This window comes from Coenobita brevimanus, chromosome 29 (assembly GCF_032717465.1).
Source record: "Coenobita brevimanus isolate Jiangsu-jjx chromosome 29, ASM3271746v2, whole genome shotgun sequence".
Taxonomy (NCBI): domain Eukaryota; kingdom Metazoa; phylum Arthropoda; class Malacostraca; order Decapoda; family Coenobitidae; genus Coenobita; species Coenobita brevimanus.
The window spans coordinates 41,933,825-42,005,913 of NC_136982.1; the positions used below are offsets into that span (position 1 = coordinate 41,933,825).

The 72,089-nt window shown below is 42.1% G+C and overlaps 1 protein-coding gene across 1 annotated transcript; it reads left to right on the plus strand.

Annotated features, from left to right (window-relative positions):
* The first annotated feature begins 25,024 nt into the window (after positions 1–25,024).
* Positions 25,025–45,273, plus strand: kuz (zinc-dependent metalloprotease kuz). The gene is made up of 14 exons (XM_080268768.1): positions 25,025–25,070; positions 26,275–26,286; positions 26,461–26,573; positions 26,942–27,089; positions 28,263–28,819; positions 29,139–29,285; positions 31,818–32,016; positions 35,244–35,781; positions 39,316–39,487; positions 40,620–40,838; positions 42,459–42,575; positions 43,017–43,184; positions 44,051–44,402; positions 45,245–45,273. The coding sequence occupies exons 1-14, from the start codon at positions 25,025–25,027 to the stop codon at positions 45,271–45,273; spliced, it is 2,817 nt and encodes a 938-aa protein (XP_080124894.1).
* The last annotated feature ends 26,816 nt before the right edge of the window (positions 45,274–72,089 follow it).

A 72,089-nucleotide genomic window follows, 5' to 3' on the forward strand; every position in this document is an offset into this window, starting at 1 on the left:
TGTGTGTACTGGGTCAAGGGGTGGTAGGTTTTGCTAACATTATGCGACTCAGGGAAGAGGGAGGCTGGTCACTTTTGCCTTAAATGTCAGGAGTGGGTAGCCTAGCACCCGGGTCCCTGTGCTCTTGATCGGGTAAAAGAGGATTGGATGATTTATGGTGTTTATTGTGGGAATGAAACCTTTTTGGCCCGACTTGGATCCTCTTCAGGTATAAGCAGAGACTGAGGACTATGTGGAGGGACGGGGTAGAGAAGCACTGGATATTAATGAAGGTGGCTTGCGTTGAAGGAAGGGCAGCCTGTTGTCGGAAGACCGGATGACGTGATGGCGATTTGTTTGTGGCGACCCCCTTTCGGGATTAAGACGTCTGGCTATAGATAGATAAATAACTGGATAGATAGATAGATTGATTGATTGACTGGTTGATAGATAGATAGATAAAATTGCGTCTGATACTCCCTACAAATAGACCTTTTATAGATCAGTTTCCATCCAGACATATCTTTTCCATCTTCCTTTATTTACTTCCTTGTCTTTGTAAATTCACTTTCCTTCTTGAATTCTGCTTTGTTATTCCTTTCATTAATCTCACTTTCCCTTGCTGCAGGTACGTGTGGGTGAGGGTTGTGGCGGATGACCTCTCGTGACCTCAACTCCAAGGTCAAGTACGGTAATGTAAGGGGAGGGAAAGGGTGGAATGGAATGACAGGGAAGGGAATGGAAGGGGCGGAAACGAAAGGAAAGAAAAGGAGGGGAAAGGAAGGGAGGTGGAAGAGAGAAAGAAAATGGAATGGAATGAAACAGAAGGGAAGAGGAGTTAAGGAAAAGGAAGAGAAAGGAATGAATGGGAAGAGAAGAGACGCGAAAGGATTGAAAGTGGAAGGGAAGGGAGGACAACAGGATGAATGGAATGGAATGAAAGGGAATGGAGGAAAGAGAAGGGGAGGGGAGGGAAAAAGAATGGAAGAGAATGGAAGGCAAGGCAAGGCAGAGCAGTAAATATTGCGTAGTGACTTATGACCCCTCAAGGTAAGATACAGTGCAGTGACCCCGGAAGTGAGTGATTGCTGTTACCGCTCATTGTCCTTGTTTGGTTTGGCTCTCCCCCACCCTCCTCTCCCCCCCACCCACATCACACCCACACACTGTTCTCTCCCTCCCCCCTTTTCCCCCCCTCCTTCCCCTTCTCCAACCCTTCCCATTCTGTGTTTTGTTGCCTCTCCTCCCACCTTCATTACCTCACACCGACAATCTGTTCTTCCCCTCCTCCCCCTCCCCTTTTACCTCCCCCTTCCTCTCCCTTTTCCCTCCGTCATCTCCCCTCCTTTCTCTTCTCAAACGCCTTCCCTTCTCTTTCCTTTCCCCTTCCCCTTTCCCTCCGTCTTTCCCTGTCTCTTCTTCCCTTTCCCCCTCCTTTTCTTTCTTCTTTCTTTCATTCTTCTTCCCTTTCTTTTACCTTCCCCCCCCCTCTCTTTTTCTGTGTCATTTTTCTTTCCCCCTAATTTCCCTTTCCCCTTTCATTTCCTTTATCTCTTATCTTCCCCTCCGCTATCCGTCTTCCCTTTTTCATTCTAACCTTCCCTGTTCCTCTCTTCCACTCTTCTCTCTTCTCTTCAGTACGTTAACTCCTCTCTTTCTACTTTCCCCTCTTCCCCATTTTTCCTTCTCTCTCTTTTCCAACCTTCCTCCCTGCCTTACGCCATACATTCCTTTCCACATCCTTATTCTCACGTCGTCCTCTTCCTCTCATTCCCGTGCCCCCCTGTTCCTCTTCCTCCTCCCCCTCCTCGTTCTTCATTTCTGTCTTCCTTTCTCTTCTTCCTTCGTCCCTTCCTCTCCTTCTCTTCTTCCTTTATTTTTTCCTACTCTTTCTTCACTTCCTTCCCCTCTTCCTCTTCGTTCTCCTGTTTCCGTTCTTATTTCTTCCCTCCTTCCTTCCTTTCTTTCCCTTTTGTTTCCATTCTCCCATCTTCTTCCTCCTTTGTTGCTATCTTCCTTTTCTCCTAGATCCCCTCCCAAATGCCAATCTCTGTTCCCTTTCCTTTTGTTATGTTCCCCCTCCTCCTCCTCCTCCTCCTCCTCCTTTCATTTTTACTCTTGCCTCCCACCTCCCCAACCCTCCCCCCCACCTTTCCTTCGTGTAGTCATCGCTTTTCTATTTAATCCGTCACGCCCCCGTACCATACCTCCGTCCCACTTCACCCCCACTCCTCTCCACCCCCCACCCCCCTTCTACACACACCCACCCTTCTACACCCCCATCCCTTCTACACCCCCATCCCTTCTACACCCCCACCCCCCTTTCTGCATCTCCACCCCTCTCCACACCCCCACCCCTCTCCACACCCTCATCCCCCCAACACCCCACTCCTCTCACGCCCCTCTTCACCCTACCCAAAGAAATATTTTACTTCATGAGTTAAGCTCCTCTCAAAGTAGCTGAATACGCCGTCTAAGAAATTTCAAAGTAACGTCTTCTAAGCTGAATATTATCACCTGTTTTTACCTTGAATTAATTACAAAGTTCGTCCTCGGGCTGAAAGGGTTAACGAGGATTTTCTAGCCCTTGTATTCTTGGGTGTCTCTCCTCAGCTGAATAAAATCGTCTGGAGAATAAGGGGTCGGATTTCTAAGTAGCTCTGGGGAATCCGTGACACCCTTTGCTGAGCGATTTATTTTGCACATTTTCATAAGGGTCGGATTTCTGAGTAGCTCTGGAGATTTCGTCACACACACACACACACACACACACACACACACACACACACACACACACACACACACACACACACACACACACACACCAGTATCCTCCTTGTATGTTACTGATTGAAACTTTGTCGATATGAAAACGCTGTACATAACTTGCAAGATAAAGTTCAGGTGTAATATGCAAACTAAATCGCTAAGGAAGAGTTGCCACGAAGCTTCCTGTGCCACCTGGAATACGGCCGGAAGTTGCACGCTCCCGGACTGAAGAGGCTAAAGGCTGGAGCGCCGTGCCTTTTTGTTTCGTGCATTATCGTTTATTGTCTTCGTAGTGACGGGGCAGAAGCTGTATGGAAATGAAAGTGTGTGTGTGTGTGTGTGTGTGTGTGTGTGTGTGTGTGTGTGTGAGAGAGAGAGAGAGAGAGAGAGAGGGAGGCTGTCATCCCAATCCTCGTCCCACCTCCTCTTCCTACCGTCACCTCCCCCCAATCTCTCCTCCCCTCTCTTCCGTGACGTCTGTCCTCATCACTCACTCCTCTCCCCCTCCCTCCCCCACCCCTCATCCTTTGCCCCCCCCCCATCCCCACACTCACCTCCCTTCCTTCACCTACCACTGTCCCACAATCACACCCCCAAACCCCAATAATACCCCCACTGCTGTTCTCTCTTCTATACACAGGTCACTTCCCCTCCTCCCTCCCTCCCCAGCCTCCCCTCTATCTCTCCCCCTCCTCCCCACTCCCCAGCCTCTGTTCCATCCCTCTCCCTCTACTCCCCACTACCACACCTCTATTCTCCAGGTCCTTACGTTTTTCCCCACCTTTCCTCCCCCCCACAGTCTCTTCCCTCAGTCCCCCTTCATCTGCAGCACCCCCCTCACTACACCCTATTATTACACCCCCTCCCAGTACTACTTCACCCCCACCACCTTTTGTCTTTCTCACTTCCCTCTGTCTCTCCCCAACCCCTCACCTCTTCCATTTCTCCCCTGTCCACCCCCCATCCCACCTCTCCTTCTCAACCCACAACCCCCACCCTTTCCATGTCTTCCATCTCCACTCACCACCCCCACCCTTTCCGTCTCTTCTTTCCCACCCACCACCCCCATCCTTTCCATCTTCCTCTTCCACCAACTACCCTGTCCCTTTCATCACCCTCTCCACCTACAACCCTCCACCCACAACCCTCCACCCACAACCCCCATCATTTCTATCCCCAGCTTCACCAACCCCCAATTCCTTCCACCTCCCTCTCCACCCACCATCCCCTCCCCTTCTCTCTTCCCTCCTGCATCCCTTCTCTCATCCTTCCTCCACCCACTGCCCCCGCCCTCCTCCTCCCACTGCTCCCACCCCTCTCCACCCACTACCTCCACCCCCTCCACCCACTACTTCCACCCACCCCTCTCTCTTCCTCTCGTCACGGTATTGCTCTCTTTGTGAAACGTTGTTTGAAGTTACGAAGCAAATTTGATGGGAAGGATGAGTCTACACCTATGGCTGTGTGTGTGTGTGTGTGTGTGTGTGTGTGTGTGTGTGTGTGTGTGAGAGAGAGAGAGAGAGAGAGAGAGAGAGAGATTTTAAAGAACCAGATTTGATGTGGAGTGAGTCATAGATACCGGTATAGGACATAAGTACCAAGGACAAGATAGGACACAGTAGGACAATGAAGGACACGGTAGGACACAGTAGGACAATGAAGGACACGGTGGGACACAGTAGGACAATGAAGGACACGGTAGGACACAGTAGGACAATGAAGGACACGGTAGGACACAGTAGGACAATGAAGGACACAGTAGGACAATGAAGGACACGGTAGGACACAGTAGGACAATGAAGGACACGGTAGGACACAGTAGGACAATGAAGGACACGGTAGGACACAGTAGGACAATGAAGGACACGGTAGGACACAGTAGGACACGATAGGACACAGTAGGACAATGAAGGACACGGTAGGACATAGTAGGACACAGTAGGACAATGAAGGACACGGTAGGACAATGAAGGACACAGTAGGACAATGAAGGACACAGTAGGACAAGGTAGGACACAGTAGGACAATGAAGGACACGGTGGGACACAGTAGGACAATGAAGGACTCGGTAGGACAATGAAGGACACGGTAGGACAATGAAGGACACGGTAGGACGCAATAGGACAATGAAGGACTCAGTAGGACAATGAAGGACAGTGAAGGACACGGTAGGACGTAGCAGGACAAGAGGACAATGGAGGATTCGGCAGGATATGGGAGGACATTGTAGGACAAGAGAGGACATAGTAGGGCACGGCAGGACACGGTAGGACGAAGAAGGACACGGTAGGACAAAGAAGGACGCTATAGGACGAAGGATGCTGTAGGACACGGTAGGACACGGAAGGACGCTGTAGGACGAAGGACACGGTAGGACAAGGTAGGACAAAGAAGGACACGGTGGGAAGCGACAGGACCTGAGCCAATTACAGTCCTTGTGTTGGCCACCTGAGCAACCCAATTCCTTCCTTCTTTCCTTCCTTTCTTTTCCTTTCCTTTCCTTCCTTCCATCTTTCCTTCCTTTCTTTTTCTTTCCTTTTCTTTCCATTCCCCCTCCTTCCTTTTTCTTCCCGTTCCTTGTGCTTTCTTTTCTTTTTTTTTTTCCTTTCCTTCCTTCCAACATTTCTTCCATCCTTTTTTCCGTCCATCCATCCAGCCTTCCTTCCTGCTTTCTCTTTTCCTTCTTTCTTTTCTTTCCATTTCTTCCTTTGCCCCTCCCTCCTTCCTTCGTCCTTCCTTCCTTTCTTTTTTTCTTTCTTTCTTTTTCTTCCTTTCTTCCTTCCCTCCCTCCCTCCCTCCCTCCCTCCCTCCCTTCCTTCCTTCCTTCCTTCCTTCCATCCATCCATCCATCCATCCATCCATCCATCCTCCTTCCCTTCCTTCCTTCTTCCCTTCCTTGGCCGTTCCTTCCTTCCTTCCTTCCTTACTCAAGACAGTCCCTCTTCGTCTAACCCTCCTCAGTTCCACACTCAAACACAGCTCCCAAATATCAAACAGTATCTGAAAACCCAGAAACTATTAATTCTTAGTGACTCAGATTCCCTAACTATCCTATAAAAATATCCTTCCACTCATATATATGCAAACACACGTGGCCAAGTATTTGAAGCTTCCCTGGGAGTGAGAAATTGGTGGGTGTATTTTTGCTTTTCAGAGATGGGTGTGGTAAATAAGGGATACAGAAAGGGACAGTAGGATAGGGTAGGGTGGAGTTGGATAGGGTTGGACAGGGCAGGGTGGAGAAGGGTAGGGTGGGACAGGGTTGGATTGGGTAGGACTGTTGGTAGGACAGGGTAGGACAGAGGAGGATAGGGCAGGGCATGGTAGGACATGGCAGGACAGGGCAGGACACAGATGAGAGCCAATTATACTGTGTTAACCAACTGAGCAGCCCTCTTCATTCATCATTCATTCATTCAGTCATTCATTTCTTCGTTCATTCATTTTCATTTCATTTCCCTATCATTCTCATTCATTCAGTCATTCAGTAGTCATTCATTTTTTTCATTGATGGCTGGGTTCATTCATTTGTTCATTCCATCCTTCCGTCATCTTTCATTCTTTCCATCCTTCCGTCATCTTTCATTCTTTCCATCCTTCCTTCATTCCTTCATTATTCATTTTTCTTATTACCTCCATTTTTTCTCTTTCTCTTTACCTTTCTTTCACCGTAACATTTTCACATTTCTCCCTTTGTTCCTTCCCTATTTCATTCATTAGTTCATTCATTCTTGAGCACTACTTCTTTCCTCTCACACACACACACACACACACACACACACACACACACACACACACACACACACACACACACACACACACACATTGCTCGTTATTTCTTGGTTTTGCGTGAATATAAGCGTGTGTGTGTGTGTGTGTGAGAGAGAGAGAGAGAGAGAGAGAGAGAGAGAGAGAGAGAGAGAGAGCGTGTTCTTTCTTGTCCATGTTATGTTGGTGGTAGCGGTGTGTGTGTGTCTGTGAGAGAGAGAGAGAGAGAGAGAGAGAGAGAGAGCGAGAGAGCGTGTTCATTCGTGTTTGTGTGTATGTAGATAATAGCGTTTTTTTTCTCTCTCTCTCTCTCTCAGCGTAAGTGCGTGCGTGTGTGTATAGCCTACTGCTTTTCTTGTTTCATTTACTCATTTCTCCGTCTGCCAGTGAATGTCTTACCCCTTGCTTTAGTCCATTCACCTTAACTTGGCCTAGATTTTCGTCCTTTCGCAGCTTATTTCACGTACCGGTAGCTCAGTGGCAGAAGACAATGCAGTAGCTCAACATCCTTTACATAGAACTTCTTCGTGACCAGCATCGTATTCTAGTGTTAATCTCCTGTTACAACTCAGCATTCAAGATGGAGGGGTGGCAATTTTAGGCCAAGTTAAGGTGAAAGGAGTATAGCGTCATATTCTACTGTTAATCTCCTTCCCCAGCTCGATAATCTAAAAAGAGGGATGGTAATGTTAGGCCAAGTAAAAGTGACAGGAGTATAGTTTGTGCCTGTGCCTGTGTGTGTAAGGTGAGTGAAGGCAGGAAGGCAGAAGGGATGGTCCGGAGCGAGAGTTGGTTTCTACGGCAACGAGAGGCATCAGAAATAAACTGAGGCTTTGGGACGGGGAAGAGGTTGAGCTAAGTATAGAGAGGAAGCATTGAGAGAGAGAGAGAGAGAGAGAGAGAGAGAGAGAGAGAGAGAGAGAGAGAGAGAGAGAGAGAGAGAGAGGAATAGGCAAGAAAACGAAGAGCAGGAGGAGGAGGAGGAGGAAGAAGAGAGTGAGTAGGAGGGAATAAGGAAGTGGAGGAAAGGGAAGAATAGTGCTCTTCACCTAGATGGAGAGGGAAAATGGAAGAAGGAGGGAAGACGTAAGAAAGGAGGAGGGAAGATGAAGAGAAGAGGGAAGGGAGGAGGAGGGAAAATGGAGGGAGGAGGAAGGAAGTGGAAAGAAGGAGACGGTAAGATGGAAGATAATGAAGGAAAATGGTGAGAAGAAAGAAGGCTGATGAAAAGTGAAGGAAATTGAAAGAAGATGAAGGAAGGAGAAGAAAATATGAAAGATGGGAAAGCATGAAGGCAGAAGAGAGGAAGGTGGAGGAGTGGGGAAAGAAGACGAAGGAAGGAAGAAGTAAGATGAATGAAAGAGGAAGGAAAATAGAGGAAGATATTGCAGTAAGGAAGAAGGAAGACGATAGAAGAAGCAAGACTAAGATTGAAGGAAGACTGAAGTAAGGAAGGAATTTTTTTTTTTTTTTTTTTTTGTGTGTGTGTGTGTGTGTGTCCGACTCTGGGCATAGGCTTCACAGCCTGCTATCAAGGCCCAGCAGTCCTCCTACATACCATACACCTCTACATGTCACCACTTCGGCAGTAACACCCACCGTCCATATTGAATACATGCTAGGGCTGTCTCATACAGGACTGGTGTATTGGTATTAGCGGGGGTATTTTTACGATATGTCGGCGGGTCTTCTGGTAGATCAGTAAAGCCTGATTTAATGAAATTTAAATCCTTAAACTGTTCCCTGCCCCGGCCGGGATTTGAACCTGGGTCCGTTAGAACGGCAGGCCACCTCTCTACCGATTGAGCCACGCCTCCCCCAAAGTGAGAGAGAAGGAAAATGAAGAAGAAAGAAGCAACAATGAAGGAATCTGACTGAGAAAGATAGAGGAAGAAGGGAAGAAAATGAATGAGGTGAGAATGAAGGTGAATGACGGAAGTAAGAACGAAAATGAGTGAGTGAATGAAGAAGGAAAGTGAATGAAGGTGAAAAAATGAAAATGAGTGAATAAAGATGACGAAGATGGAGTGAGAAGACATGAAATAATGAAGGAGGAAGAAAGAGGAGTTAAGAAGCTATGGGAAAAAGGAAAATGAAGGAAGAAGAAAGAAAGAAAGTGAGTGAATGAAGATGACTGAAGATTGAGGTAAGAGAGGCAGTAGGAAGATGAATAAAGGAGGAAGTAGAGGCAGAAGGAAGAAGGAAATGAAGGCAGAAGGAAGTAGGAAATGAAGGCAGAAGGAAAAAGGAAATGAAGGCAGAAGGAAGAAGAAAATGAAGGAAGGAGAAAGAAGGAAATGAAGGCAGAAGAAAGACGGAAGTGAAGGCAGAAGGAAGAAGGAAGTGAAGGCAGAAGAAAGAAGGAAATGAAGGCTGAAGAAAGACTGGAAACGAAGGAAGGTGAAGGATGAAAATGAGGGAAGGAAGGTGGCTAAGAAATCGGGCGGGAAGAGCGAAGATGGATTTTCGATATGGCGGAAGTGGCGAAGGAAGCGAGATAAGGGGTTTTAGCAAGAAGACAGGCTGGTAAGGAAACACGCGAGGGAGAGTGCAAGATTAGTAGTTGTAAGACGAAAAGTAGTAGTAGTGTTAGTAGTAATAATAGTGGTGCTGGTGGTGGTGGTGGTGGTGAACATGATGGTGGTGGTGTTGATGGTGATGGTGGAGGTGGTGGTGGTGGTGATAGTAGTAGTAGTAGTAGCAGTAGCAGTAGTGCAAGATTAGTAGTAACTGGTAAGGAAACACGCAAGGAGGATTTTATGATGTGTTATGCTAGTAAGTTAGAGTAGTTGGAAGATCACTGTTAGTTGCAAGATTAAAAGTAAGATAAATAAGTGTAGCAAGTTCAGAAGTAATACCAATAGTTGTAGTAGTAGTAATAGTAATAGTAGTAGTAGTGGTAATGGTAGTAGTAGTAGTAGTAGTAGTAGTAAGATAGGGGTTTAGCAGGAAAGCAGGCTGACAAGAAAACATGTTAGAAAAAGTGAAAGATTAGTTGATTATTATTATTATTATTATTATTATTAGTAGTAGTAGTAGTAGTAGTAGTAGTAGTAATAGTAGTAGTAGTAGTGATAGTTAACAAGGAGAGCTGTATCTGTAGTTCTTTCACCTTAACTTGGCCCAGATTTTCGTCGTTTGCAGCTTATTTCACGTAGCTTAGTTGCAGAATAAGACAGTGCTGTGGCTCTGCATCACTCCCATAGCACTTCTTCGTGACTAGCAGCATATTCTAAACTCTCGCCACAGCTCGCCATTCAAGCTAGAGAGATGGCAGTTTTAGGCCAAGTTAGAGTAAAAGGAGTATAGCCACCTGAGTTTGCTGATGAAAAAAAATATATAGCTAAAAAATAAATAAATAAAGATAAATATTAAAATCGTAGTAATTGTTTAGTAAAACTGTATTAGTAAAGCTGACTCTCACTTATAATAGATGTGTGATAGATATAAATAGATAGAGATTGTCGTACTGATGGGGTTATTGGATATTGCTAGAGCCCCTAAGGTGAATAAAATAGTGTGGCAATACCATGAGTTAAATATCGTCAGAGGTATTGAATGGGTTAAAATTACAGTGAAGGAAGAAAGGAAAGAAAGAAGAGGATGGAATGAATGAAAGAATGAATGAATAAATGATGGAAAGAAAGGAGAGGGCGGAATGAATGAATGAAGGAAGGAAGGGGGGGAGGGAGGATGGAGGTAATGAATGAATGAGTGTGTGAAGAAAGGGAGAATGGGGATAATGAATGAATGAATGGGGAGGGAGGATGAAGATAATGAATAAATGAATGCATGAAGGAAGGAAGGGAAGGAGAGAGGATGGAGATAATGAATGAATGAAGGAAGAAAAAAAGGAAGGGGGAGGATGGAGATAATGAATGAATGAATGCATGAAGGAAGGGAGGGAGGGAGGATGGAGATAATGAATGAATGTATGCATGAAGGAAGGAAGGGAGGGAGGATGGAGATAATGAATGCATGAAGGAGGGAAGGGAGGGAGGGAGGATGGAGATATTGAATGAATGCATAAAGGAAGGAGGGGAGGCTGGAGATAATGAATGAATGCATAAAGGAAGGAAAGGAGGATAGAGATAATGAATGAATGAATGCATGAAGGAAGGAAGGAAGGAAGGGAGGATGGAGATAATGAATGCATGAAGGAAGGAAGGAAGGAATGAAGGATGGAGATACTGAATGCATGAAGGAAGGAAGGAAGGAAAGGAGAGAATGGGTGGACGGACGGATGGATGAATGAATGGAGGAAGGAAGGAAGGAAAAGGAAAAAATAAGGACGGAAGGAAGGAAAGAAGGGATTTTACAATGAAAGGAAGGAATGAAGGAGGAAATAGTGAAGAAAGGAAGGACGATAGGGCGAATGAAGAAGTCAAGGAGGAAGGAAGAAACACTTGCCGGTGAAAGCAGGAATGAATGACTGTTTCCATGAATGACTGAATGAAAGGAAGGAAGGAAGGAATAATTTAAGGAAGAGGAAAGAAGCACAGTTGCCAAGGTAGAGTAGGAAGTGGTTACTATGGCTTCAATGAGAGGCAGGAGGAGGAGGAGGAGGAGGAAGAAGAGGAGGAGGAGGAGCAGGAGGAGGAGGAAGAGGAGGGCAGAAAGGGAGAAAAGAACAACAACATGACGAAGATGGATGTAGGAAATAGGAAGAAAATAAGGAGGAAGGAATAAGAGCGCTAAAAGCAAGGAAGGAAATAGAAAAAAGAAAGAGATAAGAGAAAGAAGGTGCGTGCCAGATATAAAGAAAAAATAAAGAAAAAGTATTAAGGTGCTTGACAGGCCGCGAAGAAAATAAAAAAGAAAGAAGTGGAGGGAAGGAAGAGAGGAAAAAAGGAAAGGAGGAAAGGAAAGAGGAGTAAAGATATGACAAAGGGAAATAAAGATACCGGAAAAGGAAAATTGAGAAGAGAGAGAGATGAGTAGAGAGAGAGTAAAGAAAGTAAAGAGAGTAGAGTGAAGAAAGTAGAGAGAGTAAAGAAAGTAAAGAGAGTAGACTGAAGAAAGTAGAGAGAGTAAAGAAAGAACGAGAAAATAAAGGAAGAGGAGAAATGAGGAAGTAGATAAGTAGTAGGAGGGATGGAAGAAAGTAATGTTGACTGAGATTAGGATGAGAGAGAGAGAGAGAGAGAGAGAGAGAGAGAGAGAGAGAGAGAGAGAGAGAGTTGAGGAAATAGGTAAATATTAGGAAAGAAAAAATAGAAGAAAGTTACATTTAATGAGATGATGATGTGCAGTGAGAGAGAGAGAGAGAGAGAGAGAGAGAGAGAGAGAGAGAGAGAGAGAGAGAGAGAGAGAGAGAGAGAGAGAGAGCGAGCGAGCGAGAGAGAGAGAGTTACATGAATACACAGACCACACTGACCCAGAGGTCCTTTGTAGGTGGTCCGGCCATAATACTAATAGAACATGCATAACCAAGTAGAAGGCAGAGCGAGAGAGAAAGAGAGAGAGAGAGAATGAGAGAGAGAGATAAAGTTACAGTATGTTGAGACAAAGACAAAAGGAAAAAAAAGAGAAAAAGGGACAGAAAGAGAGAAACAGTGAAAGAGAGAGAGAGAGAGAGAGAGAGAGAGAGAGGATGGGGGAGGAGGGTAGGGGGTAGTGACCTTGACTGGGGGGAGGGGGCGTGCAATGGGGGGGGGGTAGTAATGTGGGACGCTGCTGCTGCTGCTGCTGCCAGGATCAATGCTCGTGTTCCCCACTCTGCTTTGTTTACCCTGCCCACACCACACCACACCACGCCACCCCCACACCACACCACACCACACCACACCACACCACACCACGCCACCCCCACACCACACCACACCACACCACACCACACCACACCACGCCACCCCCACACCACACCACACCACACCACACCTCCACACATTCTCTCACAAAACACCACAGCATATCACACACCATATCACACAACCTCCCACATACCGCACACACACTCACACACACACATTTACACAGCCACACTCACACCTACATCACACCACACCACACCACACCCTCATTCATACACTCCATATCACACCACCATCCTTCCACACACCCCCACCCTTCCACACACCCCCAAACCACTTACAACACACCATCGCTCACACCACATAATGCCAACCCGCCCCCCTCCAAACACATATACGCCCTCCCATATCCACACTCACACTCCCATACCCCCCACCCACACACTCACCACATCATCCCCCATGCACACCCTTCCACACCTACTCCTACACTCCCCATCACACACCCTTCCACACCTACTCCTACACTCCCCATCACACACCCTCCCACACCACACACCCTCCCACCCCCGCAGCACACGCCCTCCCACATACTACCCCCCCACACATTCCCACCTCCACAGTCACACTTACACACACACCACTAACACACCTCACATCCACACTCACACACCTACATCTCACGACCCCCACACGCACACCCTCCCATGCCCACAATCTCCACACCACACCACACCACACCACACCACACCACACCACACACCACACCACACCACACACCACACCACACACCCCATTATGTACCCTTTGTATATTCCTCGTTATGTTCCTGTTTTTCATCCTGCCTCCTGTAATTCCTGTAGTTTGATTGATTGCTGTATTTTTGTAAGTTTTTATATCATCCCGTTTATTCGTCCTTCTCCCTGTATTCCTCTGTATTTGTAGTTTACCGTGTACTGTGCTGGTGGAGAGGGACGCCTTCTTGTGGTGGCACTGATATGGCTGGGTGGTGGAGTTGCCTGGTTATATAAACGTCCCTTGATCTTCCTTCTCTCTCCCCAAAGTAGAATTGTGGATTGCAAGAGAAAGACAACTTAAGCCTGCAGTGCATTGGGTTGCCAGGGATTGCAACTACTACTACTACTACTATACTACTACCACTACCATTTCCCATTCCAGTCCCACTCCTGTCTCAGCCTTAGTTTCCTTTTCCGTTGTGTACAGGCGACTTATTTTGACTATAATTTTTGTATAATCCACCGTATCGTCTTCTTCCCTATCCTCTTCATTTCTTCATTTTCCTTAGTACTGTGTCTTTATCTTCTCGTCTTTCATGTATTACGTAACGCATATTCGGTGTGGTTCTGTGTGTGTGTGTGTGTGTGTGTGTGTGTGTGTGTGTGTGTGTGTGTGTGTGTGTGTGTGTGTGTGTGTGTACATCCGTCCCTTAGTGCACATTACTATCGATTTCTGTATTATGTAATCTTTGTACTCAACCATCTACCTTGCCTTGACCTCTTCCATGTACGCTCGGCTGCAGAAGTACACCTCTCTCTCTCTCTCTCTCTCTCACACACACACACACACACACACACACACACACACACACACACACACACACACACACACACACACACACACACACACACACACACACACACACACACACACACACACACACACACACACACACACACACACACACACACACACACACGAGAGAGAGAGAGAGAGAGAGAGAGAGAGAGAGAATAAACGCGTCATGAAGAGGAGGAGGAGGGGGAGAGGGAGGAGGCTAGTGGGTGGGTGGCGTATAGGGGAGGGGAGGGGGGCTGGGGGAGGGGAAATCAAGGAGGGGGGCGGGGGGTGAGGGGAAACACGTCCTTCAAGAGCCACGTGAGGGGAATAGGCCAGGCTACTGCTCCAGGGCTGACCGAATTCTGAAACACCCCTCACTCACTTTCTCACTCTCACTCTCTCACTTCCCCTGACCTGGTTTGACTTTCGAGTTCTGATTCTGCCCCCCCCCCCACCTCTCTCTCTCTCTCTCTCTCTCTCTCACACACACACACACACACACACACACACACACACACACACACACACACACACACACACACACACACACACACACACACACACACACACACACACACACACACACACACACCACTTCAGTCCTGTGATGCGGGTAGTCTTAATTCCATCCATTTTTTCTTAATATAATAAAGGAATAAAAATACAACTTTGAAATAAAATTAATCTTTTATTTTGGCCTCCAAGGTAATGGATATCTTTTTGGTTTGTTTGTTTCGTTTAAAAAAATTATGAAGTGTGGGCAAAGATGGAGGTTGGGTTCACTGTATATTATTATTATTATTATTGTTGTTTATTATTATTATTATTATTATTATTATCATCATCAAAACTAAATTAAAAACAAAAAAGACATCACCCGAAATAAGCTTAAATAATCTCATTTCGTTATTATTATTATTATTATTATTATTATTATTATTATTATTATTATTATATGCCCCCACTTTATATCTCCATGTCTATCCTTGTCTTATCCCCAGTTAAATTACTTTGTCTCGGGTGTGTGATCAGAGACACATGTGGTTATCAGTTCAGTAATTATCTGGTGTGACGTCATATCCTCCTGATTTCATCCGGTGTGGTTGCGATGGAAACTCGACGAACTACCTTCTGCCTACGAGCTTGTTTTCGAATTAACAACGTTGATTTTTTGCAGGCTCTTATTTTATTTTATTTTATTTATTTATTTATTTGTTTATTAGAAGGATCCTTAGCAGTTCTTCCTCACCAGTTTATTTTTTAATGTGGGAGGTTGATCTCTCTCTCTCTCTCTCTCTCTGATTACAAAAGAACTAAGGAAGGAAAAACACATTAAATTACCTGCCTCTTTCTCATGATACACCTGCCCAGTGAATTTAATACCTGTTACCTGCACACTGATGTTTTTAATTAGCTCAGGTAAGTATAAGTGTGAAAAGTGAAATATAAGTAAAAAGTTAGTGTAAAATGAAGTATAAGTAAAAAAAAAGTGAAGTATAAGTGTAAAAAATGAAATTAAAAGTGTAAAAAATGAAATATAAGTGAAAAATTTAAGTATAAGTAAAAAAGTAAATATGTCAGTGTAAGAAATGAAATATAAGCATAGAAAAGGAAATGTAAGTCTGAAAGTTAAATATAAGTGAAAAAAATGAGATGCCAGTGTAAACATAAAATGTGTAAAAAATGAAATATGTGTAAAAAATGAAATGTAAGTGTAAAAAATGAAATGTAAGTGTAAAATGAAATATAAGTGTAAAAAATGAAATGTAAGTGTAAAATGAAATATAAGTAAAAAATGAAATGTAAGTGTAAATGAAATATAAGTGTAAAAAATGAAATATAAGTGTAAAATGAAATATAAGTAAAAAATGAAATATAAGTGTAAAATGAAATATAAGTGTAAAAAATGAAATATAAGTGTAAAATGAAATATAAGTAAAAAATGAAATATAAGTGTAAAATGAAATATAAGTGTAAAAAATGAAATATAAGTGTAAAATGAAATATAAGTAAAAAATGAAATATAAGTGTAAAATGAAATATAAGTGTAAAAAATGAAATATAAGTGTAAAATGAAATATAAGTAAAAAATGAAATGTAAGTATAAGTGAAATATAAGTGTAAAAAATGAAATGTATAAAATGAAATATAAGTGAAAAAAATGAAAGAAGTGTAAAAAAAGTAACTGTGAAAATGAAATATGTCTGTGTAAGCATGAAATATGTGTAAAAAAGGAAATAAAAGTTTGAAAAATGAATACAAGTGTAAAGTGAAATATAAGTACAAAAAAATAATTCATCGTCATCATCATCATCATTATCATCATCATTATCATCATCATCATCATCCGGACCTCCTTTCCCACCCAAGGAAGAAAAATAATTATATGTAAAAAATAAAATACAAGTGTAAAATGAAATACCGGTATAAGTGCAAAAAATGAAATAAAAGTGTAAGAATGAAAAATAGGCGTAAAACATTAAATATAAGTGCAAAAAATGAAATATAAGTGCAAAAAATGAAATGTAAGTGCAGAAAATGAAATATAAGTGCAAAAAATGAAATATAAGTGCAGAAAATGAAATATAAGTGCAGAAAATGAAATATAAGTGCAAAAAAATGAAATATAAGTGCAGAAAATGAAATATAAGTGCAAAAAATGAAATATAAGTGCAGAAAATGAAATATAAGTGCAAAAAATGAAATATAAGTGCAGAAAATGAAATATAAGTGCAAAAAATGAAATATAAGTGCAAAAAATGAAATATAAGTGCAAAAAATGAAATATAAGTGCAGAAAATGAAATATAAGTGCAAAAAATGAAATATAAGTGCAAAAAAATGAAATATAAGTGCAAAAAAATGAAATATAAGTGCAAAAATGAAATATAAGTGTAGAAAATGAAATATAAGTGCAAAAAATAGTGCTTGGACAGAATGGATGGGAAATTTGATGACCTCGATTCTGACCCCCCGTATTCCATTCTCAGCATTTTTTTTTTTTTTTTTTTTTTTTTTTTTAATCGCCGCATTGTTTCTTTTACTTATCTGGGGGAAATATAAGTGAAGAAAAAAATACCTGTTAGTGTTTCAACAAGGGTGGGTTGGAAATGGTGAGGTGACCTGGATCTCTAGTATTCCCTTGATCCTGGCTGACCCTATCTGACCCCATCACCTTTACACACCTACACGTACCTGCACCCGACCCCCGCCCCACCCTGCCCCATCCGTGCCCCCCACCCCCACGCCCCCTCACCTTTCACTGGGTTTCACTTGCTTGTCTCTCTCCCCTCTGTAGTTCAGTCATTTTAGATCTATACCCTTTTCACTCCAACTTGGCCTAAAATTGCCATCTCGTATCTTGAATATTGAGTTTAGCAAATGATTAGTACTAGGTTGTTTTGCTAGTCACGAAGAAGTGCTTTAGAGAGGATTTAAAGGTAGAGTATTGCCCTGTTCCGCCGTTGAGGGAAATAAGATGCAAAAGACCGAAAATCTGGACCAGATTAAATTAAAACGAGTGTGTGTGTGTGTGTGTGTGTGTGTGTGTGTGTGTGTGTGTGTGTGTGTGTGTGTGTGTGTGTGTGTGTGCTTTTTTAATGTTTATGGACTACAGATCAGCGTTTTTTAGAGATTACGTATGACATCAGCAGCAGCATAGATATCCCACCTAAACGTATAGATCCGTGACGCCTTCCAATATCAACTTATCCTGTCCTTCAGCACAAACCTGGATCTCCTACGAACACTCCTCTCTTGAAACTCACACGCCTTCATCACTACTCCCTTCTGTCATTTCTCTCTCCTCCTCCCTTCTGTTATTTTCTCTCCCCCTCCTTTCTGTCATTGCCCTCTCCCCCTCCCTTCTGTCATTTCCCTCTCCCCCCTCCCCTCCTGCCCTGCTGTTCCAAGCCACCCTGCCTCCTTTGTTGTTCGTCTGTATCTCTCCATCTCTACCTCGTCACCGTCTCACCATCTTAGCCCCCGAGACGTATTTATACCTCTCTCTCTCTCTCTCTCTCTCTCTCTCTCTCTCTCTCTCTCTCTCTCTCTCTCTCTCTCATTTTGAGTAGTAGTAGTGGTAGTAGTAGCAGCAGCAGCAGTAGTAGCAGTAGTATGATCATGGTTTCTTCTTCTTCTTCCTCTTCTTCTTCTTCTTCTTCTTATTATTATTATTATTGTTGTTGTTATTATTATTAGTAGTAGTAGTAGTAGCAGTAGTAGTAGTGGTAGTAGTAGTAGTAGGCTTCACGCACTACGTAGGTGGAGACTTGTTTTCGCTGGTATTATTATTATTTTTCTCGCCTCAAGTCTCGCAACGATTCCAGGACAACCGGAGACTGCGCAAGGAATCTGAACCGCCCAAGTTGTGTGCCATTGCCGAGAGAAAAAAATCCAAATCTCCCCAATAGGGTCAAGGTCACTAAGAAGCAGTAGAAGCAGACCAGTGATTGTCCGTAGTGCAGTTACAGAGTTCTAGTTATTATTATTATTATTATTATTATTGGCAGTAACTCTGATGGTTTGTTATTGAGAAAATTTTAACACATTTTCATAGCAAGTGACAAAAGGGGATTGGTAGTGGAAGATATGTAGTGCTGGGTAATGGAAGTAGGCTGGATTTGTTTTCATGTGATGGAACTGACCCTTTCACCTTAACGCCTCTTCCTTAACGATTTATTCTCCAAGCTGCCTATCAGTATAATCTTTTTTGCTCATTATAACTTTTTAATATGGATATAGATTGCACAAGAATATACTAACGGAGCAGAATCAGAAACAAACCGATATGGAAGAGATGTTAGTAAGCTTCCTAAGTCATACCGTGGCTGCATGAAATTTGATGATTCTTAGTTGGTGAGTTAGGAGAACAGGCAGGAGAGTTAGGTGATGGGTTAGGTCACAAGTAAGAAATCAGGATAGGAATTGGGAAGGGATATGTGAATGGGGGGCTGTTGCAGGTGGTTGTAGGGGGTGATGTTGGAGGATACGTAAGGTCAGGAGGTAGGTGGGGTCAGGAGGGTAGGTGGGGTCAGGAGGATAGGTGGGGTCAGGAGGGTAGGTGGGGTCAGGAGGGTAGGTGGGGTCAGGAGGATAGGTGGGGTCAGGAAGGTAGGTGAGGTCAGGGGGGTAGGTGGGGTCAGGAGAGTAGGAGTAAAGCTTAGTGACAATTCCTCGTTTCCTATGACCTGGCCATAAAATTGCCGTCTCTATCAGGAATGCTGAGTTTTAACAATACATTAACACCACAGTATGATGCTAGTCACGAAGAAGGGCCAGGGAAAGGACGTAGAGCCGTAGCTTTGTCATTTTCTGCCACTGAGCTTCGTGAAATAAGCTCCAAACGACAAAAAGCACGAAGTATTTTGGGAAGAACGTACAGCCCTAGCATTGCCTTTTTCTGCCACTGAACTACGTGATATAAGCTACAAAATTACAAAAATCTGGGCCAAGTTAAAGTGAAAGGACTGCAGTGAATACGAGGAGTTTGGGACGCAAAGTTGTTGGTGGTGTGGAGAGGATGGGGGGAAGGGAGGCACAGGTGGCTTTTCCAGACATTTATCCTAGTTTCCCCTCCCTGGACACACTGCCACACCTCCACACTGCCACACTTCCACACTGCCACACTTCCACACTGCCACACCTGCACACTACCACACCTCCACACTGCCACACTTTCACACTGCCACACCTCTCTTCACCTTACCTACCACACCTCTCTACCACACCCCACTGCCACACCTCACCACCACACCTCTCTCCCACACATACACACTACCAGACCATAGTGCCACATATCCACACTACCACATCTCCAGACTAATTGCATCTCTACACTGCCATTCCTCAGTACCACACCTCAGTGCCACAGATCTACACTACCACACCTCAGTGCCACATATCCACACTACCACACCTCCAGACTCTCACTTCTCCACACTACCGAACCTCCTAACTATCACATCACCACACCGCCACACCTCAACAATACCACACAACAGAACACTCCTGCAGCCCACTCCCCCACCACACTTCCCCGCCACAGCCCCGGGCCCCACCACACAACACCCCTCCTCACTCATGCCCAGACGGGAAGTGGTGCCATAAGTATAAGTAGTGTGGGGCCAAACTTCACGTACCCCCCCTCTCGCCGTTTTTAAAGTTGAAGAGGAACGATAGGGGCAGGAGAGCCAGTGTACTATATTGATCGAGATGAGACCTGCCTTCCTCCCACCACCTGCCACAGTTAGAGTTTTTCATTGTTCTATGTGTGTGGGTGTGTGTGGGTGTGGTTGTGGGTGGGTGGGTGTGGGTGTGGTTTTTGTGGGTGTTTATGTTTAGAGACGAGACCTTCCTCCCACCTGCCACATTTAGAGCTCTTCATTGTTGTGTGTGTGTGTGTGTGTGTGTGTGTGTGTGTGGATATTTGTGCAAGTGTGTGTATTGGTGCTTGTGTGTTTATAATTGTGGATGTTTGCGCTCGTGGGTGTAATGAAATATTCGAGGGGATGCTTGCAGAACCTCAAATCTGTTATTCATTTCTTTCATATTGTTCGGTAGGAAGATATGTAGCAAACGGAACCCCTTCACCCCCATCTTGCAATTCTGAATATGTCGTGTTGAGAATATTGCTGTTATTTCACCCTACACACACACACACACACACACACACACACACACACACACACACACACACACACACACACACACACACACACACACACACACACACACACACACACACACACACACACACACACACACACACTGCATTAAACCCTTTGCAGTGAGGATATTTATTGTGTCCTCACCCTACCCACACCCGCACCCACATACCCACACCGCATTAAAGGGTATGTAGTGGGGATATTACTGTGTCTTCATCCTACCCACACCCACACCCAGATACCCACACTGCATTAAAGCCTATGTAGCGATGGGAGAGGCAGAGTGGAGAGGGAGATGTGGTCGACCCTAACCTTTAAGATGTGATTGATGCTGCCCTGTTTACTGGTGTGTTACTGCCGACCCTCCTCACATCACCCTGTTACCCTACACTGCTCCCCTGCCACCTCGTTGCCACCACTACGAGTATCCCAGTGCCACCACTACCACCACTGTCCCATTACCACTACTGTACTACTACCACCACAATCCCACTACCATCACTGTCCCACTACCACCACAATCCCACTACCATCACTGTCCCACTATCACCACAATCTCACTACCATCACTGTTCTACTACCACCACACTCCTGCTATCACCACTGCCCCAGTACCACCACTGCTGCCACTACCACTACTGCCACTACCGAGTACCACCACTATCACCACTGCCACCACCACCACCACTGTCTGTTTATACTCTGATCTGTTCAGTCCACTGCCTTTTTTTCTAGTTAATTTTTTCCATCTCCGTTCGATTTTATTCAGCTTTAAAAAGGTATCTCGTATTGAAGGGGTTAATGGAGGTTGTATCTACCCTTTCCAGTTCTAGAAATCTCTCCATTTAATCTCTGACAATACCAAGAATTAAACAAAACAAACAAAACAAAAAAAAATCGTTACCGGAATTCAGGGATTAACGTTCCATGAGCAATATGTTTCTTTTTGTTTTTCTCTTTCTTCCTTTTTTTCATTTTTTTTTTTTCATTTGCTCGTGTGTTGCAGCCAGGATTCCGAAGGCCTTAAAAATGTGTGAGTGATTGTGTGGCCCTTTTCACTGGCTGCCGTGTTGATTATTCTCTTCGTTTGGTCTTTCTTATTTCTGAGTAAAGAGCCTACATGCTTGTGTGTGTGTGTGTGTGTGTGTGTGTGTGTGTGTGTGTGTGTGTGTGTGTGTGTGTGTGTGTGTGTGCGATGATGATGATGGAGGTGGTGATGATGGTAAATTAGATGATGGGCAAGATGATGATTGTAATTATAACTGTGATGATGATGATGATGATGATAGGGTTAGCAAGTTGTTGTCTAGTATTGCACCACTAGTTTTTATTCAGCCAGTCAGTGTTCTCTAGCAGCATTTACTTTAGATAACTTTAACACGATGATACGTAGTGTAGCGTAATTTGCCGCTTATCGATCACGTAACATTGAACGGACTGACTCAGGATGATGATGATGATGATATGATGATGATGATGAAGATGGATATTATTTCTGTTATAACTACGAACACATACGACACTGTGAGTCATGCTAGCACCATCCTTATCGATTTAAAACATATGGAGTTCTCTGATCATTTTTAAATTTCATATTATAGGACCGTACTGTAGGTGGCCGTTGGAGGCTTCGTAGCAACTCTTCATTGGTGATTTACTTTGCATATGACTCCTGGAGAGGGATGCCTTCGTGTAGTGGCATTGGATATAACTAGGCTGCTCCACTGCCTGGTTATCGATATGAGGAAATGTTGGGTGGAAGAGAGAGACAGAGTAGTGCTTGAGTTCTTTATTTCCTCTAACGTTTCAGGGTACACAGAACCCATTTTCAGAGAGATTGGTTTTGTGTAGCCCAGAAAACGTTAGAAAAATAAACAATCCAAGAAAAAATACTGAATCCAAGCACCAGCCCGTGTCACTCTCCCATCCAGCGTTTCCACCCGTCGCAACGGACCATCTTCATAATATCGGCTTGTCTCTCAGCTCCTCCGAAATTGGGATGGTGGAGTGCAGGTAAAAGGCATCTGAAACCTACAGCTTACCGGGTTCCCGTTTCACATAAACCTAGAACAAGATCATCATCATCATCATCATCATCATCAATATCATCATCATTACTACGCTAGTGAGGCAATCAATGGAAGCGACACAGGGAAGGCTCCATGTCACCTAGCGAATGACCCATACTTTTTTTTTTATAATTATTAGTGGCATTCGTGTAGGTGTGCCTGTGTAAAAATAAGTTGCCCGTTGTTGCCTGTGCCGCCAGATCGAACGCCCTTCAAGCTGAACATCTACTATTTCCCCGTTGCCGATTCCAGCGTCAGTTTAATGGATGGAAATTTACGTTAGCAAAGAGATGCATTTGACGAACTGAATAGGTGATAAGATGTTTTACTGTAAGAGAAATATTAAGATTTTGTGGTGTATTTACTAAGTGGATTAGATAAAGAGTGAATTGGGTAAGAGAAGGCCTGCTTAGTATCATCGTATACCTTGACTTCCTCTAACTAGTTGAAATATCAGGTAGCTACGAGATACATATAAAGAACTGAGCAAAGTATATTCAGTGCTGGAAGAGAATTATCAGACTTCAGTGTAGTGGGCGTAGTGATGGAATTGCGTAAGAGGTGGCGCTTGTGACAAAAAATCAGTTAGCTACGTGATACATTTCGCAAACTGAATAAGTGGTATTTAATGGTATAAGAAAATATAAAGCCATAATGTAAGAAATGTTTTGAGTGCATTGGTTAGCAGAAGGCGTGGTGAGGCAGTATCATCGTACACGTGGCGTCCTGTGGCCTTTGTTGCGCGTGGAAAAAACAAGTCAATTTGCCAGAGGCATAAGATTCCCCTCCGCCAGTACTGACTCCACTGCTGCCCCCTGCCTTTGTCCTTGTGACGGCCATCCACCACGCCACACCATACTGCATCATACCACAGTACCCTTCACCACACCACATACACACCACTCCACATCATGCTGCATTACACCAGAGTGCCCTTCACTACACCACACACACGCCACACCACATCATGTTGCGTTACATCACAGTATGCTTCACCACACGACAAACACCACACGCCACATCATGCTGCATTACATCACAGTACGCTTCACCACACCACGCCACATCATGCAGCATTACACCACAGTCCGCTTCACCACACCGCTTAATACTGGATTACGCCACAACGCTTCACACACCATACTGCATTATACGGTACGCTACACCACACCACGGTACTTTTCACCATATCACACCACGGTACACTTCACCATACCACACCATACCACATTTCCACCCTGCACTACAGTACTATACAGGGCACTGCACCACACCCTTACCACACCATAGTACACTTCACCACACCACGCCATACCACACCACGGTATACTTCACCACACCACAGCACTTCACAACACTAAGTCACACCTAGCCACACCACACTACATCACACCACGGGACAGCACCACACTACAACACACCACGGGACACCACCACACTACATCACACCACGGGACACCACCACACTACAACACACCACGGGACACCACCACACTACATCACACCACGGGACACCACCACACTACATCACACCACGGGACACCACCACACTACATCACACCACGGGACACCACCACACTACATCACACCACGGGACACCACCACACTACATCACACTGCACCACACCACGCCACACCACACTGCACCACACCACACCACACCACACCACGTCACAAACCGTAGCACACCACGTATATAGTCAGTGAAAAAGCATCTCTCCCCTTTCATCAAAAGATTATTGAAACAAAAAACTGTACCCATTTCTCCTTGACCCAGATATTTGTCCTTTTGCGGCTTATTTCACGTAGCTCAGTGGCAGAAAAAGACAGTGTTGCGGCTCCACATCCTCCCCATAGCAGTTTTTCGTGACTAGCATCATAATCTGGCGCTTATCTCTTGTTTCAGCCCAGGATTCAAAATGGAGAGATGACAGTTTTAGGCCAAGTTTGAGTAAAAAGACTATAGTGAAAGTTAACTAAGGACATAACTGGATTAATAGGTATCTTTGCTGTTTTTTTTTTTTTTATACCAAGGCCCGTATTTTCTTCGGTTGAGGAAACTCCCTAACACCTTTTCATAAGCGATTTATTTTTACTACACCTTACTGCCCTCTTGTGTGTTACGTAATTCCTTGCAATATCGCCATACTTTGCGTAAATAACTTACAAAAGAATATTAAGTAGCCATATCCAAATGAATCGCTAAGGAAGAGGTGTTAGGAAATATCCTTAACCGACGAGAATACGACTATAGTTCAATCATTTACTGACGCGTGTGGGTGCGGGCGTACAACTTCTGTGGGTTACCGGTACTGTGAATGCAGCTGAAATATGAGTGACATGTGTGCAGGGATTACTCAGTCTGCTGGTGTGGGCGTGGGCCTAGCTGTGGGAGTAGAGATGAGTAAACGATGTAGGTGAAATATTGATGTGTTCCGGGGATGGCACAGTCTGCTGGTGTGGGTGTGGATGTGGGAGTAGATATGAGTAAGTTATGCAGGTGGAATATTGATACCTTTTGTGTTGCGAGGATGAGTCTTACGTATTGCGGGAATGGCTAAGTCTGCTGGTGTGGGCTGGACTTAGCTGTGAGAGTAGAAGTGAGTAAACGATGCAGGTGAGATATTGATAACTTATGTGTTGTGGGGATGGTTCAGTCCGCTGGTGTGGGCGTGGGTGAGAATGTGGGAATGGACATGAATGATGCAAACACGAAACCAAATCCCCCCACCCCTCCAGCGGGAAGGTACAGTAGAAAGGCGCTATTTTTTTGGACCCCCCTGTACTTCCTGTAATAGCCTACCGTTGGATAAGTGTCAGAGAATTTTTGCCCCTGACTGTATCTTATATTGTTAACCCTTTCAGTACGATGACGTGTTTTGATTTTTGTACTTGCTACCACTAGACGATTTTTGTTGTATGGATTTTTTTTTTTTTTTTTTTTCATTTGAGAGGTTGGACAGTCTTTGTTCAACCCCATCAGTAGGAGAGAGAGAGGGAGAGAGAGAGGCTGAGGAGGCAGGCAGGCAGCCAAGGAGGGTGGCGTAATGAATGGGGAAGCACTGTGTCCCCCCCCCACCTCTCTCTCTCTCTCTCTCTCTCTCTCTCTCTCTCTCTCTCTCTCTCTCTCTCTCTCTCTCTCTCTCTCTCTCTCTCTCTCTCTCTCTCTCTCTCTCTCTCTCTCTCTCTCTCTCTCTCACGTTGTGAATTGTGTGCAACTTCCATCAACCCATAGCCTATAATACCAGAAGTCGTTCTTGGACTACATAATACTGTATCGTGTGTTTGGAGGCCAGATTGAAAAAGTAGTTAATCATCTAACCATCTATCTGTCTGTCTGTCTGTCTGTATTTTTTTCTATCTTTCTGTCTGTCTATCTGTCAGTCTATATGTCTATCTGTCTGTCAGTATGTATGTATGTGGTAAGAGTAAAGTGTTGAGAATTATGAAGTGTATTTAAGTGTAAATTGGCTAGAGGTATTTACAAGTTGCTGATTGTGCTGTGAATATGTGAGCCAGTATGGAAGTGTAAAGTGTTGAGGAGCTATATAAGTGTAAGGTGTTGCATATTGTGTCATTTTGAGTTGCAGGTTTGATGCTGGGTGGGTTTGCGAGTCGGTATGAAACTGTAAAGTGTTGAGGGGCAAATGTAAGTGTGAAATGGTGCATATTGTGTTGTTTTGTGTTTCAGGTTTGGTGCTGAGTATGTGAGGTGATATGAAAGTGTAATGTTTAGGGGCTCATATAAGTGTGAAGTGTTGCTTATTGTGGTGTTATTCAGGGTCAGCACTGAGTGAGTATGTGAGCTGAAAGTGTAAAGTGCTAAGGAGCTAATGTAAGTGCGAAGTGTAGCTTATTGTGCTATGTTTTGTTGCAGGTTCGGCGCTGAGCGAGTATGTGAGCCGGTATGAGGTGCTGAGCTATGACTCTGATCTGGTGCACCGCCATCACCAGCGGATCAAGAGGTCACTTAGCTCGAAGCCGGAGGAGGTATGTTGACTAGCAACACACATTCAGCCATGAGCAAAAATTTACCGACATTTCCTTGTTCTCTGTGATGATGGAAGGCTTGATATGAAATGTTATTGTGGGGTAGCAGTATGAAGCACACAACAAGAGAGTATGAGAAAGAATGATCAGTATTCTCAGACATTCATGGAGGAATGGGAAATATGGAAGGCAGGTATCAGTGTCGGCAAGGGATTGCCAGCAAATGTATGTTCATGGCTGTACATTTATGTTCTTAAAAATCTGCTCCATTACAACTTTTCAGATATGTAAGCCAGTTGAAGGAATTACTGTATAATGGGTTGATAGTGCTTAGTGTTTTGTTAATGGAACTTGTGATGTTTCCACAGCTGACACTGTCATTTGCCTCACACGGTCGGTCATTCCACTTGCGGCTGCGGAGAGACACCCAAACCATCAGCCCCTACGTGAAGGTGGAGTTTCCGGCAGACCTAGAACAGCCTGACCTCTCACACTTATATGAGGGCACTATACAGGGTTAGTATATTTAACTGTATTGACTGTGTTGATACTGAAAAGATTTAAACAACATCCAAGAGAGTACTTATTGTTCTTCTTTATCTTTCTTGTTTATGGCTGAGGAAGAAATGTTGCAGTGTTTCCAGAGCCAGGGAGAATTGGCTGTAGGCTTTATCACTTGAATTCCAGTGCTGCAATATATATATATATATATATATATATATATATATATATATATATATATATATATATATATATATACACTATATTTTTGTTTTCATTTCATTTTGCTAACTCCAGCTGATTGTGCTCAGCTCAGGGGAGCCTTTGTAGTGTAGGGACAATTGAAGTTTGAGCTAATCCAACCATCTCAAAAAATCTCTAACACTGAGTAAAAGCATCTAGCAAAGCAAATATATATATTTATAAAGAAATGACATCCCTGAGCTGAAGGGGTAAGAGAGCAAATTCAGCTAGGTACTGTACCACATAATGAAATGTTGGCATTTTGAGTGAAATACTCTCAGGTACAATACACCCTCGATATACCGAACCCTCTTTTAATGAATTTCAATTTTGATGACCACCTTGGGCTGGTTGAACATTACATTCATTTAATGAATTTTGTTCAGTAAAAGAATGGACACACAGAAAACACCGACCAGTGTGACATGACAGACGAACATAGATTTATCCAAGGCCTACTTGCAGTCATTATTTGCAGCACAGTTACTTCTTGAAAGGTAAGAACAAACACATAAGCTAGTAAATAGAGCATTTATTGAGAAAAGAGCCATTTAGACCTGGCTGTATGTTATTGTGTACGAGTGTACAGTCAAACTATGATCTATATTTAACGATCTTTGGTAAAAGCCACAACGCCTGGGAAATTTGCGAACAGCATAGTGTTCAGCTTTAACAAACTATCGGCTTTAGTGTCAAGTTATATCAAGGATGTATTGTACTTTGAGAGTATGCCTCGAGTCTGTTCTGAATCAGTCTAAGAAAAAATAGAAAAATTAATAATGATTCCTCTTGATACTGAACATGTAATCATCAGTCACATTATTGAACACAGGTAAATATAGCTAGGAAGCTGTGTAGTACAAGTTTAGCTATCGTATACTATAATATGTGAAGTACAGTTTATAGCCCCCTCCTAATTACAGTGCTGTACTTTTATCATTGCAGGTGACCCTGGGTCACAGGTATGGGGTAGTTTGCATGATGGTGTATTTGATGGTGTGGTGCAGAGTGCTCGTGATGGCACATTCTACATAGAACGTGCCAACAAATACTTCACTGGGCACAACAGCACACAAGCAGGCTTCCACTCCGTGATCTACCACGATGACCACGTGGATGACCCCTACGCCTGGGTGCGTGAGGGTCACACCTCTGGTTGTGGGGTCACCGATGACATTGCTGCATGGATGGACTCTGTGCAGAACTCTGCTGACCCCAGGGAGGATGATAGCCAGGAGGAGGAAAATGAGCAAGAGCTGGACCCAGTCCAAGCCAGCAAAAATAAGTACAAAAAGTGGTTGGAGGAACATGAGGAATACCGCACATTACAGGAGGACCCGGACCTCTACCACAACAATCTTGCTGGTCACCAAAAGTATACTGCCAGCGCCAACACCAGAAAGAAACGTGCTATTGGCATTGGGGTTGGCGAGGACAACAAGGGTACCTGCTCCCTCTCCATACAAACTGACCCAATGCTCTGGCACCATATATTCAAACAGGTAAACACACATGGCCATGCAGAGGAGTAACTTGTTACCATTACCAAAGCAGTAATAATTAATGAAGTTCAGTGCATTTTACAGGAGTATCTTTTCTGACTTTTTACTATATTCTTCGACATACCACTTGTTTGGTTAGTTTCGTGTTATGTTCTGAAGGCATCAGTATTCATTTATATGGTGTATTAAAAGAAGTAGGTCAGGTAATAGGGATTTAATGTAAATCATTATTTACTGGAATGCACTACTTCCAATGTAGATTTATATTTTAAATTTCCTGAAATATTATAATGTACAGTTTATGTTCTTATTATTTTAGGAAGGGGAGGATAAAGGAAAGACAAGAGATGAAATCACAGCCATGATATCACAACACATTAAGGCGTTAAACCACATTTATGCAAGTGTGAAGTTCAGTGGCAAGTACAAACACAGGAACATCAGATTTGAAGTCCAAAGAATAAAGGTAAGTCAATTTATTTTATTATTTTACCGTTAGGCATCAAGTAAATATCACCAGATACATTTGGCATTATTCCAGATGAAAATTCTGCAACACTATATGAAAATCACTGAATTTGTCCAGTGTAGGCATTGGAATTGCAGCGCTGAATTGTTAACCCCTTCAGTCTGATGTATTTTTCATTTTTCTTGATACCTTCATGTGCTTTAATTGAACTGAGATGCTTTTCAATTGGGGGAGGGGACAGGAACAGCTGTCATTATCCTGTTCAGTGCAATAGATCATTCCAGAATATAAATTGTTTGGAAGTAGCAAGAATAAACTGTAAAAAGACAACTCTGTACTGAAAGGGTTAAGAGAGTACCAGCCATCATTTCTTGCTAGGCTGGTAAGCATATCTGGCTTTCTAGCAGACCAAACTGTCCCTTCTAGGCCTTCCTCTCTTAGTTCAGTATCATGACTGTCAAGCAGATCCAGGACATCACTTTCCTCCATGTTGTTAAAGTCATCATCGCCAACCTGCTGAATGAGTGCTACTGTCTTCTGAGCTACAGCTGATCTGGCTGGCAAACCCACCAAAGTTCCTCACATACTTTGGCCACAATGATCTCCAGGAGGCATTTACAGTCTCTGGTTTGACATCCTGTTGTGCTTTCTCCACGACAGTCAAAAATAGTGTTAGACTAAAGCGCACAGAACTCCTGTCGCTATCATGCTGTGCTGGCTGGTTGGTTTGCCGTTTAAAAAGTTTGGTTTCTTTTTGGACAGACCTTGTATATATTGTCAGGCATGAAAGGAGTGATCTTGCTGGAGAGTCTCTTGAGTGTTTGGAGGAGTTTTGTTATTTGGGTGACATGTTATGTGCTGGAGGTGAGACTGGAACTGGCTCTGTGTTTAGGGTAAGGAGTGGGTGGAGGAAGTTCAGGAAACTGTTGCCTGTCCTAACATTGAGAGTGTAATGCTGTATGGTTGTGAAGTCTGGATGGATAAGGATATTTGTAGGCTCTGCCATACAGAAATGACAGTGATTAGATGGATTTGTAGCCTTAATCCCGTAAGAGGTGGCCACAAACAAATCGCCTCCATGTTGTCCTGTCCCCTGCCATTTCACTGCCCTCCCCTCCTGTGCATCATTGAATTTGAGGCCTGGGGTGGGGTTAGGATTGCGATTGAAAATTTTAGAGGAAGGTTGGGACTGGAATGTATCAGTGTTGTGATGAGGTTGGGTAGATGAAGATGGTTCAGGCATGTCAAAAGGATGGAGGATAACAGTAGGATGGGGAAGGTAAGAAGTGTGAATATGGGTGGTAAGGTTGCAAGAGGCAGACCAAAAAAGACCTGGGATGAGGACGTAGTGTGTGACCTCAGGGATAAGGAACTGAATGGGGAGGCTGCCAGAGATCGAGCAGTCACCATTAAGTGACCAAGGCCGATATTTGCAGGCATGTTGGAGCCTTTGTAAATGATACAAAATGATACAATTTCACATCCAGCCCATGTACTCAGTTTTTTTATTTTCATAAAATACCAGTAACCTGTGATGTTATTTCTTATTTTGACAGTGTTGCAAGTTAACCATTTGGCTGCAGTGATTTGTATTATCTTACTAAAACAGTTCCATCATAAATTGGAATAAAGTATGATGTTCGTTATTCTAGTTTTTAGGAATTTCGTGGTTCAGGTTTCTCAAGACCAGAGCATACCAAACTCATTTCACACTAGCAACTATAAGATGCAAACCACTGTAAGTACAGTACAGTATTTCACAGCTAAAGGGTCTGTGGAGTGAAACCAGGATCTGAGGACTTGAATTGATTTATGAATCAGTGTGTGACCCATATCACTGAGCATTCTGGTGACTGTGGTTTGCCCTGTTTCATGGTTTATCTTTTTATCTTTTCCTGTATTCTGGACATCCACTCACTCAATGTAGTGCTGCACTCGGGTACCTGCCTTTTCTTCTCTTCCTTCCTTCCCCTTCTGAATTTCTTTCCTTCGTCCTTTCCTCTTCGTTCTGTCTATGGGTGACTGTACACTGAGTGACAAGCTAGATGGTTTCCTGTACACTGGGAAACCATTTACGGTGCTGAGTAGTAACCATATAACCAAATTATGGTGCTGGTGGTTTAATGGGCAATTAAGGTGCTCCAGTCAGATTGAGCCTGTGCAGGTTTATATCCAAGGGGTTGTTGGGGTATATTGCTCACATAATGCCATTCAGGGATGAGTGAGCTGGTCACTTTCATCATAAATGTCAGGACCAACTTTCCTAGCCCCGGGCTCCTACGTTCTTCAAAGGGCAGCACAGGATTATATGATGAGTGATTGATGAATGAACATTCAGGACCTTACCTCAACTCATCCATAGGTGGGAAAAACAGGTCAGAATGATGATGATGATGATAATGATGAGGAGGAGGTGGAAGAGGTGATGATGTCAGTGATGTTGATGATGACAATGATGATGATGAAGATGGTGATGTTGCAGATACTGACTTCTTTTTCTGACAGTGATGCATATTAAATGTTCTACAGATTGATGACTACAGTCCGTGCGTCCGTGGTGGTCCACAGGGGGAGGCCAACAAATTCTGTAAGGCAAATGTGGATGTCAGCAACTTCCTGAACCTCCACTCCCAAAAGAAGCATGATGACTTCTGCCTGGCATATGTGTTCACCTTCAGGGACTTCACGGGAGGGACTCTAGGTCTTGCTTGGGTTGCCTCACCCTCTGGTAGGTTGAGGAGGCTTTGTTGTAACCTTCTTTAGGAGGCATCTCAGGCCACAGGGGTGACCATGCCAAGTCTTAGTTTTTAATAAATTTACAGTTAAAGTTAAAGAAAGTTTAGGTTATGAAGATTCTCCTTATCTCTAACAGTATGAAATTTTTACTTAATTTGAAGCTTAACCACTTCTTAGTCTAGCAGTCAAGCAAAAGCAAGCCAGTAGGCAATGATAGCCAGCTCTAAGCAGACCAAGCTTTTTTAGTGATTACTCTAAGCTGACCAAGCTTTTTTAGCAACTACTCTAAGCTGACCAAGCTTTGTCAGTGACTGGACGTGAGTTTTTGTATGAAAAGTCACTGCTCTACGGCAGTACCGAAGGACAACATCCCACCCAAGAATCATGGCTCTGGGTCAATAACCTTCAGATCCTTAGTACTTCACGCAAGTCTAGACGTGATTTAGTGATTTTCTGCTTAAGTGCGTTTGATAACATTTGACCACTGACCTGGCAGATATAGGCCATGTACGAAGCACACTTGTAATACCCATTAACATCTATAAGCATGCAGTTTCATTCGATTCCATCCACCCACTGTGGAGCTAGGGAACTTGAAATTCACAGAATGGCCCACCAGAGGTACAACCTCTAGGTGGCGCTGCCAGCGAACTGGAAATGAGTTTCAACACTAAATGTCATTTTTATATGGAGGTACTCCAGTGCAACGTTCCACCCAAGAATCATGTCCCTGGCTTAATAATGTTCGGAGCCTTAGCATTTTGCCTGAGCATAGTCGTGATTTAAGCTATTTTCCATTTTCGCATTTGATGACCTTTGACACCTGACCTGGCAAATGTAGCACATAGATGTACATGAAAAGTTGTAGTACTAGTCAATATCTGTAAGCCTGCAAAGTTTCATTTAATTCCATCAAGCTGCTGGGGAACTAGGGGGCATTTTTGAAAACGGTACTGGTTGCTAGGAACGCTGAGGTCAATCTTCACAGGGTTGCCACTTGAAAACTAGAGGAGAGGGAGGAAAATGTATGGCATGCTTCCAGTTAGGAGTGACCTTAAGGTTATGCCTAAAGAAGTCAGAGCTCTGTATGTCCATTAGAAATACTTCTACAGCTCAAAACGTGAAAGTACAAAAAAAAGCATTTTTTTGGCCGTTGCTAGGCAACGAGTTGTTACCTAGCAACCAAAAGTTTGTGGACACAACTGGTCATAGGCTGGTCATTGTGTCCAAGCTTGGTCAGAATGGGTTAATTCCGAAGGGTAGAAGTGCATGCCACAATTAAACAAGAAAGAAAGACCAAAAGAAGGAAACCAAGTAAGAAAATGTGACTAACAATAAGGGCAGCATGAGCTTGCCAGCATGTCAAATACCTGTATTATTATTATTGTATATGGTTTTATTAATGCAATTTGCATACAGTACAGCAAGTTCAGCAATTGTTAAAATGATGACTTTTGGATATTTTTCAAGGTATAGTATGAAATGATTATGATTAATGGTTTAAAGCACAACACACTGGGAGAGAGACAGTGAGGAACCTCCATAACACCAGAATGAAGGTCACTTTTCTCTTGTCATTTCTGGCAAGTGATAAAGAATGCTTGAGTTTATAGAGTTGCTGTGAAAGATCATTTTCTTTAAATGGCACAGTTGCCCCTCTAGCCTGAGATTCCTCAGATGCAGCACAGTATACCATCCAGATTTACAGGTGTGAGGCTCCCCAAACCCCTTTTAGTACTAAAAATCAAATACCTTGCACAAGCCTAAATTTACTGTGAAATTCACTGATAATCATATTGTGTACTGTATAAGCCACTTACAGGCATTATATTATAGACGACATATTAGAGCTTAGAAGAATTTTCCCTTCTCTAAAGCTCAAATAAACAGACATAATAAGTATGAATATGTACAGTTTAATACAAAATTAATACATTTAAAATGGATATCATATGTTACCATTCCAAACTTATATATAGTGTACAGTGCCATACAGCATGTATGGAATGAACTCTTCCATGACAAGTCAAGCATATGAGGAGAGGAAATATATGTTATTTTAGATAAGGATGTGGAGTTAGGTAAAAAGACAGACAGACAAATGATTAAGCTAAGGAGCATTGTGGTGGTCAAGTGGATATACAGTACTGGAAAGCATTTGAAGTACCTTGAGTTGGTTTGGCTATGTGGAGAGAATAAAGAAAGAGGGACTGATTAGGGGAGTGTATATCAGTGAGATGGAGGAAGAAACTGGGGGTGAAATGTAAGGATGAGGTGGAGAGATGTATGAGGGAGGGTGGTGTGAGTTGGAGGGATTGCAGCATGATGATTCAGAACAGGGTGACATAGAGCTGATTTATTTATGGCCTCCCCCTCCAGGATTAAGGATAGATAGATAGGTTGGTAGATAGGTAGTTAGGTAGGCAGGTAGGTAGGTAGAGCAATAGGTAGGTTTTATGTGTACAATACTTGAGAACCTCTTGTCCAAAGTATTTATTGATTACCAGATTCTGTATAGAGATCTGTTCCTATAATGTGTGGTAGATAGATTGTGGTAGGTGGGGGCGCTCACCATCCACTCACTCAATGTAGTGCTGCTCTCAGGTGTCTGCCCTTTCCTCTCCTCCATCCTTCTTTCCTTCCAAACTCTTCTGTCTTCCTTTCCTTCATTCTTTCCTTGTCCTTCTGCCTACGGGTAACTTTACACTCCCTCTTCTGTCTTTCTTTCCTTCATTCTTTCCTCTTCCTTCTGCCTGTGGATAACTCTACACTGAGTGACAAGCCAAATGGTTTCCTGTACACCAGGAAACCATTTACTATGCTGGGTGGTAACCATATAACCAAATTTTGGTGCCTGGTGGTTTAGTGGGTAATTATTGCGCTCCAGTCGGATTGATCCGGTGAAGGTTTATATCCAGGAGGTGGTTGGGGTTGATTGCTCATGTAATGCCACTCAGGGATGAGTGAGGCTGGTCACTCTCATCTTAAATGTCAGGACCAACTTGCCTAGCCCCGGGGTCCTATGCTCCTCTGTGGGGCGACATAGGATTGGATGATGATGATTATGATGATGAGATAGATAGGTAGATATATGTTGGTATGTAGGTAAGTAGATAGAAGTTGATGTGTACTTTAGACTCCCATATTGTATTATTATTATTTATCAGTACGAGATTTGATGTAGAGGTGTGTATTTAATAATGTGTTACCTTCTTTCAGGTGCTTCTGGTGGCATTTGTGAGAAGTACAAGACATATACTGAGAACTTGGGCGGATACCGGCATTCTGAAAAGCGGTCGCTTAACACAGGCATCATAACATTCCTGAACTATAATTCTAGAGTGCCGCCCAAAGTTTCCCAGCTCACTTTAGCCCATGAAATAGGACACAACTTCGGGTCACCACACGACTTTCCCGAGACTTGTAAACCAGGGGGGCTACAAGGTAACTTCATCATGTTCTCATCAGCTACTAGTGGGGACCGACTCAACAACGACAAGTTTTCCCCGTGCTCAGTGCGCAATATCTCTTTGGTGCTGGATGCCATCTCTGAGAAGAGAAGGACCAACTGCTTCACTGAAAACAATGGTGCCTTCTGTGGGAACAAGATTGTGGAAGAAGGGGAGGAGTGTGATTGTGGCTTTGATGATGATGAGTGTGAAGAGAAGTGCTGTTACCCACTGAAGATCTCGACAGCTGACAGAATTGAAAATCCCTCAGCCAGGGAGTGCACTCGGAGAAACAACACACTCTGCAGGTTTGTTTTACTTTTATTGAATTAGTCTTACCTTTATGTGGTAGGTGGGGGCACTCACCATCCACTCACTTGATGTAGTGCTGCTCTCAGGTGTCTGGCCTTTCCTCTCCTCCATCCTTCTTTCCATCCATCCGCTTCTGTCTTTTTTTCCTGCAATCTTTCCTCTTTCTTCTACCTACAGGTGACTTTACACTCTCTCTTGTGTCTTTCTTTTCTTCATTCTTTTCTCTTCCTCCTGCCTTTTACATTGAGTGACAAGCCAAATGATTTCCTGTACACCAGGAAACCATTTACTACACTGGGTGGTAACCATATAACCAAATTTTGGTGCCTGGTGGTTTAGTAGGTAATAACAGTGCTCCAATCGGATTGAGCTGGTGAAGGTTTATATCCAAGGGATGGTTGGGGTTTATTGCTCACGTAATGCCACTCTGGGATGAGTGAGGGTGGTTACTCTCATCTTAAATGCCAGGACCAATTTGCCTAGCCCCAGACTCCTACGCTCCTCATGGGGCAACATAGGATTGGATGATGGATGGTCTTACCTTTAATGAGTTTTTAATTGCAAGGATATATGATTGTGGGATTTACTCAAGTATTTTAGAGGCTTGAATGATGAGTAAATAGATGTGTGGACCATTGCATTAGGTTCACAGCTCACTCACTTTTGTGTTTCCATTTTCCAGATACTAGATGTTATCCACCTTGTTTGTTGAGAGAAATGCAGTTAAGATAGTGAAGATGATATAGAGTTGTATGTATTGTACTTACTGTAATTATATATGAATCAGAGAAAGATAGATTCTGGGATGATTTAATACGTGTAGTGGGTGGTATGCGGGATGATGAGATAGTGATTTTGGGAGGGGACTTAAATGGTCATGTAGGTGAAGCAGCCCAAGGTTATGAAGGAGTGCATGGGGGCTGTGCATATGGTCTAAGGAATGCAGAAGGGGAAAGGATACTCGAGTTTGGGGAGGCAACGGACATGATTGTGTGCAACACATATTTTAGGAAAAGAGACAGTAGGTTAATTACGTATGAGTCTGGGGGAAATAGCAGTCAGATAGATTATTTTCTGGTTAGGAGGGCCGATAGGAGGTTAGTGAGGGATGTTAAAGTTATAGGAAGTGAGCCCGAGTGTGCAGCAGCACAAACTACTGATTTGTGATATGGTGCTTAAAGAACAAATGATGAAAAAGAGGACTTATGTACCTAGGAGGAAAATATGGAAGCTGAAAAACCAAGTAGTAAGGGATGCCTTCTATAGCGAGTTGAGGAGAGTGGTGGCTGAACAGGGAGCTGTAGACAGAGGCGTTAATGAACAGTACAGAGCCCTCAAGAACAATTTCTTGAGAGTTACTGATGTAACATGCGGCTGGACAAGAGGACCACCAAGACATAAAGTAACTTCATGGTGGGATGAGGGTGTAGAAGCTGCAATTAAGGAGAAAAGAAGGCTTTTCCGGGAATGGAAGAAGGGTGGTAGCAAAGAGGAATATTTGGCTGCCAAGCGTAGGGCTAGGAGAGAAGTATACAGGGCAAAGTCTGAGTCACAGAGACAATTACTTGATAACCTAAATCATGGGGAAAGGAAAAATATATTTAGGGTGGCAGGTCAGGTGAAGAGGGATAATCGGGATATCATAGGTGAGCAGTGTGTGAAGAATGATGAAGGAAGGGTAGTGGTGAACAGTGAGGATATTAAAGATGCATGGAGAGAGCATTATAACCGGTTGTTGAATGAGGAGTTTGACTGGGACAGGAAGGTTTGGAGCCAGCAGATCCAGTGTCTGGCCCTTGGCCTTTGATTGATACTGCTACTGTGAGTGAGGCAATAGGCAGGATGAGGGTGGGGAAGGCAGCAGGTGTGTCTGGGTTGACTGCCGAAATGTTGAAGGCCTCAGGCGATATAGGGGTGAGTTTAGTCACTGACCTGATAAATAGGATTATTTATGAGTGTGTTGTCCCAGATGATTGGCTGAAGAGTGTAATTGTAAATGTGTATAAAGGGAAGGGTGATGCCCTGGAAAGAGGGAATTATAGAGGTATAAAGCTTTTAGATCAGATAATGAAGGTAATGGAGAGAGTTTTAGAAGGTATGATTAGAGAAAGAGTGAATATTGATGAGATGCAGTTTGGGTTTATGCCAGGTAGGGGGACCACTGATGCCATATTCATTGTTCGACAGCTTCAGGAAAAATATATTGGTAGGAGAAGGGATCTTTATTTTGTTTTTGTTGATTTGGAAAAGGCCTTTGACAGAGTCCCTAGAGAGGTGGTGAAGTGGGCAATGAGAAAGCTTGGCTTGGAGGAGTGGCTGGTTAGGGTGGTTATGGCCATGTATGTGGGTGCTCACACCCAGGTGAGAGTGAATGGAGATTTGAGTGATGAGTTTTCCGTGAATGTTGGTGTGCATCAGGGGTCAGTCTTGAGTCCCATGTTGTTTATCATGGTACTTGAAGCCCTTTCACGTGACTTTAGAAACGGACTCCGTGGGAGTTGTTGTATGCTGATGATTTGGTGTTGATTGCAGAGAATGAAAGGGAGGCGGAGGAAAGGTTTAGGAAGTGGAGAGATGGTATGGGGCAAAAGGGTTTAAGGGTAAATGCAGATAAAACAAAAGTGATGATATCTAGGGTTGGTGGCGGTACTGTCAAAGACGAGGGAGAGTGGCCATGTGCAGTTTGCCACAAGGGCGTGGGAAGTAATTCCATCTTGTGCGGTGTGTGTGTGATAAATGGGTGCATAAGAGATGTAGTGGTATCAGAGGTAGACTGCGAGATAATGCTGATTTTATGTGTACGGCGTGCCGGGGTGAGCAGGTGGAGATCGTCAGACGTGAAAGAATTGAACTTGCTGGTGAATCTCTTGAGTGTGTGGAAGAGTTTTGTTATTTAGGAGACATGTTGTGTGCTGGAGGTGAGGCTGGAGCTAGCTCTGTGGCTAGGGTGAGAAGTGGTTGGAAGAAGTTCAGGGAGCTCTTGCCTCTCCTGACATTGAGGGGCTCTCCACGTGCTAAGGGGTCTTTGTATGCAGCGTGTGTTAGGAGTGTAATGCTGTATGGCAGTGAGACCTGGGCAGTGAAGGAGGAAGACATTCGCCGGCTCAGACGTACAGAAATGACAATGATTAGGTGGATGTGCAGTGCGTCCCTGTGTCCAAGGCCTGGAGGGGCTGGGTTTACAATGGAAGAGTTGAGAGGTAGGATGGGACTGGAGTGTATTGGTGTTGTGATGAGGAGAGGTAGATTGAGGTGGTTTGGACATGTGGAGAGGATGGGGGATGATAGTTGGGTGAGGAAGGTGAGAAGTGTTAATATTGGAGGTGGGGTTATGAGGGGTAGACCGAGAAAGACATGGGACGAGGTCATTAAGTGTGACCTTAGGGTTAAGGGACTGAACAGGGAGGCTGCAATGGATCGTGCAGCATGGAGAGCCGCCATTAGGTGACCAAGGCCGACACATGCAAGCATGTTGGAGCCTTTAAAAACGAAAACGAAAACGATTTTATTTTTATTTATTTATTTTTCAGTCCAAGTGAAGGTCCATGCTGTGATAGAGAAACGTGTACGTTTGCGAATATCTCGGTCAAGTGCCATTCTGCTACTGAGTGTGAAGAGTCTGCATACTGTGAAGGACACAGAGCAACGTGCCCACAGCCGGCTCCCAAACAAGAACATAAAACATGCAATAAAGGCACAAAGGTAAGTTCAGTCTAGTAAGATTGTTTATTGTTGGTCATCAGATGATATTTGGAAGAATTATTTGTTTTAGATGTTTAAGGATGGAAATACGTGCAGATGGAACTTGGAGCCATTAAGTAATCTAAAAGATAAGAGAAGGGGCGAAGCTATTAGGCTAGTTTGAGAACTGTATCAGTACAGGCAAAGATGAATTTATATGAAGGCATAATGGTACTGACTTTGCTGTACACATGTGAGGCACTTGTCCCAATTCTGTGGACTGATAAAGGAGGAAAGTTTTTGGAAATGAAATGGGTTAAGGTCTGTGTATTTATATGGGCTGTAATCTGTAATTGGCCCTAAGCTACTAAGATCTGGAGAATTCCCAGCAGAATAAAATTGTAAAGTTAGATATGTGATCTTAATTGGATAGCGCATTGGGATCCTTGACCAGCTTTATTATTAAATTCTGACTACTTTTAGAGTATGTGGTGTGAGATGGTTTGACAGAATGAGGTGTAACATAATAAAAGAGAAGTGTACAAGATCCAGTATGGTGGAAAAGACTTAGCAGGATATGTTACAGCAGTTAGGGTGTATGAAGACAGTTGATAACGAGAGACTGGAAGTAGAAGTGAGAAGATGGGAAGCCAAGGAGGTGGTGAAATGATGATGTTAATGATAAAGTGATTTTGTATCATATAAGTCTGAGCATCCAGTAGAGTGACAGATGTTTATGGATCAGAGTAAATTTGAATGACGTGGCTTTGGGGGTGACTACATACTGCCAATAATCCATAACAAGCAAGAAGTTAAATTATAGGTAAATATCATTGGTCAGCAGGGCATCATTGTGTATGTTTCATTCTTCCTAAGAAACTGAAATGTAAGTGAATGAGATTGTTTTCCTCTGCTTCCATATGCCACCCTACTAGAGCAGAAAACAGCATACATGTAAATAAGAATGATATGCATAGACTTTCTCAAGCTGCTTCATATATCTACATTGTGTTGAGATATCATACACTGCAAATGTTTAAAACTCAAATCCTTGAATGCTTTCATTTTAATCAGACTTCTTAGGTATGCATGAAGGGTAAAATATTTTTGACAACAAAAGCTTTTAACATCTTTCTAACCCCTTACATTCCAGGTGTGCACAAATGGTAAATGCAGTGGATCCTTGTGCCTGGCCAAGGGTATGAAGGAGTGTTTTCTGACATCGGACCGTGTGCATGACAAGAAGAAACTGTGTGAGATTGCCTGTCAGATTGGCAATGACACCTCCACTTGCAAGTCCACCTCAGAGCTGAAGGAGATATTCGGTGGGCCTGTTTTCATGATGCCTGGGGCGCCTTGCAATAACTTCCAGGTGCGCAGTCTGACTTGTAGGAAATCGTAGGGTACAAGTACAATTAACTTTATATAACCAGTCCTCACTTTAAAGTCAAGTATGTGTGTAGGCAAAGTATAACAATGCACCATACATAGAATACTCAAAAAACTTAATCCATAACATTTTTTTGAGCTCGCTTTGGTTGGATTGCTGAGTTTAGACCTTCCATTGGTTTATGTGTTGATGATTATACCTTTAAGTCAGAGATTGGATTCCAGGGGCTTGAAATGATAAATGTGTGTGTGGCCTATTTCATTAGTCATACTGTTGATTAGTTCCCCTTCTGTCATGTTTTGTTACCCATCCCCACTCTGGAGGGACTCGAGGGACAGGTATTGTATTCACTGGGTTTGTCTGTTTATCAGATTGTCCGTCTGTCTGTCTGTCTGATAACAACTTTACGCGAAAACAACAAGTGCGATTTTGACTAAAATTACAGGGATAATGGGCAATCATCTTCTGATCATCTGATTAAGCATTAGGCCAAATTGGGCCGAGGCCCAGGCTGTAGGCCCAAAAAATGTATTAAAAAAAAAAAAAAAGCCATAACTCCTTTCAAATTCATCATATCGACATGAAACCAAAACCTAAAGGTGCATCTTTCAAATCTGCATCCTATAATATACCTCATTACATCAGGGGGGTCACCCCCCCGTTATTGGGAGAGAGGTCAGTGTCAGGTGGGTTGGGCCAAAAATTTCAAATGGGCATAAAATTGTCAGTTTTCACCCGACTTACTCCAGCTTTGATATGTGACATCTTTGACTAGATATCCTGTTGTGTTTGTACGTCAGCACTAAAATGACTGCTGCCTTGATGCCACTTCTTGTTTTCTTTGTTTCTGAACCCTACCTCACACTGTCTTTGGGTGAGGAAATTAGAGTGGGATGATAATGATGATGATGATGCCAGTATAGTAATTGATTGTTTCAGCCAGAAATTATTCCACAGTATAAATTGCCGAAAGGGATGTAGGATGATCTGTGGCTTAAATGATCCCAAATATAGTAGCCATACCTCATACCTTCCCATGTCCCAGGCCCTCGTGTGCCCTCAAAGGGGTATTTAGAACTTTATTTACATTTTATCTCACCCCATCGTTATAAGGAATGAAGGTTAGAATATTGATGATTATATTATGCTCCATTCCTAAAGTCAATGTTTTGATGTACAGTATTAGTTAATTTTTTTAGTTTCAGTAATTCCACATTTTTTGTTATTCTTTTTTAAAATTAAATCAACAGTAAGTTACAAAATGATTGCCACTTTGGTGCCAGTAATTCTGATTTACTTATTTCCATTGCTGCGGGAGAGGGATGCCTTCATGTAGTGGCACTGATATTGGTAAACAAGTATCCCTCAGCTATTTCCTCATCCCCCAAAATGAGAATGGTGGACCACAGTAGGGTAGCCTAAGCCTGCAGTCCACCAGGTTCATGTTCCCACTGAACCTGGAGTTGCAATTACCACCACTACTGCTACAACTAATTTCCATCAGTTTTCAGTACCAGTTGTTTAAAAAAGATAGCAGTATTTAGGAGCATATCCTAGATAGGTAATAAAGAATTACAGTATTTTCCATATTTCTTTTTGCAGGGATACTGTGATGTCTTCCAAAAATGCCGTGCAGTTGACGCAGAGGGACCCCTGGCTCGCCTCAAGAACCTGCTCTTCAACCAGGATACTCTCAATAGTGTTGCAGAATGGATCACGGTAACTCTTGGTTCCACCTCGCCCTCACCTCTCTTCCCTGCCCTCTCCCCTCCCACCTTTTCCTCCCCTCTCCCCTTTTCTCACATCTCTCTGCTTGCATCCTGTGTTACAAAATACAGTCAGCAGCCATATAAGAGGACCAGACTTGCATTCCACTTTAAGATCTACGGTCTGAGTATGCAGTTTTTAGTAAAAAATGCTGTATGAACATGATTCCAAGTCTCAACAGTTATGGAGCTTCAGTTACTGATGTCTTATGGATAAAAATAGTATCCCTCATAATTCACCCATAAGGTTTCCAGTAACTGCAGCTTTGTAAACAATGAGAATTGGGCATATATATATATATATACAGTATATAATAAAATTTAGCAGTATGATAGGTAAAAGAAAATGGTGGGGATGACATTCTAACATGACCCTTTTACTTAATGTTGACAGCAATACTGGTATGGTGTAATGCTGCTGGGTGTTGGTTTTGTAGTGTTCATGGGAGTGTTCATCAAGTGTTGTGCAGTACACACTCCCTCCAGTAACCCTAACAGACGACCAGCACTCTCCATCACAGACACCTTGAGGAGGCCAGTCAACACTCTCAGAAGAGTTAAGGTGAGCCTTTTACACAAGCATGTGTTTGTTTCATTTTACAGTGTTTCATATGTTTACACAATATTGTCTGTGTTTCATCTTACTCTGTGTTTACCTAGCTGCATATTATGAAGCTTTTGGGCACTGAGGAGTTGGAAAGATTCACTACCCTGTTTTATGTAACAGCAGTCATAATAATGATGAGGACTGTTATGTGCATTCATGATGATCATAGTGTTACTTAAAATCTTGATTAGTCTTTCTTAATATATGCAAAGTGTCTGATGTAACCAAATGAAAAAAGTATCATACAGGAGAGATTTGATGGTATCCTAAATGATCAGTACAATTTGGGATATCTGAGGAAGAGTAGTCTGTTTTCATGTGACTTTGCATATAGTAACAATACAGTAATTATTATGGATAAGATAGAAAGTGTCATTGGTAAGTAATATTGTGCATCACAATGAAAGAAGGGGAAAGAATACCAGCATCAGACAGTATCTGTTATCTGTGGTGTCAGATATTTGGGCAGAATGTTCACTAATATTATTTAATCAAATGTAAATTTTAAGAATATTGATGTGCACTTCACGTGAAATAATCTGACATCGTAAACCATGACTATACAAACTCCCAGATGATTCTGTCTCGTGTTAATGAATGTGATATCTTAAGATTGCCACAAGTATTACTTGCTTGACATTTCCCAGCCACTACAGTGTGCTGTTAACATTTTACATTCAGATGATAATAGATCAATAACCTCAAAACATCATAAGCTATATTGAACAATAAAGATATCATCAGACTCCTCCTGCTTGATATTTTTTTGATGACTGATGATATTATTTTTTGAGTGAGGATAACATGAGTGCATTTCTCAGCGTCACCGACAAGGTCCTGGTCAAGGCAATCAGGGTGGTGGTGGCCCCAACCAGCACCATCACCACCATCACCACCACCACCACCAACACAATCAGCCGGGCCCATCCCGCCGAGACCGTGAGGGTGATCGACAGCAACAGCAGCAGCAACAGCAGCAGCAGCAGCGACTCTCTGGCAACAACAAGCGGAGTAGCCGGGCATACAGTGATGACCCCCCACCTCCTTATCCAGGCAACCCTCGTCACTCGGTCAGCCCCGCCAACCCCAGTAATTCCATGACTCCTGTTAGCCGAGCAGGGCCAACCAGGCATGGGTACGGGGAGGGCCGTGGACACTACAACAGGCCCAAAGGTCAGTGCACTCAGCCACAGCTGTTGCCTCACGCTCAATGCCATCCACACCTAATTCATATGACTGTGTTTACCCCTTCAGTCTCATCACTATATTAGCACATTATTCTTGCTGCCATCAGACAGTTGTAGAAATTAGGTTGAGGAAGAGTGATTGGAGTTTTTATTTTAGCGTAGGGAGAGAAGTTCTGCAGTAAAATGGTAAATGGATAATTGACTGTGTTAACCCTTTCACTCACATCACTTGTTTTTAACATTTTATTCTTCCTGGCTTCAGACATTTGCATTGCACTAAGGAAGGGAAATTAGGTAAAAAAAGAGTGAATGGAGTTTATTTTATATAGCAAACAGAGAAAAATTATGTTGTGAAGACTGCATAAACTTTTTTTTTTTTTTTTTTAAGCTTAGGAAGAGAAATTGTGTTGGGAAAGTATGAATGAAGAGGATTTTATTCAGCTTAACTGAGAGAAAGTATAATGTGAAAGGGTGAATTGAGATTATTTATTGAGTTGTGAAAGATTTAATGATGACTGTTTCTAACCCATCCTCCAAAAATGAGTTGTCAGAAAATTACAAAATCATTTACAGTAGAGGTACCAAGAATTTAAAAAAAAAAAAAAAAAAAAAAAAAAAAAGACTGAAGGGGTTAACTTGTTGTTAAAATGAAGTTGTTATGATAGTCTTGCTTGTTTTCATGACCAAATTTTCTTCTGCTGAGGACTTAAATTTGAGTTACAGTATAGGTTGATAGACCCACTGAAGTTCTTTCATGAAATTTTCTGAATCTTAATGACATCACTAAACCTAAGAATACTTCACTTTTAACCCTTTCACCTTCTGCAGGAACTTTAGTTTATTCAGATTACCACTAGATCATTATGTTCAGCTGAGGCTATTACATTACAAACCTCCATATCCGAATATTCCGTTTCCTAAAACCTCCACTTTCCCAAACATATTTTTTATGCTGTATAGCGCTGTTGATATCAAATATCCTCAATCAGTGCATATTTAAATATAAAGTTCTTTTGAAGACACATACAGTACAGTATAAGAGTAGATGATAAATTACTAAAGCAAGTTACGGTACATCCCCCTAGTACGAGAGTATATGGGCAGCAGAGGACGTCGCCTGCTTTGAATTCGCGTACTGTGAATACATAAACTTACGGGAAAAATTACTTATGGGCAACAACCCCCTTCATGGGCAACCCTTGATTCACCTTTCAGACCTAAGTATTGTACTATACAGGGAAACTATCTAAAACATATTACCTAAGATAAAGTAAACCAACATGATAATGGCTTTACTAGGTAAATCAACAAGGATATGCTTTAACTAAACCAACAAGAATATGGCTGCTCACCTTTACCCAAGAGGGCAACAGGCGTGATGGAGGTAAGAAGAGGATCCGAGGCAGGATGAGGCACTTAGCGTGCATCTCCTGCATCACCCACCACACCACCTGACACACCACCTTCCTCACCACTTTCGTCACCAGCTTTCGACACTTTCACTAGCTAATGCACTTACTTCGTTCATAAACCCTTCAAAGTCTATATCTGACACCTCAGACATCAAATCAGCCTCTTGATCCTCCTCAGATATGGCTCCTCTGATGTTGAAGGGAATGATTCCTCACTTTGTTCAAGCCGAAGGTAACGGGTGATGAGTGTTTGCTTCCGTCTGTTTACTTCCTGGTTGTACTTGCCGGTGTAGTAGCGGAAGGTTTTGTCCAGTAAAGACATCACCTCCTCCACTTGCAACTGAGAGCATTTGATGTCCTTGAATTCTTCCTTGAATTTATCAAGGGCACACAGTACCTGGCTGATCTCCATCATGGACAAATCTTCACTCTTCATCACTGGTGTTGGTGCCTTTTCTGCTGCGATCTCCTGCTCTGCGTCGGCCTCGTCCGCTCACTGCACGGTTTCCTGGGGATCCTGTTCTGCTGCTGCCGAATGTAAACCCCTGATCTCCCCCAGTGAGACGGTCTGAAACCCGGGCACAACTTGTGCACTTGTGAGAGTGGCTGCCTTGGCAGTGGCCAGGGACTGAAAGCCACTTCCTGGTGTGATTTCACACAGGTGTGGTACGAGGAGGCGCCAAGCATGGTTAATTGTTGCAGTGGTTATATCTGCCCAAGAGGGCAACAAGAGAGTGATGGCATCCTTGAGGTTGAATGACTGCCAAAAAGCCATAATAGTCTTCTTAGGAGTTGAAGTTGGTTGTGTGGGTGCTGTGCGTGATGAGGATGAAGCAGGTGAAGCGGGTGGCGAGTCCAAACCATCCTCGGCATCCATGACATCACTCCCAACTGTGTTCAAGTCAAGAATTGCCTGCAGTTCCTCACAGCTGTCGGTCTTGCTGTGGAGGTGATCGTAGAGGTGTTGGTGGTATAGCTGCTTGACCATTGCAATCAACTCCTGGTCTAGCAGTTGGATGAGAGAGGTCATTCTTGGGGACAGAAAAACGATCTTGCATTCCTTGCTGAGGTCTGCTAGCCAGGTTGGATGACTTGGGGCATTGTCAAGGATGAGAAGCACCTTGAAGGGGATGCCAAGTTCCAGGGATTTTGCCTTGGCATCAGGGATGAAATGCTGCAACAGCCACTCTTGAAATGATGCTACTCGTCATCCAACCATTGGAGTTGCTGTACCAGTATACCCCGCTGTCATCCATGCAGCGCAGATTCTTGTAACAGCTGGGGTGTGCTGCGGTATGCACCACAACAGGACACATCTTGTGTGAGCCTGATGAGTTCACGGGGAACATGACTGTTATCCTGCTCTTGTCGATTTTTCTGCCCTGGGCCTGGTGCTGGTGCTTACTAATATAAGTACACTTCAGCATAGCCTTGTAGTATAGGGCTGTTTCATCATTGTTATAAATTTGGTCCCTGCTATAGCCGCTCTTGTCGATTATTCCCTTTAGGATGGCTGGATAATCCCTGGCCGCCATTTCATCTGCTGATGCACGCTTCCCCGTGAGACGAATGTGATGTAGCTCCTTCCTCTTCAGAAAACGACAAAGCCATCCCACGGAGGCTTTAAATGGTTTCTTTATGGCAAACTTTAGAGCTGCAGCTTTGTAGAAAATCTTGGCCTGGTCCCTGATGTAGTGCCTGTTCAGTGGAGTTCCTTCCTTCTCCTTCCTCAGGATAAATGTAGCCAGGTACTGCTTCATAAGAATTATAGCCTGGTTGGCCAGCCTGCTTCTCCTGTCCAATGCCGCCGTCCCATATGTCTTCACAGTCTTCTTTATGGCCTCCCTGTTAGCCCATATAGTTTGCACGGACGATTCTGCCAAGCCTAGTTACTTGCCAATGGCCGTGTTACCGTTGCCACTCTCCTTCTTCCTACTGACTTGCATCTTCATGGCATGGGTGATGCACTTCTTCTTCCTGGAGGAGGGGGCAGACAGCCTGGCTCACAAAAAAATAGCCTAAGAGTATACAGGGACGTACCTGGAACAGCGAAGTGTACCCTCTGTGTGCGTGTGTTTCCTCTGCTGGGACTTTCACCTCACCACCCTCCAAGTGGCGCATATGGGCATCACGTGATGAGTGAGCAGCATCGATGTCACAACGTGGGTGGAGCGTTAGTAACCGTTATCGCTTCTTGGGGGGGGTAATGTCGCGTACTCGGGGTAACCCCAGATTTGGGCCACTCTTCATTGCCCGTCTTGCTTACAAGGAGTTCAATTCGTGTACTAATAAAAAATACAGACACACACAAAAAATAGGTCCTTGCGTACAAGGGGGATCGCATACTCGGAACTCACGTACTGTGAGGATGTACTGTACTTCACTGTCTTTATGTTTACAGTGTGCTAGACAGTTATTATTATGATTTCAGTTTCCTAAATATTCTATTTTCTAGTCAACCTTTGGACCCAAGCATTTTGATTTGAGGGTTTGTACTGTATTTGTAGCCAGGTGGTTGAAAATTGTTTCAGTTAACCCTTGGATCACTTGAATTTCCATCATGCCCAAGAGCATCCATTGCAGTGAAAGAGTTAGCCTCGTCAGTCCATTTAATTTCCTTTTTTCTTCTTTATTCTTGTTATGAAGATGATTTTCTAAATGGAGAGCTTACCTTTAGTAGCAAAGGGGTTAATGAAAGCTGTATCTAAATCTTCCAGTTTAAAGTTTCCCTCTAAAGTAAAAAAAAATAATTTGGAGATAGAAAGAATAAAGTGAAACATACTACTGGACTGAAAGGGTTAAACTACTTGCTCAGGTAGCAGTTACAGTCAAATATGGAAGTCCTTCCGTCTCTCCTGCGTCTCTCTCATCATTGGATTCATAGGCACTTTAATTACGTTGAGAAATACACTGAGGTGGTTTGGACATGTGGAGAGGATGGAGAATGAAAGACTGACTAAGAGGGTGTATGTAGGTGAGGTGGAGGGAGGGAGAGGGAGGGGTAGACCGAGGATGAGGTGGAGGGATGGAGTTGAGAGGTATATGAGGGAGGGGGGGGTGAGTTGGGGGGAGGGGAGTCAAATGGTGGGTGACAGAGTGACTTGGAGGCGTTTTGTCTGCGGCCACCCTTTGCGGGATTAGGGCGTCGGGCTATAGATAGAAGATAGATAGATAGATAGACAAAGGTGCTTATAATCACCCACTGATGAATGATTATTTGTACCTCAGTCCACCATGCCACAATCAAGTATCTGAGAATCCAGCAGTGAAATAGAGGAAGGAGAAGCAAACCGACTATGGTATTTGACAGTACTGTATATACATGTTACCCATGTCTGTTATCCATGGAAGGATAATTTATGCTTGGTGTACAGTGCAGTATTATTGATGCTACTTTAAATTTATCTTTAATGAAATGATGTTTTAAAATGAAGTACCAGTCAATTTCTATCCATCCATCCATCCATCATCCAATCCTACATTGCCCCATGAGGACTGTAGGAACCTGGGACTAGGAAAGTTGGTCCTGGCATTTAAGATGAGAGTGACCGGCCTCACTCATCCCTAAGTGGCATTACGTGAGCAATAAACCCCAACCACCCCTCGGATATAAATCTTCACCAGCTCAGTCCAATTGGAGTGCTGTTATTACCCACTAAATCACCAGGTGCCAAAATTTGGTTATATGGTTACCACCCAGCATAGTAAATGGTTTCCTGGTGTACAGGAAACCATTTGGCTTGTCACTCAGTGTAGAGTCACCCACAGGCAGTAGGAAGAGGAAAGAATGAAGGAAAGAAAGACAGAGGAGGATGGATGGAAAATTATTATTATTATTATTATTATTTTTTTAATGGATAAACTTAAATAGTTATGATGAAACAAAAAGGATGATAAAGTATGTAAATGTGAATGGAAGTAAATTGAAAACACCAAGCTTGGATGTTGTGGTGCATTAGTAACACTCTCAGGTTAAAGTACTAGAGTTGTTCAGACCATGGTTGTTTCACCATAATGGTGAAAGTATTAACTTTTTCAGCTTCTTATGACTCATAGTTGAATAATAATCATCTAACAAGCTGGAGTAAAATATTTGAATTGTTTAGCCCATTAGTGTTGATTAATGGTTTGAAAGGATATGATGGATATAATGTTGGACTTGTTTACTTGAGGAAAGTTTAAAAAAGAAAAGCAGCCAACTATTGATTATCAAGCATCAAACCCAATCAGCTAGGATGATCATTTTTATTTTATTCATGGTGATGTTAGATTTTATTTCTTCAGGGAGCTGGAAAACACAGCTTAGTAGTAGTGATTGTATTGGTTGCATCCCCATGCTCATCTAAACATGAGCCCAGCAGACTGCAGGCTGAAGTTGCCTGTGAAGTTTAACAGAATTGTAATTGCAAAAAATGACACCACCCACAAAAAATACAAAAAATAAAACAAGAACTTACACTGTTGATAAAATGTGTGAAAGTGATGTGGATGAAGTCATGGTGTGTATGAGATTGGTTGCTGTGCATGGGATATGCACTTTAAATATACAGTATATATAAAATAGGAATATAGATATCATGAGCCTTTAAATGAAGTTTGGGTTCTCAGCAGTGTACATTTGGTCATAATGTTTGAGACAGTACAGAATATTAGTTGTGGATGGTTGCTTATTTTCCTTTGATTTTTTTTTTTTTTTTTTCAAAGCTAATTATGCTAAATGTGCATGCTAATATACCTCACCATTGCACATTTGTTATATGGAGTTTTTTTCTTTGCAGTCACTAGTTAATTAAATAAGCAAGATAGAAGTAGTAATCTGAATACAGGTAGTAGCTTTTTGAAGATTATATGGCAAATACAGCATGAAGCACAGTATAGAATGCCTGTTTACGCCCTTATGTATTAGAACCTTTGCAACATCAGCCCTGCAACTCTAACTCTACTAGTCGACTCTAGCTTTATTTTTGAGTACGGTAATCATCTTAACCCTTTGAATTTATTGATGTATTTTAAGTTTTATTCTCCTTATCTCCAGATGATTTCACTCAGTTCAGTAGAGACCTTTTGCATTGGGGGGGTTAAATAACAACCCTCATTAACCCCTTCAGCATAAGTTGATTCACAACATGAGTGAAATTGTCTGAAGGTACAAAGAATAAAGTATAAAATGCATCACTGGATTGAAGGAACCAATTTAATTCAAGTATTTAGAAGTCATTATTTATCATGTTTCTGTTTAGCAGTTGTTGCTTAAAATGAGACTGTTTAAGGTATTCCTCTGTAATGCATGAATCAGACAGTGTATTGCTTTAGCTTAATTCAGCATACCCAGAGCAGTAGCATAGCCAGAGCCACAACTGTTAATGCTACAAAGTTGAAACACTTGATGCACAGTTTGAGATGTTACTTTGTTATAGATGGGCTTGTGAGAAACATCTGTAACACTTTACTTTGTAGCCATTGCATATTACAATGATAATAGCACTGTATTTGGTGCTTATACCAGTTACTATAACTTTTGCCGCTATCAGAGGAGCATTTTATAAGCACAATATAACTAGAGCATCATAATAAGAATCCAGGCTTTTGCATTTAATAAGCACAGCATTACTAGTATATCTTAACAAGGATTAGGCTTTTGCATTTTTTTTTCTTGATTGATATTTTGATGTAACAGTGGGATGGAGATTTAAACTATATATTTCTCCATTTAAGTTTTCCATATTTTGTTTATCACCTAAATGTGAAAAAAAATAATAATAATAATCCAGTATGAACTTTTTATCATACAGTTGGTTACAAATTTAGAGCTGCTGTGTCTCTATATGTTTCTTGTTTGAGATTAAGAATAGAGATATGGGAAAGAGAAATAGTGATATCAGGAGAACTATCAGCAGTATGCCCTAGTATGTCAAGTGAAAAGGGCTATTCACTCATTTACATACCATTGAACCCCCTTGGAACCAGTCCAGCTTTATATATAGGTGGATAGATAGATAGGTAGATAGATGGCAGTTATGTTATGAATACAGACCATAGCATGACTTTATTTTTAAATTGTTTTTTGCTAATACGCAGACTGCCAATTAATAATATTAACTTTTGGTTAGTTCTGTTGCTTTGACTTGTTTGTTATTTTAATTTTTTTATAGAGATTTTGATATAACAGTAAAATAAAACATTGTTATTATTAGGTTGGAACCATGATGTTACTGAATGCATTATAGGAATGGACTTCCATGAATTGATGCACTTTCTTCTTCTTGTTAATAGACAACTTTTTCATAAGGTGCAGTTTCATCATATTTATGCAGCAAAATTATGGCATACACTCAACCCCCTGCTATCACGCGTTCAGCTATCACGCTTATCTGCTATCACGCACACATCAAATGCACAACCATACATGCTATCACGCATCCCAAGACCGCTATCACGCGTTGAGTTTGAAGACAGGCTAAGCGAAACTTATTCACACGGCACTTCATACGATGTTTGCAGAGGATACGATGGTTAATTGGAACGGTAACGTGGTAAAATTCCCAATTATAGCACGGGCATTTGGAATGCATCTGAACGGATTCCTGCCGAGGACACGACAGGCAAAACAGTGACCAAAACCCATTCGGCTCGAAAGAATATATCGTGCTACAGCATCGAAATTTAGCCTGACGCTGAATACTTATTAATATTGTATTTTAGAATAAATATCAATCGTTTTGAAACCCTTATAAAGAGTTAATATTTCTTATGCAGAAAAAACTGTTATGTCGATAAAGTAATCACGTGTTTACAACTGAGACGGGGCTCTGATGACAGTGTGAGGAACGTGTGTGATAGCGTCCAAGTTTTGTTCCACTTAAATGTTCCACAGCCATTCCTGATATAAGGTACCATGTGATACTCCCTTTAGTTGTGGACACTAAAGAAATGGAGACAGCCAGAGAGATCTGGCGGCAACTAAGCCACTCCCAAGCCTCGGAACCCATCAAACCACCTAAGCCGTAATCCTTATAAAAGTTTGATGGCCTTTTATGTTGTTCATTTATTCATTATACTGTTATTATTAATATAATAATGCTTTATTTCATGTTAGAGGAGAGACTGGCAGGAAATCATAGGCATAAAGTGGTTAAAAGTTAGAAAAATGGGCCACCGAAAAATCAATTAGAAATTTTCCCATTGATTGTTCAGTTCAGCTATCACGCATTCAGCTATCACGCGCGTTTCCTGTGACCAATTGGGCGCGATAGGACGGGGTTGAGTGTATATTTTGCCTGTGCAGTACTGTCAAGACACTTTTTTTTTTTTTTTTTGACAGGGATTAGATTTATGGTAGCTCTTTCACTGTTTTTTTTTTAAAGTAATCTTTAATCAGGCTGTTGCTATTCAGTTTTACTGAACTGAAGGAGGGTCTTTAGTAGTGAAAAGATTAGTGGAGTCTTCTTGTATCAATCTATAACTGGATTGATAATATGCATATGTGGGATCTGTTGGATGTAGCAGCAAAAAGACAAACAGAAAAGTGGGAGAGCAGTCAGTAAAGTGCCAAGTTGACATGGGTTATACATTAATTCATTTATCATTCAAGTCTTCAAATTCTGAGGGTCATTACACAGACAAAAGCCATTGAAACTATCGTACAGTAAGACCTCATTACAGTACTGTATATTAGACTAATTGGGACTGAAGCCTATCCAACTTATCCATAAATCCAACTTATCAGTGACTACCACATCCCAAGGGGGAATTAGATCCTTAAAAAAAAAAAAAAAAAAAAAAAAAAAAAAAAAAGCCCTTCCTGGAAGGCTATTTCAGGAAGAATTTTATATTGTGTGTAGAATGTTAACATACTATGGCAAATAATAAAAATGATAACAAAACAAAGACATACTTTCAGTATATTGTTAAATTTATAGAGTAATTCAACTTATGTTTATGCTTACAAAACACTTATGTCTTTGGTAGTGTACTTTATTTCATGAGGGCTCAATGTGCTTACATTCATGTTGGTAGCCAGATTGCAACTGAATGTGAGTGACAGCCACTGATCACTCACAAGTCCCAATCGAGCCAAAATTGTGTCTGACTTATGGGAGTTTCTGACTTATAGAAGTCCAACTTAAGGAAGGCATACCATACTTATTTCATCTTATGAAATTTTAGTCAGGTGGTTAGAGAACTGATCTGCTGGTCAGAAGGATGCAGTTTTTATCCCAGACTGGAGCAGGAAACAGTGTGTTTTTTAAAATTTTCATTAAAACAAATTTTACTGATCTTCCAAGACCCACCAACGTCCTAAAACTATCCCAATAAAATCATTGCACCAGTCTTGTATGAGACAGACTTAACATGTATTAAATTTGGATATTGGGTATTATCATCAAGGTGGTGACATATGAAGGTATGAATCATGTAGGACTGCTGGGCTTCAGGGAGCAGATGTAATTTATGGTCAGAGTTGGACACAAAAAAAAACAGAATAAAAAGAAGGTGATAGAAACATTGTGTTATCTGTAAAGTTAATAAAAGTGGTGGAGTCATTGTTATGCATATTGCCACTCGTAGGTCTTCCAAACATATCTTCAGTCACACTCACCACATGGATTATTTACCTCTTTGTCTTCCACATCTCTCTCACTCCCACTCATGTGCAGTATTGTATACCTTTGTCATAACTGTTCATTCTCCATGACCATACCCTCTGTGCAGACACTCTTCTGTCCTTTGACTAGCAGACTAATACACTCATTTTCTTTGGCTTTACAGTGCAGGCATTCTTTACTCTGATCAGTAGACGTCCTCATTCCACATTTTTCTTGAATCTCTGTACATTATTGAATATTTTATCCATCCTGTCCAACACAGTTGCAGTCTGGAACTGTTTTATTTCTACTTCTTACACATTTGACATATCACACTTATACCATTCTAATATCTCAGACTAGTATGTATAATTGGGTATTAATGCCCTTATGCACTCCTTCAGCCTTATCTGTCTTCTTTTCTGTATCAAGACCTTCATAACACGAGCCACTTCCCTCCCATTAGCTACCGTGTCACTTTTGAGATATCTTCATTTTCTGTCATCATCACTTTACTCTGTCACTGTTAATTTTCAGTTTCTACTGGTCACAAGTATTTATAAATCTGAACAAGTCTGCAAAGATATTGTTCACTACAGGTATGAGTAAGTGGCACCACGTTGTCTGTGTTCATCAGATTTACAGTATTGTGCATTGTTTTTTCCATCCCTTATCATGTATCACCAGCATCATTTCCATTATATTCCATTGTAGGAAGAAAAGGACTCATTAAAAAAAAAAAAAAAATTAGGTATGTAACTCAGTTTACATGGAGAATTTGAATTTCCATAATACGGTAGTTCTTAAAATCGGTTCTGTACTATGAATAATACCGTATATAATTTCAGTATATAACAGGCTGCAGTGTTTAGGAGCTTAAACAAACTTTAATGACAATGTAATTTGCTGATGTTGCACACATTGTTCATATTCATACAAGATAGGGAAGTGAATACTTATAGTTTTGGTATGCTGGTAAACAGGCATTCTATATCTGAACAAAAATGCTTTTTTCATTGAGTTTGAGTGAGCGGTGATGGTGTGGAGTGAAATGAGGTGCATGTGAGAGCTGGCTCCTCAGGCCTTGACTCATGCACTGTCTGTGCCAAAAGTTGGAGTTTAGTACCTGTCAGCCTTCTGTTTTATTCATATATATAATAAAATATTCAAGAATATCCTAAAGTATTATAGATCATAACTGATAGATTTCTGTCATTCATATATTTATAAGGACTCCCAAGAATTTATCTCAGGCATTAATGTGTGTTCTGTCCTCCAGTTTCCATAGTTTGGGAATGGGGAAGAGATGAGACAACTGCATGTTACACAGACATGTGGATGATTTAATTTGTTGGACATCATTCATACCTGTAGTGCCTTGGGAGCTCTTCCTTTCTCTGAATCCACCAGTTCTTCAAATAAGATTGAAAAGTACACAGTTGTACTTCTGAATACTGTATCACAAGTAATATTTGCAAGCTTGAACTCCAGTTTTTATTTTTGACAGTTACAGTAACTGAGATGCCTGCAATATGCTGTCTTCTCAAACTAGATATATATGTTCAGTCTTGTACATTTCACTTGTTGATATGCACACATGTGCATGATGGGTTTCTTAAGTAAGTTTTTTTAAAGTTATAAGTCTAGTTTACTGTCTGTTCAAGGACGGACATGCTGAACCTCAAATGGCCTTTGTTGTAACATATTGCAGGCGGAAGACGACACGAGAACTCTGCTGTATAGTGTAAGGTATGTGTGTCTGTTGCCACTTGCTTGTTATTCACTACTCACAGCCCAGAGTGTTTACTGTCATTAGGTAGCATGTGTCACACTCTCCCATTTCATGGAATGTGTCATAGGTGTGAGGATGGATCAGTTAGCTTAATTGAACCCTCTTAATCAAATTATGGATTTTTTAGTGTATTCTGGTAATGTTCAAATGATTTTACTCACTTTTAGGAGAGACTTCCTGGGGGCTCTACTAAGCTGAATAAAATCATCAGGCAAAAACTGGAATAAACTACAAAAGACATCACTGGATTCAGGGGGTTAATAGATGAAAATTATGTACTGTACTCTGTTTTGTTCAGTGCAGTACTGTACAGCTTTTTTTTTTTCCTTTTTTTTTAAGTTCCTTAGCTTTTAGTAATACATAAAATAATTAGTATTAGCTTTTTATATGATTTCTTACTTCACTATTCTTTCCACAGGCACTATAAGGACTTACAGAAGTCCAAAGGGGTGGGACATACATTATGTTAGTGTCAGCTGTGTGTACATGTTCATTTCATTTTGATAACACGATAATGACAGTGCTACATTTAAGATCAGTTACAAAGGGTTGACCCTTGTAAGCACAGTAGCAGTCAAATGGTGTAGTAGCAGCAGTAGTTTCTGGAGCTCTAGGTTCATCAGAAACGTAAGCCCAATGGACTTCAGGCTTAGTTTCTTTTGCAGTCCACCATCCTCCTCTTGGGAGGAAGTGAAGTAGTTGATTTTTTTTTTTTTTTTTGTATAACCAGGCAGTTTACCTGCCCAATTATATCAGTGCCAACAGCACACAAAAGCACCACTTTCCGGCATTGCAGTAAAATAATAAGAAGAGAAGGTAGAGGTTGAATCTTAGGATTTATGCCATCAGCTGCATGAGGGTCAGGAAGGAAGGCAAGCAATATTCATGAAGCAGCTTTAGACAATAGTGGCTTTCCTTCATGTGTGTATATGAGTGGTACCATCCAGTCTGTGTATCAATTCCTTTGCTGATAATTGTGATTTGCCTAAGTTGGTTGTGTGTCTTATGAATTTTCATGCTGTTAAAGTCATTGACTGATTCCAGTCCTATATGCTGATGTTCAGGGTGATGCCAGCATTTATTTTTTTCTCTCAGTCAGTGACTGATTAATCCCTTTGCAGCTCAAGACTTGCACCTCATATCACCATAAGTTATACTGTGAGTAGATGGAGAGAACACTTTAAGGAATTGTTGAACATAGAGGATGGAAGTAATGCGAGTATAAGTGGCTGGGGAATGGCTGGGAGAAAGAGGGAGGTGAGAAGACAGGAAGATCAGTAGGATAGAAGTTGTGGAAGTAATGAAGAAAGTTAAATCGGGTAAAGCCCCAGAAATTGATGGAGTGTGTGGTGAAATGCTGAAGCATGGGGGAGAGATAGTAGTAGAATGGATGTGGAAGATGTGCAGATTGGCCTGGGAGGAAGGTAGAGTCCCGGAGGATTGGAAGTCAGGTATAATTATTCCCTTGTACAAAGGAAAAGGGGAAAGAGAAGTGTGTGGTAATCATAGGGGCATTTGTCTTCTTAGTATAATAGGAAAAGTGTATGGTAGGATACTTATTGACAGAGTTAGAGAAAGAACAGAGAAATTAGTTGGAGAAGAACAGGGAGGCTTTAGGAAGGGAAGAGGTTGTGTAGATCAGATATCCATTCTTAGATCTTTAGTGGAAAAGTTTCTAGAGAAGGGAAAGAAGTTGTATGCGGCTTTCATGGATTTGGAGAAAGCATATGACAGGGTGGATAGACAAGGATTGTGGAAAGTATTAAGAATATATGGAGTAGATGGGAACTTGTTGAATGCTGTGAAGAGTATGTACGATGGTGCGAAGGCTGCAGTGCGTGTGGATGGTGAACTAAGTGAATTTTTCTCTTTGAAAGTTGGGTTGAAACAGGGATGTCATGTCTCCATGGTCGTTCAGTCTGTACATGGATGGGGTAATAAAAGAGGTACAAGATAGGGTAGTGGATGTTGGAGTGGCCCTGGTGAGAGAGGATAGTGTTTGGAAACTCCCTGTACTGTTGTTTGCAGATGATACTGTGTTGTTGAGTGAAGACGAAGGGGAGCTGCAAGGCTTGGTGGATGAGTTTGGGAGAGTGTGTAAGAAACGGAATCTAAAGGTGAATGTAGGGAAGAGTAAAGTGATGGTCTTTGAGAGAGGTGAAGTCAGTGAATGTACAGTGAGGTTGGATGGTGAGGAATTGGAAAATGTGAGTACGTTTAAGTACTTGGGTAGTGTGATGAGTAAGGATGGAGGTTTGGAGGGTGAAGTGCTTGAAAGGGTACAGCAGGGAAGAAAGGTTCCTGGTTCTTTGAAAGCAGTGATAAGAAACAGGGAAGTGAGCATGGAAGTGAAAAAGTTACTACATGACAGTATTGTGATACCAACTCTAACGTATGGAAGTGAAGCTTGGACGTTGTTGGAAGGACACAAGTCAAGAGTGAGAGCAGTGGAAATGAGTAATTTAAGAGGAGCCTGTGGAGTCACATGGAGAGACAGGCTGACGAATGAGGATATAAAGGAGCGTTGTGGTGTGGATGTGGATGTGACAGGAAGCGTTATGAGGAACACACTGAGGTGGTTTGGCCATGTGGAGAGGATGGAGGGTGAAAGACTGACGAAGAGAGTGTATGTGAGTGAGGTGGATGGGGGAAGAGGGAGGGGGAGGCCGAGGATGAGATGGAGGGATGGGGTGGAGAGGTATATGAGAAAGGGGGGTGTGAGTTGGAAGCAGGGCAGTGAAATGGCGGGGGATAGGGTGACTTGGAGGCAATTTGTTTGTGGCCACCCCAAACGGGATTGAGGCGTCTGGCAATAGATAGATAGACTACTGCATTGCATAATAGATTTTCATGTACTGTAATTTCATGTAATGAAAACCCACATACTGTACCTAATATATGTGAGTTAGAGTCTCAACAAGAACCATAATTAGCATCCCATTTTTTGTACTGGTATGAAATGGCTATGGCCATTCCCTTATCATTTCCTTCTGGGCATAGAGGCTCATAGGCATAGAGGCTCATAGGCTATGCCCCAAATATTTAGCCCTCAAACCTCAGATTTTCTTTTCACAAGTAAAATAATCTACTGTAAGACAGAGTAAGAGAGATTATTTGTTGCCAGAGATTTAAGAGTTCAAGGGCAGGAGACTGGCCTATACCTCCAATGGTACAGTATTACTGTATGTGACTGGTAAACCCCAAGTCACCTCTGTGAGGTTCAGACCCCTTGCACTCAAACAAGGTTGTTGCTTCAGCTGATTTATTCTACCTCTAGGCCACCAGACATCATGATATCTCTGTGGAAAAACAGTGCACCATGACTAACTTCTGGTTAATGCTGAATGAAATGTTAACTAAGTCATCCTTTGTCCAACTTATCTGTACACATTAATCATCATCATCATCATTGTTGCAATCTCTCTTCCATGTAAGGAGTGTTTGAGGTAGGCTCCAGAATGGAAGGAAAAAATCTGATAGAGGGAGAAGTGATAAGAGCCTGACCAAGTGAAGAGGTCAGAAAAGGGAAAAGCGACAAAAGCCTGACCAAGTGAATAGGCCACACACTCTTTCACTTACCATTCAAGCCCTCAAAATCCAGACTCCACTTTACAAACATAAACATGCACACCTAAGCACTTCGCATTACCTATCTGTATTACTGTTTGATTTTTTAAATAGAATATCATTGTTCAGTAAACCAGGGGTTGTTCCAGGAAATGAAGGAATCCCCTTATTTAAAAATGTCAGAGATTACCTATACTCGATTCATCAGTCTGTTTAATTAATAATTTACAGAGTACATGTACTGTATAAGATATTACCTCCTACATTATACATCAGACATAACATTTAGTGCATATACTATACTCATAGTACAGGTATATTTTATTGTATTTGGTATGTTTGCAATTCTTAGTTGCTTCACAGCTACCTTGCCTGCTGCTGCTGCTGCTGCTTTAGTTGTGCCTTATAGGGTCATATGTACAAATTAAGAAAAAAAAATTCATGCTTTGGGGGAAGTTATTTATCTAATATGTTGCAACTGTTTGGTTTATGATATATGGTAGTGGGCATGAAAGTCCATCATATATTTCATAATAATTACTCTCCTGTTTACTCATATACTTACTTAAGCCATTGTCATGGCAGCAAGTAAGGATATGACTTGCAGAAGAAATCTACATGGGCTACTTATGGCACTAGCTTGCTCAAATATTTTAGATATGTTGTCATTATGAAGTCTATGTTTACAATTTCCAGCATATTAACTTCCAGCATAGGAATATTTAGGAGTATCTACTGTTCTTCCTTATCTGTCATCTCCTGAAGAATTGGAAGTCTCAGTGTGAGAAAGTGTTACCACTAGCCTTGAACAATATTGTATATCTACTGTATTTCTTGTAAAGATGTTGTTATTATGAGGCAGTTACATATGTCCAGTGGTTCCCAGAAGGCTCAGTTTTGTTCTGCTTGCTGTACATATATGCTGTCAGAGCAATAAAGGACATACTGTATTATGCAGTACTGTGGGCAATATTTGTGTTCTATTCACTTCTGGTTGCAGTTGTATGAGCTTAATGTGAACATTATGAGGCCTGTGTGTTATATGATCATCATCACGTACAGTAATGAAAAATTTCTGATGAATATAAAGGTGCTCTGAAACAGATATGCTTAGCAAGCTTTGAACACATTTGAGATTATCGTCTGTCTCTTCAACAATACACAAACATGAAAACAGAAACAGAAACACGTCTTACTGCATACATGTACAGTATCTCATCCATTGTGGGACTATAGTGCAATTCCCAAAATCTAAAATGGTTGGGATCAAGTTGCTTTTGGAAAACTTTTTTTTTTTTTTTTAATAGTTGGAATTGTATCATTACCATCAGTTATATGTATAGGCACCTACCTCATTGGCATTCCCTTTGTCATTTCTTGTGTCAAGGCTCCAATTTATTATCCTACAGTCATGATGTTGAAGGTTCAGGTGTGAAAACTCCACAATAAACAGTGATTATTTTTTATCTGTGGGGACTGAATTACAGAGCAAAAAATTATGAAATCAGTCTTGCTGTTCATGAGTCCAGCTTGAGCCAGCTTGGGTTACTGTAGATTACTATGGTCCTTTTCAGTGTAACATTGGTCCTGGAAACAAAATCAGGAGTCTTTTATCGGTAAATATGAACTTCAACAATTTTTTCTCAGTAAACTAACTTTTAAAAAATTCTTTAGTATAATGGTATTTTAGATCTACAATCTTGATTTTGGGGACTGCATCATACAGTATTTAACAAGAGTTTGTCATCACAAGAACAAAAACTGCCTACCAGGTAATGAAATCAGAAGCACTAATCCATCTGGAATAGAGTAAGAACCCTGTGACTTGCAGTATCAGCTGTTCTGGTCTTTCTTTTTGTCTGACACTGACCAACCCCATCTGACAAGACATCTGTGTTATAGAGTTTTTTTATATTTAGAATTAGTCCCTTCATTACTTCAGTTTCCTTCTGTTTTTTATTCAGTCTATCTCAGGGTGATTTTTTTGCAGCAGAGGAGAGCTCCTTGCTTCTGTCTAACTCCATCAGCTCACATAATTTACCCCAAGGTGAATAAATCATCAGGAGACAGCAAGGTTTAAAATGATTATGATGCCCTCAGGTTCAATGAGTTTACTCAACATATGGCTTAAGAACATAATTATCGTGGATAACACACAGTGTCAGGCAAAATAATTGTCTTGGTTTTACCTTGTAGATTGTTGAACCCTGGATAGCAGTTCATATCAAGAGAGAGACAGCTGATGTGCAATAATTTCTTCCCAGGTGTTAACCCCAGCAGTACAAAATCATCTCCATTTAATAATAATTCTACTTATCATCATCATTTTAAGTTTCACATCTGTTTTCCGTATACTATGGATCAGATGGGCAAAATCAACTCTTTTTAATTCTGTTTACCATCATAACCATTTTACGTTTTGTCTCCTTTCGATGTAGCATGAGTCAGTTGGGTTCTGTTGATAGCACACAGACTTGCACCATTTTGTGCCAGTTCTTCGTAATTGGTTTATTTGATCTGATGGCATTGTGGCACTCAAATATGAAAAGTACTTTTTTTGGGGGGAGGGGGTTACACTGTGTCCCATTTTTTGATAAGGGCTAAGGCATTGCCTCTGGGTAGAGGACTTAGGTTTGTTGAGTGTAGCACATTATGACTGGATGCCTTTCCTGATGTCTACCAATGACCGTTGGGTGGACTTGAACCCGCAGCCCTTCGGCCAGAGAGGAGTGGTCTATCCCACTGAGCCACGGCTGTTGTATAAAATTTGATAAGCCTTCATTAAGAGGGAGAAGTGAGTCTCCTTGGTTACTGGTCAAATCATCCTTCCAGCTTGACCATGTCTGACCACCAACTGAGCTGAAAAGTGCTCACATCTTTGTCAAATGAAAACAGACCTGTAGTAACCCTTACATTAGAGGTCAGTATTCACCACTTTGTCCTGTTTCTTTCACGGTCTGGCTGTCCATTGATGTCCCAGTACCTTTATACCAGCACATCTTCCAACCAAACTCCCCTGTTCCTTTCTCTCAGCGTGTCCAAACAGTTTCTGTCTTCTCCATTTTACTTCCTCTCTGAATCTTTCCATATCCCATCATCCAGTTTTTCTCTGCATATCTATTGAATAATTCCCACATTGTTTCCTTCCTGTCTTACTATAACTTCCTCTTTTACACCACATTTTTTAATGCCTGTAACATAGTATTTAGGAACTTGTTTAGAAGCAGCATTTCATGAGCTTTTAGTGGCTCCTCTGTAACTCAGGTGCTGAGTATAGAGTTGCTGATTGTTGAACTTGTGCAACTTATATCCCACTATAATCCATTAATATATGTGAAGATAACTCGAAAACTCTTCCATCAAGAACAATTTACATGAGTTTGATGAGACACCTGTGCCATTGAAAATTGGACCTTATTAATATATTTGCCACAACACCTGTGTTAAGTTATAAGGAAGGGTCATCTGGCCTTTTATATACAGGTATTCCCCAAGATATGATACCCCTATATGGGATACCTGGGCTTAGCGATTAGGGTAGAAATACAGTACCCTTGCCTCCAGTACAGTATTTTTGTCAGACAGTACTACCGTACTGGACTAAATCCCTACTGGACAAACATCAGACCTTATGGGAAAATTAATAATGTCAGACAAGCCTTGAAAAAGTCCCCCCAAAATCCAACTTAACTACATTTTAACACAGCTAAGATTACCAATCTTTAAGGTGATTGCTAATGGGCTTGAGGGGGAAGGGGGAGGGGTTTCTGAGGCTGTAGGAGGTCCTGCTGACCCCCTGGAGGAGGACCTTCAGGATCCTGAGGAGGCCTCTCTGCCTCAACCTCCCTCATAAATCCCTTATAGTCACACACTAACACATCGTCGTCTTTGTCATCAGGGGGAAGTGCAATACTGTACTGCAATTTGACTGGCACACGTCAGGCATACTGGACAGGCGCGGCAGTACTAGGGAAACGTTCCTCGGTGTTGGCCATCCCGCACACGTGCGGGAAGTAGTACTGGATGCAGCACGTCAGTACTGTACTAGCGAAGAACTCCTTTGATTTGGCCCACTTTGTGTGGCCGATCCGTACTAGATCAACAAATCTGTACTGCAGTAACACATTATTTTATTTTTTTGCCATCTGTACTGAACGAAAATAGTACTGGACAAACATGTACTGGCCTAACGATGGGCCAAACCCCGGTTTAACAATGGGTTTAGAGTTTTTAAACTGATTTTGATGATATTTAAGACTTAAATTTTATTTTTAAGTTGATTTATAAACTGTTTTCTGACATAGATTAGTCATAGGTAGGGTGAACATTGTCATTTTGGGGTACAATTTAATAAGTTTTATTTTTTCTAGAATTATTTTTGATGATTTTCAGGTTTTATTTTTGGGTTTAGGTGATTTATAAGCTGCTTTTAGGCATAGTTTAGCTTGTTTTAAAGCTGTTTGGGGGTTTAGGTGAGCTCGAAACTTGTTTTTGGACTCATTTGGGTGGGTTAGAACTTGGTTGGGAGGAGAACCCAAGGCTTCAAAATGCATCCCTTTACTTTACAGGTTAAATCTATCCCGAGTTACAAAACCCCGCCTACCGATGGGTTTTTATTTAACCAGTTGCATCGTTAAACCGGGATATGCGGTGGCAGAATCAGTAGAGAGGCAGCCTGCAGTCCAAATGCAATCCCGGCTGGGGCAGGGAACAGTTTAACCCCTAGGGTATGCAATTCTCCAGCCTTGACTACCCCCCAGGATGCAAAAGCAGGCAAATTTTTCAAGTTCCTCAAAGGTTAAAAGTTTTATGCCCGATTTATAGAGCTTGAATTTACACACCTGAAAACGCAAACCCCACCCTCCTAGACCCAATAATTACTGAGCTATGGCCTGTCAAAGTTTATAATAGTTACCCGTCACGGCCCTGGTGAGAAGGAAAGGATGCCGCTCGCACCTGTTTTCTTCACAAAAATACTTATAAAAATCACCAAAATCAATTTTTTTGGTGTGTATAGATGTTATAAACCATTGTAATATGCTTAGAAAAAAATTAAATAGTGACAAACCCCCCAAATAAATATGATAAATAAAAATTATTCTCCCCTCCTCTCCTCTCCCCATACCTCCAATCCCCTTCCCTTCCCTTCCCATCCTTTCCCTTCCCTTCCCTTCCCTTCCCTTCCCTTCCCTTCCCATCCTTTCCCTTCCCTTCCCTTCCCTTCCCTTCCCTTCCCTTCCCTTCGGCTAACCTCCCCTCCCCTTTTCCCTCCCCCCTTCCCTCCTTGTCGAGCTGTCAAATCTAGCAAGGGAAAATGGTCATGAACACCCCAATAAAAATATGATAAACAGTAAAAATTATCCCCCCCTTCTCTCCCCTCCCCAAACCTCCAGTCCCCTCCCCCCCTTCCCTTCCCTTCCCTCCCCTCCCCTCCTGTCTCCTCTCCTTCCCTCCCTTCCCCTCGCCTGACCTCCCCTCCCCCCTCCCCTCTCCTCCGAGCTGTCAAATCTAGCTAGTTTTCGTTTCGTTTTGTTTCGTTTTGAAGGCTCCAACGTGCTTCCATGCATATGCATAAAATAAAATTTCTTTTTCGAGTGGGTTTCGAATAAAGACAGCTAAAATAATTGTGGTCTGCATATCTGTATGCAGACATGAATAAATTACAGGTCATCATCATCATCAGCCATTACAAGTCCACTGCTGAACAAAGGCCTCCCCCAACCTTCTCCACGAATTCCTTGACTGAGCCAATCTTTGCCACGTTTTCCCTGCAAATTTCTCTATCTCATCTCTCCACCTCCTGTCTGGCCTTTTTCTGCTACGCTTACAGGTAATGAGTCAAAAATACGCGCCATAAAGCGTAAAGAATACGCAAATTATTCGAGGCTGGGGAGGTGCTAGGGGGTGGGGGTGGGGAGTGGGGGGGTGGGGGGAGGTGGTAAGGGCAGGAGGGGGTGTATAGGGATGCAGGTATGGGAGGAGACCACCACAAGACACAAAGGAAGGGCCCCAGTGGAGTACAGGGACATGGAGGGAGGGTAGGGGGGAAATACCCTCCCCCCAGATGACTGGGGGGGGATGTGGGGGGGATCCACATGGGAGGGGGATGCATGAGAAGGGGGTGGGAGGGGTTGTGGTGGTGATAAGAACAGTGGGAGGTAGGGTAGTTACGATGTAGTGGGGTAGAGGGACGTGGCGAGAGGGAGGTGGGGGATACACCCCCCACCGCCTGGTTACGGGCCTGGGTCCCCCCTCCAGTGTGTCCAACACCTAGTTCTGATTGGTTAGAAGCCATCTACGTCACAGCTGGGGTGGATCCAGCTGCCGCCAGTTTTTTGTGGATGTTGTACGATCGGTGTTGCTCATCCTTTTAAGAAATTGCGCAAAAAGCTCGATCGATAAGCTTAGTACTTTAGGGGTTAAGGATTTGAATTTCTTCCAAAGCAGGCTTTTCTGATCTACCAGATGACGCGCCGACATGTCATAAAAGTATCCCTGCAAATACCAGTACACAAGTCCTGTATGAGACAGCCCTAGCATGTATTCAATTTGGAAGGTGGGTGTTAGCACCAAAGTGGTGACATGTGGAGATGTAGGAGGACTACTGGGCCCCAAGGAGGACTACTGGGACTTGGGAATAGGCCCTGAAGCCTTTGTCCAGAGAGGAGCATGTGGAGTGACGTGGAGGGACAGGTTGACGAATGAAGAAGTGAAGGAACGTTGTGGGGTGGATGTGGATGTGGTTGAGAAGATTAGGAGAAATACACTGAGGTGGTTTGGAAATGTGAAGAGAATGGAGAATGAAAGACTGACTAAGAGGGTGTATGTAGGTGAGGTGGAGGGAGGGAGAGGGAGGGGTAGACCGAGGATGAGGTGGAGGGATGGAGTTGAGAGGTATATGAGGGAGGGGGGGGTGAGTTGGGGGGAGGGTAGTCAAATGGTGGGTGACAGAGCGACTTGGAGGCGTTTTGTCTGCGGCCACCCTTTGCGGGATTAGGGCATCGGGCTATAGATAGATAGATAGATAGATAGATGTATATATACAGTATATATATCTATTGCAAGATGCCATAATCCTGTAAGGGTTGGCCATTTGACTGAGTTATTTGTTTTACGGGGAGGGGCACTAACCCTCCACCAACCCACTTGTTGACACGTAGGGAGCATGTATGGGTTGGTTTTATGGTTACCACCCAGCGTTGTAAATGGCTTCTTGGCGTACAGGAAACCATTTGGCTTGTCACTCAATGTAAAGCCACCTGTAAAGGAAAGAAGAGCAATAAGAAGTGACAGGAAAGATTGGAGAAATAGGAAGAGAGGAGGGCAGGCACAGAAAAAGTATGATAAAGGCTAAGGAAGAAGTGGGCAGCACTATATCAAGTGAGTTGATGATGGTTGCCATATATATATATATATATATATATATATATATATATATATATATATACAGTATATATATACTGTATATATATTTATATTCTGTCTAATGCCAGACACGTTAATTCCCTAAGGGGTGGCCACAAACAAGTCGCCTCCATGTCACCCTGTCCCCCACTATTTCACTGCTCTGCTCCCAGCTCACACCCCCCCTCTCTCATACACCTCCCCACTCCATCCCTTCATCTCATCCTTGACCTCCCCCTCCCTCTTCTCCCCTCCACTTCACTCACATACACTCTCCTCATCAGTCTCTCACTCTCCATCCCCTCCACTTGGCCAAACCACCTCAGTGTGTTTCTCCTATCACTTCCTGTCTTACCCACATCCACACCACAACACTCCTTCACTTCCTCATTTGTCAGTCTGTCGCTCCATGTGACTCCACATGCTCCTCTGAAATAATTCATTTCCACTGCTCTCACTCTTGACTTCTGTCCCTCTAACTTGGTCCAAGCTTCACTTCCAGTCGTTAGAGTTGGTATCACAGTGCTGTCATGCAGTAACTTTTTCACTTCTATGCTCACTTCCCTGTTTCTTATCACTGCTTTCAGGGAACCAGCAACCATTCTTCCTTGTTGTACCCTTTCAAGCACTTCACCCTCTAAACTTCCATCCTTACTCAACACACTACCCAAGTACTTAAACGCACTCACATTTCCCATTTCCTCCTCATCCAACCTCACTGTATATTCACTGACTTCATTTCTCTCGAATAATATACATACCATATACAGTGTATATATATATATATATATATATATATATATATATATATATACTGAATAAGTTATCATAACAGAAGTACAGTAGATGACAGGATGATAATGAATATTCATTTTAAAATTCCATATTTTCTTTGTTTTTTAAAGAGTAATAATTATTACTGTTTACCAGTACGAAGTTTTAATTTTGGTTTTACTATGCCATAAAGGATTGGGTGGTGGATGGATAGATGTTTTGGTGTACTGTTGTCAGTGAATTAATTGTTGAGTGTGTGTTTAGTATTACTGTTTATACTGCCACAACTAGTGGATCAGTGTAGATAGAATTATTAAGGGGCAAGTGAGGCTGGTCACCCTTGCCTGATGATGGGACCAAGTAGCCTAGCCCCAGGCCCTTGTGATTATGTTTATATGGGTCAAAATAGGATTGGATGATGGATGGATGGAGTACTGCTTGTATTGTTACATCAAGGCCAAGTGATTGGCCAGTCTTGCCATAAATACTGGAGTAAGGAGCTTAGCCCCAGGCCCTTTGATTCCATTGGGTCAGTAAAGGTTGGGATGATACAGTGGAATCTCCTAAGTCATGGCTTTATGGTACTGAGCACGCGCTGCGATTTGAGAATTCCACGATGTAGAAATCAACCAATCTTATGGGGAAAATTACTTACGGGTCCGTCATCATGGAAAGTTGCCCCTCTTACTCCCAAACCTACATCAAACTGGTCACCAGCAAACACTGACAACCTTCATGCTTGGCATGGAAGGGAAGCACTATAGTTGGCTTAGAGTAAGTGCTGTGCTTGAGTATGATTGGTTTAGTAATGGCCATACTTGACTACAATTGGTTTATGCACGGCTAGACACACTTACTTGAGGAAATGGTGGTGCACAATAATGAGGCATTGGAAAAGCGTCACTTTTGAGGCTGCATCTGTGAATTTCATGTAATTTCCACGATTTAGTGGTGTTGCAAACTTGCATGATGTTCCAATGTACCATGAATCCGCAGTGAAGAGATGCACGGCTTAAGAGATTCCACTTTAGTTAGATATTTGAATGTTAGATAGGTATTTGGATGTTAGATAGATTATGTACAGTATTTGGATGTTAGGTATATATTAAAGGATTGGTGATATTGAAATACAATAGATTGTATGTTATTCATTTTTTATGATTATTTCAGTTTACTATAAGGAGTGAATTAATTGTTCATTGTGTAAATGTTTTACTGTTATCAGTTTTTTATGTAGCAATAGGCAGTGCATTAATTGTTCAAAATGTGTATTTTTAAATTAGTTACTAAATTTTACCTATTCTCTTTATTATGCTGTGGGCAGTCTTTTACTGTTACCATTTGATCCTAGGTGGGGATGATCATTCACTCAGTGTACTGCTGTCTACTTCTGCCTTCACTGTTATTATTTTTTTCTTTGTATGCCTTCCTCTCCTCCTATGTTCTCCCATTTTTCCTCTCACCTTTTATTACTCTTCTTTCCATGTAGAGTGGCTCAGCAATGAGGTACAAAACAGATGGTTTCCTGTAACTCAAGAAATCATTTACAATGCTTGGTAGTAACCATATAACCAGATAATGGAGTGATGTGGAGCCTACTGTGCTGCCTCTGTCAGCTGGGTGGAGAGACACAAATGCAACATCCAACCAGAAACCAAACCTCCACATTTTCCCTGCACCTTGCTGTAGGGAGGCCTAGTCTACTTCAAAGGAACATTGGTTCGCTGCACAGGATGGCCCTGCAGGGGCAATCGCTTGCTTGCAGTTGATAGGCCTTCTTGGCCAGACTGCTGATACTCAGTAACAACAACAACTGTTAACAATTTTTCTTTCTGCTTTAGCCAATGAATTTTTTCATTGTTTGTAATCCTCGATGATTGTTAGTCAATAGTTTGGTGGTTCTGGGTCACAGGCATGGAAAGGAATTCATTTGACTGCGTTTCAGATCAGCCAGGCCCATAAAAATGTTCAAAATAAGTTCGATGTACAGCTGTGAGCAAAAGTTCACTGACAGTCCTCTGCCTACATTGTCCGTTGCCTTCCATATATCTTGTTCCTCCAAGTGAAAAAGAGTATTTTCTCTCTCTCATAGTCTTTTGTTGTTTGCTTAGCATTGCAGTCACATAGAAATAGTTCATCTAAATAACACTTTGCTGTAGGTGGTAGAAAAATATTGGTGAATTTTTGTTCATGGCTGTACAGTATGTGTACATTGCTTGCTGTTGTCTTGGTTGACATATATGTACCGTACATCACTTACTGCAAAGGGGATAGTATAAGTGATGAACTCATGGCTGATTGATGTGTTTGTTATTACTGTTTTTATTGGTACCAATTTTTCATTACATTTTGGATAGTGAATTAGTTATTGCTTATATGTTTCAGTACATTTTAGGCAGCAAAATAATGGTTACATGTTTCAGTACACTATTTAGGCAGCAAAATAATCATTGCATGTTTCAGTACACTATTTAGGCAGTGAAATAATGGTTACATGTTTCAGTACATTATAAGGAGTGAATTAACTGTTTCTAGTGCACATCAGGCAGTAAATCAGTTGTTACTTAAAGATTAAATTACACTATTGGCAGTTAATTAATTCAGTACACTACAGGCAGTGAATTAACTGCCAGTTATATGTTTAAGCTGTTTCAGCCCACTTTATGGACAGTGAATTATTTTTATATCTCAGTACACTATAGGCAACAAATTAATTATGTTTAAACTTCAGTATATCATCATCATCATTATCCAATCCTATGTTGCCCCACGAGGAGCGTAAGAGCCCAGAAATTTAATGTTACTTGCCTATTTCAGAAAGCGATGTAATAATTGTGGATTATGTCCTTTCAGCTTCTGCCCCACCACTGGAGTAAACATGTGATACTACTTCTAATCAGTGGCCAAGCTGTGGGGCGCTCCTGACTGCCACTCACCGAACCGTTAACCCTCATGCTGCCAGGCTGCTGGGAGTGCCGTGGAGAAATCAAACACCAGTGCGGGATGTGTCTGTCCTCAGATCACTTTCTGAGCGACACTGAAGATCTCATAGTGCTTATTTCCCAGTGATTTATTCTGCACATTAGCCCATTCAGTCTGATGATGCAATTTTTATTTTGTTCCTGCTCCCACCTGATTATTTTATTCAACTTAGGATAAACTTCTTGTACTGGGAGTGTTGAAGGCTGCGTCTAACCCCTCCTGTGCAGAAAGTCACTCCAGATCTGAATATCACCATCTGGTAGTGGTAAGGAGATTAAAAGTACTGTATGTCATATTGAAGGGGTTAAGCCTCAGTATTCTCATGTGTGTTATTAATGGAAGCTGTGTTGATATTAAAATGATATAAATAACAGATAAGAGAATGTTAAGCTGTAGTATGACATAAGTAGCATACAAGAGAATGTTAAGATGTAATATGCAGAATGAATCACTAAAGAAAAGGTTCTACAAAGTCTACAGTGCCACTTAGAATACAGCTGTTCATCCAGTTGAGGAGGTGACAGATGAAAGGCCGACCACTGTACAGAAAGTCCTCATCATATATCACCTTTTTTGATGCTCTTTTATGCTGTTAATTCCTTTAATCCCATGACATTATTATTATTATTATTATTATTATTATTTTATTCTTGCAACTTCCAGACAATTTATTCAACTTGGGAAAGACCTCATGTTGCAGCAGGGGTAGTAATAGTACAGTAATAGTTATAGCCCCAGATTCATCTAAAATGTGAGCCCAGTGGACTGCAGGCTGAAATTCTCCTCCTGCAGTCCACCATCCTCCTTTTGGGAGATGGGGGGAACAGAGGGGATGCTGTATAACCAAGCAATTACACCAGTTACATTGATGCTGGCAGATGAATGCGTCCCTTTCTGGCACCAGGTAAGGAGTTGATGTAGGCTATTTCTAACCCCTCCAGTTCGAAGAGTCTATCCATTGTTGAAAAAAATTGAAGATGGCAAAAACAATTAAAGTATGGCACCAGACTGAAGAGGTTAACTGTATGTATGTGTACAGGAAAACTGCCTATTCAAATTCCATTGCTATGTACAAAGTTGATTTGCCAATTTTCCCCTGTCTACAGAACCAGATGTATGGAAAAAGTTGCAGTTTTGGATGACATCACCAACATTAA

Bases quoted from the DNA above. Each gene is read 5' to 3' on its own strand.
- kuz (XM_080268768.1), top strand. From the start codon at position 25,025: ATGGCACAGTCTGCTGGTGTGGGTGTGGATGTGGGAGTAGATATGA. The intron at 40,839-42,458 runs GTGCGCAGTCTG...TTCTTTTTGCAG, and splicing joins CGCCTTGCAATAACTTCCAG to GGATACTGTGATGTCTTCCA. The intron at 42,576-43,016 runs GTAACTCTTGGT...TAATGTTGACAG, and splicing joins GTGTTGCAGAATGGATCACG to CAATACTGGTATGGTGTAAT.